Source organism: Gastrolobium bilobum, unplaced genomic scaffold, assembly GCF_033153095.1.
Source record: "Gastrolobium bilobum isolate Gb01-03AN ecotype WA unplaced genomic scaffold, APGP_CSIRO_Gbil_v1 utg10696, whole genome shotgun sequence".
Taxonomy (NCBI): Eukaryota; Viridiplantae; Streptophyta; class Magnoliopsida; order Fabales; family Fabaceae; genus Gastrolobium; species Gastrolobium bilobum.
The window spans coordinates 513,857-574,804 of NW_026899284.1; the positions used below are offsets into that span (position 1 = coordinate 513,857).

Sequence of the window (60,948 nt, forward strand, 5' to 3'; positions counted from 1 at the left end):
TCAGCTATCCATAAGCGAATCAATCTCATATGCTCAATAGCATGAAATTCGGGGAAGATGCTTAGGTACAACAAACAGGATTTAAGATAGTAAGGTAACTCATTGAAACTCAAGGAAAGAACTTTCTTCATATCCTCCAATTTGTCATTGCCTTCAATTTCAGAACCAAAACTTCTGCATACCATTTGCCACTCTTCTATGTTTGTCCTGTCTCTTGTAGCCAAAGCACCACTGATTGCCACAATTGCCAGTGGCAACCCCCCACACAGTTTCAAGATACTTCTGCATACTTCTTCCAGATGAGGAGGACATGAGTTGCCCTGAAATGTCTTCCTACAGAAAAGAGACCAAGCTTCTTGCTCAGGTAAGAATTCAAGGTTGAATTGCTTACCGAATTCAGCACATGAAGACAAGGCAACATCTTTCTTGCGTGTGGTAAGCATTACTCTGCTGCCACGGTTGTTATTAGGCAAAGCAAGTTTGACAGAATCCCAAACATTCACATGCCATACATCATCAAGCACAATGAGGTACCTGCTTTGCTGAAGCAAGTTCTTGATCACTTCTTTTAGCTTGTTACTTTTCATTTGTCCAACTGCTTCAGGAGCTGGTTTGCCAATCGCATTATGGAGCTGTTGAACAAGGTCCTTCAGGAGCTCTTCTATCTTGAAAGATTGAGAAACATTAACCCAAGCATGAATCCTGAAACGCTTCTTCACTTTTGGATCATCATAGACTTGTTTTGCCAATGTTGTTTTCCCCAACCCTCCCATTCCATAAATTGGAATTACTGCACGACCTGCTTCATCTTTGAAAAGCAAATCACTCAGCTGCTTCTTGGGTTTGTCAATACCAACTAGATCAGCTTCCTCTAGCAGAAGCGCATCTCCTTGGCTTTCAAGCCTTGGTGACAACTTTTGACTCGAACTTGAACCTCTCCCATACATGCTGGGACGTCCCTTTGAGATAATTTCCACTTTGGATTTGATACCTTGTATATCTGTAGCAATCCGGTGCCTAGCTTTCATGGTCTTTAAGGAAGAAGCAAACTTATGAAAAGAAGAATTGTTGCCTTGGCCATGTTGATCAACAAGGCAAAGGTTGAATTCATCTATAGCATCTTCCATGTCATGAGCAATATCTCTCACTCGTTTAACCCATGCTTTGAGTTCAGGGTCTTTGTCTTCCAGAGCATCAGCCATCCTTAAGATGGCCTTGTGGCGTTCAAGTTCATCTTTGATGTACTGAACATCTTCACGAACCCCCCTTAGCAGATTCACTTCTTCTTGAAGTAAGGATGTCAGCTTGTCCAATAAAAACGATACTGGACTATCTGCCATCTTCTTTTTACTTCTTTAGGGAATAGTTGCAAGAACTTGATAATGAGAGATTTCTGGTTTTTGTTTTTATTTTGATAGGAATAGTTGCAAGGTTTTGATGAATAGATTTCTGAATTACTTTCTGGTCTTATATTAGCTATGTTCATGATTACTTGTCTGAATTAATATTCCCTGGAATGTGCTCTTTGTAACTTGTAAGCGCCGCCAAGGAAATAGTCAACTGCCATTATTTTATTTTAAGTCCATTTGCTTCCAGGTCACAAACTACTATCTTAAAACCATGTCCTTTCACGATGAAAAAGATGTTAGATAGTATTTCACATAACAAAAAAAGAAAAGGTGACTAGCAAACTTTTATGAAATTAACAAGTCAAAATTTTCATAAAAAAAAATATCCATTCGTATATCCAACGCGGCTTAAGTTTATAAAAAAAAAATTGTGGTTGCAAATCACTTTCGGTGTATACTTTCTGACATCGAAATTCTTTTTTTTTTATTGCTCCACTGGTTTTCGAAGTTTCGCCCCGACTATGTCGGGTCCGACCCGGTAGGTTACCTAGCATTGGCAGGTGAGTCTCCCAGCGAAGATTTTCTACATACACAAGGTCTCGAACTCGAGTCCTTGCTTAAGCGAACCCAAGTACCTTACCACTTGAGCTAATCCCCGTTGGTCCTGACATCGAAATTCTAGAGACTAGTTCAAGTCGTGAACGTGTTGCCTCATTTGTGTTGCATCAAAATCTTGCATAGATATTATTATATTTTATTTTATTTTATAGTAGATACATAGATATTGATTCGACTCACAGACGTGTGGTGGTGTTGTGTAAGGACTAGAGCGCAAGGAATGATATAAATAAAATTGATGTATACTCAGTCAAGTCTCTTTAAAATAATAATAATGATAATAATATATCTATACCGATATTTATACATTATTATAAAGGGATTCTCCACTTTTGTGTTCCAACTTTTATGTTTTTAATTTTATCATTATTAATTACTCATTTAATGATTTATAAAAAAGATAAAAGTATAAATACGTTTGTCCTTTAAAAGACATAATTTTGTGTTATTTCAAGTGAAATAACTATGTTTTAATAATTATTTTATCTTTTATCTTTTCCACAATATTACATTTTTCTCTATCCTCCTAATTTTGTGGAGAAGAGAGAAGATAAAAAAATCATTAAATATGTCTTATTTTTACATAAATTGTATCTTTTAAAATGACAAACGTATGTCTTATTTTTTAATTATTTAAAAATTTACAAATAAACATAAAATGGATAAATATTTTTTAAATACTTTTATCTTTAAATACTTAATTCATTATACAGTAATAATTCGCTTTAATAACTCTTTAGTATTATTTCATTTATTTTTGTCTTAATAAATAAAAAATTGAAAAATGTAAATTGACTTGTCAATCTATACGCCATCAATACAAATAAATAATAATAATACTCAACCATTTCTTTTTTCATCACCTTTGACTTGATTGGAAGAGAACCGGGGATACAACCTTTGACATGGCGTAGCGAAATGCCTAACCGCCGGAAGTTGGAGTATCTTAAAGGGCATTGACCAAATAAAATTGGTTACATTCACCCAATACTGTTTTAAAATAAAATAATAATAATAATAATCCAACTACCTGGAATTTCCCTTCAGCTTCTATGTGGTTACTTCATCATTTCCTGAATACATTTTTTCGTTGAAAATGTTCATCGCCTCTTCTTTTGAATAACACATGGCTTCTAATACGTCCAAACTTCTGAATTGCCTGAGTTTGCATAGGTTACAGGCAGCGTGGTGGTTCTATTTTGGGTGTTTTCTTTATGGAATTAATGTTTATTATGTTGTAAAAAATAATTAAAAAAAGATCACCAATGCCATTGTAGTTTTTTGTTTATCACATATGCCCTTATAATTTATAAAAAGTAAAAAATCATATGGGCATACATGATAAAAAAATATACCCTTTTACAAATCACAGAGGTATATGTAATAAAAAAATCACAGAGGCATAAGTGATTATAGAATAAATCACAGGGGCATCGATGAACTTTTCCCAAAATAATTTTATCTCTTATACATACCATGTGAGATCATATGAAGAGAAAAGAGAGCAAAAGAAAACATGGGTCCCGCACACACACACATATAGGGGATACGTTATTCTGCGTACCATTATTTTGCCTATCCCTTCTAATACTGTTCGATTACAATATAATACAACGGTCCATATTTGCAAAATAAAATAAACTCTTTTTCTCCTTTTTTTTTTTTTTCCTCACCTCCTTCCACACTCTTTCTCTCTCCTCCCCTTTCTCTCTTCCTTTGCGACCAATATCTATATCTATTTTTTTTCCTTTCTCGCTGATGTCTTCCCAAGTGAACGCGCAAGTGGCGGAAGCATTTGAAATCAATCACCAGAGCAAATGATGTTTACCAACATAATTTTGGTCATCACCCGAGAGATCAATGTGTGGAATGTGAAAAAATGTTTTTATTGGTGTACTATCTAACAGGGCAACTCATATGTTTTATTATGTTTCATGAGGATCAGATTTTAAAATATTAAGAAAGAAACGAGATTGTACTAAACAACAGGGGGCAGTAAAATTCAATCCCAATAGTAGTAAAATTACCAAACCAAACCAGTGACTACACCCCAATTTTTGAAGCTAATGTTACAAGAAGAAAGAAATTTTCAAACGGCTGGAGAATTTGGGTTTGCGCAAGGGTTGTAAAGGCGACATCTTCTTCATCGCAGGGGAGGAGAGAGAAAGGGTTGCAGTCACTGAGATTGAGGAAAAGAGTAAAAGGGTTTTTATTTATCTTTTGAATCTAAACCGTTGGATGAGATTATAATCCAATGGTGTTGAGAGAGGTAGGTAAAGGTAGACAAAACGAGAGTAGGTAGAATATATATATATATAGGGGAGATGTTATAGTTACTACCTCTTTTTTTTACTACCAAATCTTAACAGTTGATTTCCGTTAATCTAACAGTTATAATTTATTGAAAATTAATAATTAATTAATAAGTATGACCCAATAAATTACAACCGTTAGATTGTCGAAAATTAACGGTTAAAATTTAGTAGTAAGAAAAATAGGTATATATAGAAGATAAAATTATTTTTTATAACATAAAAAACATTAATCATTTTTATATATATAATTAGGGTTATATTTATTCCATTCAATATGAGATAAACCAAATTCTTACACACACATAACAAAGGTGAGTCCTACCTTTATTTTTTTTTTCCAATTATTTGTGAGTCTTTCTTATAATTTTGTTTCAGTAACGTAAAATAACTCATATCCAATAACATAAGAAAAACATTTCGAGTACCCAAAGCGATTTATATTTTCTTACCAATCAAATTAGCTTCTTTAGCATCCGGTTCAGCAGCGACATTCTCGTGGCATCAAATGTGTAGCCTAACTACTAGCTTTTAAGTACTCAATGTTTTCAGACATTTTAACATCCCAATTTTTGTTGCTAAAAAGACATAACTTCATCCTTTAAAACCATTTTCCCTTATAACTAAACTCCTCATTACTTATTATTATTTTATACTTAAAACTTTTAAAGCATTGTCAAAATATTTTATCTATATTGTTGGGTTTTTCTTTTTGTTCACCTCTTTCTTGCTATGGAATGACCACAGTAAAAGAACAATGAAGTTTTGAAAGGGATGCTATGAATCGAAAAAAGAGTTTGATGAATGGAGTACTTTTGCCTTATATTTGTTCAAAGCAATAGTGGAAATTGAAAATATTAATTTTTCTTGTGCTACAATTCTCATATCTCTAATGATTACTAACTTTCTACAGAATGATGGTATGGGGGATAAATAGGCAAGAGACAATTATTGAATAATAATGTAATAGGCCACGCACATTTGTATTCATATGGGAAAACTATCTCTAGGATGTGAGACACCAAAGAAAATATGAAAATGTTGATCTTAGTAAAATAATAAGGAAAAACTTTCCATTATTTGTCCTGTGATAATTATATTAAACACCGGGATCATTCTCTTGATTATTTCAATTTCAGTCAAGTCTATTAAGATAAATGTTTCTAAAAACTTAAAGCATTTTAATTAGCAAAATAAAATATCAGTTATTATTGATTTAATGGAATGCATTTTGTTTTCACTTTTTAATAAGATGATGCAATAGTTGCAACTAGTAGAAAATTCCGTTAGTAAGCAGAATCATCAGGGACAGCAGCTATAAGCAAATTAGTAATGTTGTATTCAACTTAATTAAGACCAACATGCGTTCTTAAGGAGAACTTGAGCATCCTAATACCCGCTGACCGCTGTACCCACAAAAAATAATAAATAAAAATAAAGAGACAAACCAGAGATAGTCTTTAGGCTTATTGCAGCAAGCTATGGTTATTGGTTAGTGCATCTTTCTATACGTTTTCATTATGAAAACGAGGTAATCCACAAATTGCAATATGGCCACCGTCTGGTTCATATAATGATCCTATCTAATAAATCTTAATTTAAAATTTAAATGTCATAATTAGATTCGGATCGTGATTTTGAGTGTTTTGACTGTGATCATGACTAGGTCATGAACAGTGCATTCTGTCGAATGTTCTACATTGTTGTGAATCAACCGGTAGAGCTCAGAATGAGCAAAATGAGTTTAGAGATCTAATTTGGCAATTCTAATGCCAAATATGAATTCAGAATGAAAAATTATATAGTCTGACACTTTCTGTGAAAATCTCGTGAATAGTGTTTTCTGCCGAGTATTTTGTATTGCTGTTTAAGCAACTAGTAAAATCCAAAACTAAATAATTGATGAAATAAGAGTAAGAAAGTTCAATATATGCCAAACAAGTCATAATAGAACAAAAGTATTAAGTTTATAAGTTTTACAGTTTCGTGTGCAAACAGTGTACAGTTAGTGATTCACATTGCATTTCGTCAAAAACGGTGCAGAAACCTTACTATGACTTGTTAATATTGTTCCTGTGGGAATAAAAATTGATGCAAATGAGTTCAGAAAAATAAAAATACGTCTGTAGCTTTAAGTTAGCACCAGGTCAATTTAAGTGAAACTAAGTGAGAGAAAAACAACCGTTAAAAGACCACATGTCATTATAAACTTAAGTTCCTTACACATGTCACTATTCTCATCAGTTTCTTCTTCTTCTTTCTTCTTTAACTTAGAATGCAGCTGCAATGGGAAAGAGGGTTAGGGTTATTTTGGTTTTCTTCTCTTTCTCACTCATTTAGCCACCAAAACTCAAGGTGCCAAACATGAAAATTTAAGTAGGAAGGCTAGTGAATCTATTCCACCACTTAGATTGGGCTGAAAGTGCTTGTGTGAAGAGTTCTTCCTCCTCTAAAATTTGTGGCACTATTCACAAAGGAGGAAAATTGTGAATTTTGTTGAAGCCAAGCTTGAGTTTTGCTCCTTGGACCTTGTGGAAGTGATTGGAGGTAAGAAACCTCTATTTTCATGATTTAATTTTCATGATTCAAGTTTTGTAATTAAGAACATGTGCTGGAGGGAAAGTTTTGAGTTTGAAATTGAAATTTGTTGATGGATTAGTGTGGTATATGAAAATGGCATTGTTGATGTTTGTTATTGTGTTGATGATGTGGTTGGAAAAACCTAAAATGGATGGAGTTGTAAATGCAAAATGCACATGTAAACCCTAGGCAAAATGGTGTAGGTAAGGTGTTTGAGAAAATGTTTGAGAGAAAAATCATGTATATCATTCGAATTTTGATGGGTGTAGCTGTAAAATGTATGTTGGTTTAAATGAAAAAAAAAATGAGTTGCCAAATTCTGAAAATTGTGGATATGTACCTTTGATTTTAGAGGGTGATATCTCCCTCATCGCTTGGTCAAATGAGGCTCACGATACCTCATTTTAAAGCTTGAGATGGCATCTATATTGCCCTAAAATTTGAGATGATTATGTGTTGTGGTTTGTCCCCAAAGTCAAATTGAGTACTGGCTGCCCAAAAATCACGAAGTGCAAGGGCGATTCCAAAGGTCCAACTTCAAAAATTCATATCTCTCCCATTACTTACCCAAATTAAGCTTATGATACCTCAAATTAAATTCCTAGGTGTATAATACAATATATTAAAATTTGATAGAAATCCAACTTGTGGAACTATCATAGGGACGAAAATCGTGAGGGAGGTTGGGATCCCCACTGCCTAAAAACAGCTTTGTGAGTTGAACTTTCAAAAATCATAACTTGAGCTGTATAGATCTGATTAAGGTGTATGATACCTTTTTGGAAAACTTAGGAAGTCTAGAATAACATACTAAAAGATTGAAATTTATAGATATATATTTCATTCCCAGCTTCAGTTTGAATGAAGGTAACTTAAGTTGAAAAAATATGAAAACACTAAATTAGGCCTTATGGGTGATGGGAACCACTTGGGTATATTAGTTAAGAGTTGTAAAACCTTTGGTTGGGAGAGTTACTGTTTTGCAAAGGAGGTATGTGCTGAGAGTTACTGTTTTGTAAAGCGAGCACACTTTGATGCGTGGAATAATAGTCTAATGTGTGGGGACATTCGCTTTTATGAAATAACAAAAGAAAATTAGTTATGACTTGTGTGTATGGCATATAATTGGCATAAGCTTTGTATGTAGATATGGAAGCAATCAAGTGTATGTCTTGTATAATTATTTGTGGTTTTAGCTTCAAAATGCTAATAACATCAAAACGTTAGCTCAATTTCCTATCTTATGACTTATATGTTGTAAAATCTTGAATTTCATGTAATCTAATACATAATTCTTGCATAATTTAGCCTCAAAACATGGTAAACCAAAGGTTTATCAGCTATCTATCTCTAAAGCTTTGCCCAACACTAGGAATACATTTTTCCTGTGATAAATTATATCTAAGGGCCTATTTGGTGTGATGTATAAGGCCTGCTAGTATAAGCTTATATTATACGTTATGATATTTTTAGTTGTTTGGTGTGACCATCGTATAGTATAAGCTTTTATACAGTAGAATCCCTTAATACATCAAAATGATATATAAATTAATCCGGCCTAAGGGGGAGGGATTAGGCGGCTCTTTGACCAGTTTTTGACTTTTTTCGTCTAAATGACGCCCCTGGATCCCCGCAGCACTCATGTGAACTTTATTTTTTTTTTCTCTCCTAACCCAGTGCTGCCCCCTATCCCCCACCACACTCAATTTTTTTTTGTTTTTATTTAAATAAGTGTCGCCCTTCCCCCCCATGACACTAATTAAATAATTTTTTTTTATTTAGTTAAGTCCCACCTAGCCCCTCATACGACACTAATATAATTTTTTTTAAAACCCCTAATTTGTATCTCAGTTTTGAACTTCTGCAAATAATAAAACAAAGTTTTTTATAAATGATCCTATGTCGTCGAGCTGGAGACCGAGAAAGGTTCAGAGGCACGACCAAATCGGAGGACAAGAACCTTGTCAATGGTGTCTCTGATGATGGAATCAACCTGTAATTTGTCTAGACAACGTTGTTAACAGGTAACTCATTCATTCCGCCATCGTTCATCAGAGCCATTGTTCATCGAAGCCACCTTCGACGTCAACCACCAGACCCTCTATCACCTCGAATTTGGGTTTAGAGGAAACACGTTTTTGAGTTCAAAAGCAGAGTAGCGAGTCTCTGTCACAGAAGCACAGGTACTGCGGGTTTGAGATTGTCCTTTGATGTTTCTCACTTTGAGATGTTACTCTTGATTTTCAAGCTGAAAACTAATTGCTTTATCTATTTTTCTTCTTAAGTAGGTGATAACGTTGAGTGGCTATGATCAGAACCACATATCCCAATAAGTGCCTACTAGAATTCTGCAATTTTTCTTCAATTTAGAGTTTTGATATTGCCTAATAGTTCAATTGCGCTGGAAACTTGGTCCATAATTGTAATGTGTTGCTAATTGATGCATGTGGCATCTGGGATTTCAATATGATAAAAAAATTTGGCTTTGTTATTGCTTTATTCCTATTTTCTTGCTACTCTTATGCGTTTTAAATCCTTCTTGTTTTGCCTACGCAGCTCTATACATTTTTGCATCACTTATTTCAAAGAGTGTACAGTTTAGGTTCTGTGATGCTGTATTTTATTTTCTTGTCCATAGGCACTTAAGAATGAAATTAAACAGCGAAAAACTGCATCTAGCAAGGTTTATTGGGAACTGGTTGAGCCTATTGATAAAATACGAACTTTATATGCTCGTCTGGTTAGTATTATTTTTTACTAGGTTTATATTAAATTTTGGTCAACATGATGTGGCAACTCAAAATGTAACATGAATCCTTATACGTGTTGATCTTGGTCTACCTTTCGGACGCACTGATGCAGAGTTAGGACATAAAATACGACCTTCAGACAGTGGTACAAAATCTTCATCCCCAATCGGGTACCATTCAGCAGAATATGCATTGACAATGTTCTGAAGTGAGTACACCGGGTCCACATATTTATAAAAATTGATCTTTCGAAACCTGCACGCTGCAATAACATGAGAGCATGGATAGTGGAACACAGTAAACCTTCCACATTGACAATCAGGTGTGGTCAAATCAACTGAAACAACTCGATCACATGTCTGTGTAAAATAATTAAAAGCCTCTTCAACCTCAAACATGTGTCCATTAGGGTCATAATTGCGCACAATGTGTGTAGATTCAGTCTCTTGGTTATTTTGCATCTCCTAAAAAGAACCTTACAATATCGATTGTCAGCAGCAATTTCCTGACGAGCATGACTTGCTCTTGTAACAAAGTATTCAACACACCTGTTGTAGGTGAATTTCACAATAGTAGGAATCGACATACTTCGGATACCTTTTAGCACTTTGTTCACAGCCTCTGACAAATTAGTACTCATATGCCCATATCGTTTACCCCCTTCGTCATATGGAAGAGCCCATTTCTCCTTTGAGATACCATCAATCCAAGCAGCAATCTCTGGTTTTCGATCCCGAAATTTCGTCAATAATCGATCAAAATATTTCCTGGAAGCAATGCACCCTACACAAAAATAAAAACGTTAAGTTCTACCACGACATACATTATGTAATAAGTCCTGTAATCATACCTAAATTCAATAAGTCCTTCTTCAATTGAACATTATGGAATTTATGGTTGAAATTGCTAGCAATGTGTCTGATATAGTACACGTGATAGGCATATGGAGGCCCCCAAAGATCAGGATTATTTGCTTTTGCTTGTTTTATGCTTATGTGACGGTTTGATATAAGACATATACCTTGCATATCAGTCACATGGCGACGTAACATTCGTAGAAATCACGACCAATCACTAAGTGTCTCAGATTCTACAATAGGAAAAGCAAGCAGAAGCACTTGACTATTACCATCTTGTGTGGTTGTAATCAACATCGTCCCCTTATATTTCCATAGAGATGAGTGCCATCAATTTGTATCACAGGTTTACAAGATTTGAAGGCATCATTGCATTGTTTGAATGTCCAAAAAACATGATGAAACATATCACGAGAGTCGTCTAGCTCAACGTTCACAATGTACGGAAGTCGACCAATCCTGTAAAATGAACCTTGAGCAAACGAGAACATGTACTTTAACCACCTTTCCATATAAGCATATGAATCTTCCCTATCACCAAACAACTTAACTATGGCTTTTTGTTTGGTCGTCCAGGCTTTTCGATAGGACACTTTGTAACCATTAAGTCAAGAAATTCTCTCCTGAATAAGTGCAATGCTAATTGACAGATCCACATGAATAATGCTTGATAAAAAAAATGGTGCAATACAACCGTTAAGCAAAAGTATATTACAACATCGTCATTTTTATTAGATAAACACATATTTTTCGTAGTCATACCCAGAATACATGAACAAATGAAGTCAGAATCAAGTTATTTGTGATCCTGCGAAAGATAAGGGTTCACACAAGTGTATTTGCCTCCCCACCTAATAACAATCCACCGATCTCGCCATCTCGGTAACATTACTCGCACCCTTCAAGGACATCCTTCAGCATGATTAACACATTTCATGAGAAACTTATTTTTTTTGCTTTCCTCCACTGTAGCAGTGTGATAATTCTTCATACAATATACATTTGATTGCCTTCTGTATCCATTCCTTACTTTCAAATTCTTGATTAACATATAATACATCCCTCATTTCCAAGAACCATCATTTCCCCCATCAACAATCAGTTCTTGATCTGGGTGTTCCCAATAAATATAAGTATAGTGCGAACTCGCATTCTAGAATGGAGTATTAGTTTGACCTACACATAGTAGCACTCTGTCACATTGAAGTAACACATGAATATAACATGTAAAATACATTAATCAGAAGTTTAATTAACTAACCAGCCGGGATGACATTTTCGACATTATTGGTGTCCACATCGCAATCAGAGTCACTACCCTCAAGAGGAACTTCTTCATTTACATCTTCATCAGAGTTACTACCCTCAGGAGGAACTTCTTCATATACATCTTTATCAGACGCACCCAAATTAACGTCCACGTAAGCTGCATCGTCTTCCTCTTCTACAATTGTATTCTTCCAGTGATGAGATGGAACATCAGAACGTGGCAAATTTAGATCCAATGACTCAACTAGCAACGAAGAACTTCCTGCACAAGCAATGTTGGCATACAACTCAAGCATCGTCATTGCAGACTGTTGTTGAAGCGACTGTTGTAGAAACAGATTGAACATCATATCAACATCATCATCGTCAGCAATTTCTAGCACAATAAATTTTTCTATTGTACGATATCGGCCAGTTATTCGAGACACCGATTGATTGGGACCTAGCTTCAATTTCTCTGCAATCTTTGTTTTTAAATTATGCAGTCTCAAACCGCATTGTATTTGTATTCCTTTGGTTTGCCCCTCAAATGTCCATCCTGTAGCACCTTCATGTATTCTACCATTGTAATATATGATTGCATAAATTGACCTCATATCTAGAAAGAAAACAGTAAAATATTAGGCAATAAGATGTTTTACGAAAATTAGAAATGCCCTAAACCAAATAATTTTTTCATGATAACATTATTAAAATACCGAACATTATACATGCCTATGTTAGGATATCACAATATATTTTATTGTGTCAAATATGTAAATGTAGTTAATTATACAAGAACATAAAAATCTATTTTATTATGTAAAATCTAACTAGAGTATTCTAAATTTATGCTTATGCCAAATATCTAAAATAATTAAAAAAATTAAATGATTTTAATTGATTAACAAAATGAAATTGATGTTAACTTACTTGCCTTAGAGTTTTTTGCTTTGGAAGAGCTTGTGCTTCGCTTTGCTGCAACCAATAAATAGTATGTTTCTGTAAATGAAAAAAAAACAAAGGAGAAGACAATGCTATAAAGGGAAAAAGAGAGAGATAGAAGAATGTTTACAGATATGAAATTTTGAAAGTGAGAACACGAAGGAAGGTAAAAAATAAGATAATGTGGAGCTCGAACGGCTGGGGTTGTGCCACTTGGCATGCCGTCCGAGTTCCCCAGGGGGGCGATACTCAAAAAACTAAAAGATGGTTAATTTTAAATGAGTGTCGTTGGGGGGATGGAAGGCACTTAAGTAATAAAAAAGAAAAAAAGAATTAGTGCCGATAGGGGATGGGGGCGGCATTGTGTCCCGAAAAAAAAAATTAACGTCACATAAGTGCCGCAGGGGACTGTGGGCGTCATTTAGAGTCGTTGCCCCGCGCGGCACTTAAAGACCCCAACCGGTAATTTCTCCCATCCAGATACCAAATTCGTATATTTAAACAGGAAAAATCCCAAACTGGTCAAAGAGCCGGGATTAGGCTTGATAAAGGGTAAATGTATTAACATTATTAACCAGTGCAATTCTCAAGAATTAATATATTATTTTAATAATAATATATTAAAATAAAAATTAATTTTTCAATATTTTAATTTTTAAAATATGAGATATTTTTATTTTTATAAAAATTAATTTATTTTTTGGACACAATAATCAATAGATTTTTATAAAAATTAATATTATATGATATTTTGGGAAGAATTATATAAATTCTTTATTAAAGAATATTTTTATTAAAATATTATATGATATACAGTGCATTACTAAATACTAGATAATATTATCTTATACAATATATTATTTTATACAATACCTTGTCAAATGCTGGATAGTATTAAAATTCAATTAGGCCTTATACTATTAAGGCCTGTTTGGTTTGATGTATAAGGCCTAATAGTATAAGCTTATACTATACGTTACAACATTTTTAGTTGTTTGGTGTGACCACCGTATAGTATAAGCTTATACAGCAAGATCCCTTTATACATCAAAATGATGTATAACTTAATCAGGCCTAGGAGGGTAGGATTAGACCTGATAAGAGGTTGATATATTAACCAATGCAATTCTCAAGAATTAATATATTATTTTAATATTAGTATATTAAAATAAAAAATAATTTTTCAATATATATTTTTTTAAATATTGGAGATTTTTATTTTTATAAAAATTAATATATTTTTTGGACACACTGATCAACATATTTCTATAAAAAATAATATCATCTGATATATTTGGAAGAATTATGTAAATTCATTATTAAAAGGTATTTGTGATAAAAATATTTATTTTTAACCTATCTAGTATTATATAGTGTATTATCAAACATTTATCTTATACAATATATTATCTTATACAATATCATACCAAACGCTGGATAGTATTAAAATTTAATCAGGTCTTATACAATCATGCCTTATACTATCAGGTTTTATACTATCAGACCTTATCCTATACTGCATACCAAACATGCCCTTAGATCTTATATTATCAAGCCTTATCCTATGCTATGCGTGAAACATGCCCTAAGACTTAAAAGCATTTTAGTTAGCAAAATAAAATCAGTTTATATTGATATGATTGAATGCATTTTCGTTTTATTATTTTAATAAGATGCTGCAAAAACTGCAACTAGTAGAAAATTTCGTTAGTAAGCAAAAGCTAGATGTAGCAGCTATATAAGCAAATTGTTGTGAGTAATGTTGTCTCCAACTTGTTAGAACCAATATCCGTTCTCAAGGGGACAACCTGTGCATCCAATGATGCTAATATTCCGCTGTACCCCACAAAAAATAATGAATAAAAATAAAATGATGAGCAAACCAGATACAGTCCTTAAGCATATTGCAAAAGGCTTTGGTTACTGTATATTTCTATACGTTTTCTTAATGAAAAGTGGTATTCCACAAATTGCAAAATGGCCAGCGCCTGGTTCACTCTCTAGTTGCACAAAACTTTTACAGCACTAAAATTAAATTGGAAGGGAAATAAAGCTAATCCATATTAACTAAGTATAAATAAAACATATGTAAACACACATTGACTTGTTACACTTCTTGGAATTGTTTAAACCCCAAAGGCTTCTCACATGCTCTTCACGTTCAGACATTTGTTCACAGTTTCATCTGCAAGATGTAGCACAGGAATAGACTCAGACAAGCTAGAAATTTTTTTACAAAGGCAAATGGAACTCACATAAATCATAAAGGATCAGGATTTATACATTCATTGTCTTACGTTATATTCTGAATTGAAAGGAAAGGGATATGCTACACAGGTCTCACCATTGTTTGGCATATATGATAGGATGGAATTCTTGAAACACATGTTGATGACGTTCCTGACCCAGAACACCTATAAAGTGAAGTCAATCATCTATCGGAGGGGTGCTTAAATCAATAGTTGTGCATCAATTGGTTTATAAATGGCATCGGCATCTTGGATACTAGTCCGATAATATCTGCAGGAATTGGTCAAATAATTCAAATATCATCACACACGCAATGCAATAAACGTATTGATAGAGTTTTACATTGACAGTTGATACACATTAACGGTAAAACAAGAAGTAAAACAAAAATGAAGTTACCACAACATGAGCTATCTTCTTGTTGAGATATATAGTCCCACATTGGTTGTATGAGAAACTAATGTGACCTTTATAAGGTCTTGGACACTCTCACCCTTTGAGCTAGCTTTTGGGGTGGTGTATCCTAAGGTTCTTTATATTTCCGATGGGCAACTTATGAATTTCAATTTGTGGAACGTGAGCTATGTTTTGCCAATCTTCCCATGTTCCCCTCTCGCACCGCTTCTCCAGGTTAGGGCAATAGTAAATACGTAATGTATGCAAGTTGGTGAGGTGCTGAAAGCTACTTGGTAGTGACCTCAACTCCATACATCCTTTGATTTCTAGTTGTTGAAGAGAAGTAATGTCTTGCAACCAGTCAGGCAACGAAGTTGGCCCAGGATATCCGTATATATACAAACTTTGTAGGGAGGGGATACGTTCTAAGCCTTCTGGTAATATATTGCCTTGGATTGTCACGTGACGAAGAGCAATTAGCTGGTTCATATTACTGGGTAGACTCACCAGCTCTGGACATTCCCTGATTTCAAGGACCTCAAGACAAGTTAGGTGTCCCACTCCTTTAGACAAAGATTTAAATTTTTCACAACACCAAATCTGCAGAGATCGAAGAGAAGTCAGACCTTGCAACACATGCTCTGGAAAACACTCAAGTTCACGACCGGAATAAATGTGTAGTTGTTGTAATGCACTGAGGCTGCCGAGTTCGTCGGGTAATGCCTTGAGTTTGTATAAACCCTTAATACTCAGTGTATTAAGACTATGCATATTCCTCAAAATCCCTTCTGGGAAGGAGGTCGCGTCTTCAAGGTAACCATAGTCAAGGTGCTCAACAGAAGGAATGCATGGCAATTTAAGGTTGGGGACGTTCGAAATGGTCAATTTGGAAAGACGTGGGAACATCTCTACTCCTTCATCTCTCATCATCCTCTCCACATTTGGTAAATTCGATAAAGTCAGTTCCTTTAAGGATGGAAAAGCCTTCTCCTCCACAACATTGTACGAGTCATCATCTATGTATTTCAAATTTTTCATTTCATATAGGTAAAGAGATTTTAAATGCGGGAATTTACCAAATGGAGGAAGCCGCTGACAGTTGTTGCAGTCGAAGAGTTGAACATCAACCAAGCCTTCGAGAAATGAGGTATTTCTCATCCAACTGGGCAGTTGTGTCCCCATGTATCCCCTCATCTCAAAACCCTTGAGATTTATGGGAGGCTGAAGGGCTTCAAGTACTCTCTCGGACTCAGCATTAATGGTACCCTCTGAATTAGCATTATTGCTACCCCATGTCAAAGATAAGTGATTTAGGTCATTTTTATCAATCAAAATGGCTTCTTTAGCATCCCATTCATTGGAGACATTCTCAAGACCTCTGATATGTAGCTCGCCTCCCAGTTGTAAGCCATGTAACTCATCTAAGCCAAACCCTACCTTCGAACCCACAATGAAAGTGCTCAATGTTCTCAGACAGCTTAACTTCCCCATATTGGGAGTCATCGCTACTAATGAATGACAGCCTTCAATCACAAGATGTCTGAGTTCCTGTAATCGTGTCAAGTCTTTGGGCAAACAATAAAGGTGAAAGCAATTTTTCAGTTTCAATATTTGCAATTTCTGTAATTCGCAAATAGAATTAGGCAACGTTGAGATGGCACTTTCATGAATGTTCAAATACCTTAAATGTATTAAATTCTTGAGTGCCGAGAGCTGAGAAGAGCTTGTAGATAATGCTCGGAGATAATGGACTGATGGCAACACCCAGGCATTTGGCCATGACGGATATTCAGGCTGAAGAAAAGTCCGCAATGATTCAAATTTCTTGAAGACACCCATGTTCAACTTGAATTGTGGATGCTTATCATCATTAGATTTTAAGCAACTTATATGGTGGACTCTACTTGACAACTTAGTCAACATTGCAGGCTTACAAGCCACACATTCCTCACCCATAATAGACTGGGCAAGATCATGAACGAGATCATTCATCTTGAAACTTGTAATTTGACCGAATTCATCAATCTGGACATCTTGGAAAAATGATCTCTGGTACAATTCATTCCACCCCTCATTACCAACATCCTCCACCTCCAAACTTCCTCTGGATGAAATAAATCCATGTGCCATCCATAGATGAATTAGATCTTCCTTCGAGATTACTTTATCTTTGGGGAAGATGGCACAAAAAGAAAAGCATCTCCTCAATGATATCTTCAAATTAAAGTAGCTCAGTTGCAAAACAGCCATGATGATATTATCATGGGGTATTTTCTCCTTTACACTAAGCCATTGACTTTTCTTACTTTTAAAGCGCAAAAGGCCTCCCAGTGCTTTGGCAGCAAGAGGCAAACCGTTACATTTTTTTGCAATCTCCTTGCCTATTGGTACAAGCTCTGCAGGCCCTTCCTTATCTGGTCCAAATGCATGATGTTGGAACAATGACCAATTGTCATCCTCTGATAAAGATGACAAGTAATGAACAGAGACTGTTCTCACGATGTTGGCAACATTCTCAAGTCGAGTAGTGACCAAAATTGAAGCGCCTTTTGTTCCCCTTGCACACTGCAACATATACTCCTTGAACTTGTTCCATTTGTCATGGTCTTCATTCCACACGTCGTCAAGAACAAGTAAATATCTTTTGCTTTGCAACACTTTTTGAACTTTTTTCTGTATTGCTTCTAAAGTACCAAGGTTGGGGTTTTGTCCTGTGGTAGATTCTGTGATGGATTCTAGTATTCTCTTAATACTGAAATCATCAGAAACACAAACCCAAATTCTCAAGTCAAAATGTGTGGTGACCCTTTCATCATTGAAAACCTGTTGAACAAGAGTTGTTTTTCCAAGACCACCCATACCAACAATGGGATAGACTGAGAGGTCTTCGGTGTTAGTGGCATGACTGAGAAGAAACTCCATAATCTGTTCTGTGTCTTTGTCTCTTCCATATAATTTGGGTTCAGTGAAGCGGAGCTAGTTTGACGCCATTCTTCAACTTGAGGTTGGCTTTGGGTCCCCACAACTCTCCCTGCACGAAATTCAAACAAGCGCCTTTCTTCATCAATAGCATGAAATCTTTTGGTGATCTCTTCCATCCTCTTACCAACATCTATACGGAACAGAATGTTGATAGGATGGAAACGAGATATTAGTCCTTCAAATTGCATTCGGTTGGACTGTATAGAACAATGGTCTAATATGTCGTCGAGAACATGAGCAGCATCAGTGAGCTTTTGCAGCCAAACCTTAACGGCATGGCCATGGCTTGTCATTCCCATTTCCTCAGCATCTTGGAGGTTGGCGTTGATTACAGTCAGATATTCAGTTAGCTTATGGATCTGTCCATCAACACCCATGAAGGTTGAAAACTGATCCTGGCCAAAAGATTTTAAGTTAACAATCACAAATCCAAGCAAAGAATCAGCCATTTTCAGATCTGAGAAATAGCACAAATGAAAGAGTGGAGATGGTTTTGAACTGGGAATAGGAGGATGATTGATTGATGCCTCTACCAAATCAAGTACTCATAGCAGGAACATGGGCGCAAGTCTATGAGTCAACGATGAACCCAACCCAACCAACCATAATTTTATAATTATATAAATTACTACATTAAAATTAAAAAAATTAGAATCGCGCCTGATGTTTTGTTATTTTGTGCTTTTTTTTTTAATATTTCATCGGTTCATCACTTCGCGATTAGTCCGATTCAAGACGGGTCCAGAATTAAGACTTTAATTTGTGCTTTTAGGGTGTACAGGCAAAAATTTTAGGGTGTACAGGCAAAATGATTTATGCTTAGGATGAACCCCTCGAAACAAATGCTAAATAAACGATTTAATGCAGAAACAAATCCCACTAAACAGTGTAAATGAAAGCAACATGGCTCGAATGGTCACACAATTAACCCTGCGAATCAGATGTGACCGATGATGTTGGTTCTTATATCCTGAGATGGTGTAGAAATCAATTTATAAGAATATGTTTGTTCTAGCCCACTTCTTTTAAAAGGTCTTGCTTATATTTGCTAGCAAATTAGTTTGTAGTGACCAAAATCATATGGCTAGATGGTTCAAATGGCATATTATGTATGTTTAAACCGGACCAATCCACTATTACCCTCCAAAAAATAAAGGAAATTTCTTTCAGAATGATCGTGAGTGTGAACATTTATCTTCTTCTTCTTTTTTTGGATTTATGAATATTCTTTGATGCGTATGTATTGCCTGTGCAGAGTTATGTCGTCGATGCTATTGCTGCCGCCATCAACGTTGCACGGCCAGCATCATAAGGTTTTGCTCTCTTTTTTATTAAAAATTTTGTTAGTGTTGTTAAAATACATTTAGGTTTTGAAACTTAATTTGAAGTAGGTTGTTGTAAAGTCTTGTTATAATGTCCAAGGGTCCTTAAAAGCCATTTTGGTATTTCAAGATGTTTTTCCTTCGACTTTTCTATAGTTTCAATTAAATTTAAAACTATAGTTTGATTTTTTTTCTATAGTCTATAGTTTCAGGTCCTTAAAAACCTTATTTGATTTTTTTTTCTGTCTTATCATTTTTTAAAAATATTTCATAAAATTAATTCTCAAAACTATTTTACAGGAAAAAATATTCTAATATATTTTAACTAAAAAAATTTAAATCTTAATAATACTCCGGTGATGTTATCTGTGTGGCTGTAATTGCAATGGAATTATTTGAGATTATTGATTTGTATTTAGATGATTGAAATTTTCTCGCGTGAGTTCGTGTTACGTTACGAATATGATTTATTTCTCGAACTCTGAAAACCTCACGAAAGCTTTCAGAAGAATTTTATAAAGTGATACGGGATCATGTTTATTAGGTGATCCCTTTTTTTAATTTTGAAAAATTGTGTTTCCTCTCACTTCCTCATTTTTCTAAAAATTTCCTCCACTTTCTTATTTTTTACTATTTCTGAAATGGGACCATGTAGCACCGAAGGTAGGTAGTACTTGATGATGGTGGCGCGGGTGTTATTATTATTATGTGAGAGTGCATAAAAATACAGAAGTACGTCCACAAATTCATTTGGCATCTAGGATTCTAGGGAAGGTAGTACTTGATGGTGTTGGCATTGTTATTATTATTGTACAAGTGGACATAAAAAGACGAAATGGCCTCAAAATATTCTTTGCCAACTGTGAGCATCTAGGGAAGGTACTATACTAGGTTTATTATTACTATTTGAGCAAGTGTGAAGGCTGGAAAGAGTCAATAAATTCAAAACAAGTGTGGGCATCTAGGGAAGATAGTTCTTGATGCGTAAAATGCACGTGAAGAACACGAGCATGGTGGATTTTTTTGATATACTTGATTAACGAGAGTTTGAATTTTCAATTTTTTCATTTAAAAAAGTACTAGTGTTTGGTTGACATGTACTTTTATTGTAAGCAATTGGTAATGTATTATTTTTGCTATTATATGCCTGAGTATATGTGTTTCTACATATCAATTGCAAGATTTTAAAATTTGGTGTCGTCGGGATCATCATGCCTGTAGTTGACATTATATTGAAGTTTGAGGTATAATAATAAGATTTTGAAATTCGTGTCATTGAATCCATCGTGTCTGTGGTTGACACTATATGAGAGTTTAAAACATAATGGTGTTTTAGGACTACAAAGCCCGTAGTCGACACCATATTTAAATATCAACAATCATGCAATTATCTTTTATAGAAAAATAAATAGTATAATTGTAATGCTACACTACTGAAGATATTGTTCGTAAATCGCATAACGCTATGTCTTATACAGACTAAGAGAATTAAAGCAGTTCATAGTATTCTAGGGATCGTAAAAGCTGTTTGCAAGAACCAAGAATCCCTTTTGACAAAGTGGGAAGCTTAATTAGTATTGAAAAAGAAATGAATAATCGTTAATAAGGTCAAAACTTCAGCTAGAAACACAAACTTTATTGAAATAAAATGCCAAGAAGGAGTATTTTACTTAGTGATGAAATTTATTTTAATTACTTTGTGATGAACAAATGGATTGCACTCCTGTTTCTGATGTAATGCACTTCTGTTTTGCAAAATTGGACTGCATAGAAAAGCAATGAAGTCATGTGCCTATTTTTCTCCGGTTAGGGACCAATAAGGGCCCCGTGCTTTTTGTCAGGGACTAAAAACGTCCTCGTGCATTTTGACAGGGACCAAAATGGCCCTCGTGGTTTTGACAGGGACCAAAACATCGTCGTCTCGTCTTCCACGGTGTCCCACATCCAAGTCGCGTCAGCAAACTAACATGCCAACTGTGCACCGTTAGTTGGGCCGTTAGGTGGGAGTTAACGGAAGGATGACCGTGGCCTCTTTTTTGTTATTTCAGGGACCAATTTGTCCATTTTTTATTGTTAGGGACTGAAAAAGGCTTCGTGGATATTGACAGAGACTAAAAAGGTATTTACTTTAAAAAAACAAACAGCTAAGGGAAGGGGAAAAAGATCTCCCACTCTTCCATCCTGAACAATCCAACCACCATCACTCCAAAAATAAAAAATAGCTGGAGGCTCTTGGGTCTTTATCCACTAATTCCTATTTGCTCGACGAATCAAGTGCTAGGGACGCAAAGAAGAATGTGGAGACGCCGAGAAAGAAGAAACATGAGAGAAGCAGAGGAAAAAAATATACGAGGAAGAGGATAAAGACTAAACACAAAGATAAACAGTCCAGAAAGAGACAATCTTGGTATAGAAGGGAAGCTTGAAATATTAGTAAACAGGTAGGTTGTTCTGTCTTTGTTCCATTATTTCTCCTACGTGACGAATATTCTACGAATATACTTGATATTATGTAGCTTCTATTATTATGTGGTTTCAGTATGTTCCTCTTAACGGAAATATTTAATATGCTCCAGGACTACTCAATGATTTGGTGCTCTCTCTCACAACTCTAATTTTTCTTTTCCTTTTTACCCCTGTTAATTTTTTTCTTTTCTAAATTTACCCTTCAATTTACACTAAGAGACCACCTAAAAAATGGTGATCCCGGACCACAATAAATTCTCTCCCTCTTAACATCATCAGAAGGTCTATGAATCACACACAAATCTTTTGTTCCGCCTCTGACTCCTAGTTATTTTGAATCCAAGTTTGAAACTTTATCATGTGTATGCTCTAAAAGATTAATATTGTTGCTTACACAATTCTTACTCACATTTTTTTATAATTCAGGTGAAGGCTTTAGACTGCTACTCAGGTGAAGGCTTGGAAATCAATTGTCTTGAAAAAGAATGGTCCCCCTCTAACTCACTTGCTGTTTGCGGATGATATAATTCTTCTAGCTGAAGCTTCTGTTGACCAAGTCCATATCATTAACCAGGTGCTGAGGGTGTTCTGCAATGCTTCTGGCCAGAGCATCAGTAGAAGCAAATCAAGGGTCTTCTTCTCCAAGAACACGTGTTTTGCCAAAGCCAGAGAGATTAGTGAATGTTTGGATATCAATCTCACGAATGATCTTGGGAAATATCTAGGCATGGTGAATAATAGGCTGAATTCTTGAAGCCAACGAACACTGTCCCTAACTGGTCGAATCACGCTAGCTAAAGCAGTGGTCTCGGCCCTTCCCATATATACTATGCAATCCGTAGCGCTCCCTATGGAGTTGTGTGATGACCTTGACAAGAAAACGAGAAGCTTTGTATGAGGTTCTACGGATGAGCTGAGGAGACCTCATCTAGTGAAATGGGATACCCTATGCACGCACAAAGAGTATGGTGGTTTGAGGCAGTCTAGACTTCGGGCATGTTTGGTGTATAGTATAGGATAAGGCCTGATAGTATAAGACCTGATAGTATAAGGCCTGATAGTATAAGGTCTGATTGAATTTTAATACTATCCAGTGTTTGGCATGGTATTGTATAAAACAATAAATTGTATAAGATAATATCATCCAGTATTTGGTAATGTACTGTATAATACTATATATGATAAAAATAAATATTTTTAATAAAAATATCTTTTAATAAAGAATGTATATAATTCTTCAAAAAATGTCATATGATATTACTTTTTATAAAAATTTATTGATTAGTGTGTCCAAAATATAAATTAATTTTTATAAAAATAAAAATATTCAATATTTTAAAATTAATATATTGAAAAATTAATTTTTATTTTAATAGATTAATATTAAAATAATATATTAATTTTTGAGAATTACATTGGTCAACGATGTTAATATGCGGGATGATCTAGTTCCCAGCCTTAAAAGAAATACTGTGAAATCTAACCCGTGGAAAGGTGTCTCGAGATACTGGACTGAAGTCTTGGAGGGGTCCAGAATTCTCTTAGGCAATGGAAGAACAACTAGGTTCTGGATGGATCGTTGGGTTCCTAGCCTGAGACCATTGAGGGATATTACGAGTCCCATACCAGTGGATTGTTTAAACTGGACTGTGGATAAATATGTGGACCAGCATGGCTGCTGGAACTGGGACCTGTTTAAGGATCTGCTTCCAGAAGAGATGATTAACCTAGTTGCAGGTGCAACCCCCCTCTACCAGACGAAGGTGAGGATAGGTTTGTTTGGAGTAACTCTCACGACAGATCATTCTCGGTTAAAGGAGCTTATCACGGCTTAACTTCTCACATCCATCCTAACAAGGATCGCTGGAACCTTGCTTGGGATTGGAATGGACCCCACAAAATCCAACTATTTATCTGGCTCCTTCTCCACAATAAACTTTTCACGAATGAGCAGAGAAGCAAAAGGAGAATGACAGATTCAGCTGCCTGTTCGAGGTGTAGCAACCCTCTAGAAGATAGCCTGCATGTAGTGAGGGACTGTGAGTGGGCGCATAAAGTATGGGAAAGAATAATCCCTCCGGATAATCACTCTACTTTCTTCAACCTCCCTTTAGACAGATGGCTTGAGACTTACCTCAAGAAGAAGGGAGGGCCTTCCACGTGGGGTAACAATAGAATTTGGTTTGGGGTTGCTTGTTGGAACCTCTGGCAGGACCGAAATAATTCTGTTTTCAATGGAGCAGTGCCTAATCCTTTAGGTACCTTCATCCGAATAAAAGCCCACGTGGAGAATATTAATCTAACAGACTCATTGCTAGGTGTTGCCTCCATTAATACCACTAGAAGAACATAAGCCTTTATCAACTGGAAATTCCCTCCAGAGGGCTGGATAAAAATCAACATTGATGGTTCTAGCTCCTCAATGGTTATAGATCCTCGTGTGGTGGCGTACTGCGGGATGCAGGAGATACTTGGATCGTGGGGTATAGAAAATATACAGGATATGGAAATGCCCTTCTAGCTGAGTTGAAAGGTGTGTTGATGGGCTTACAGGTAGCGTGGGATAGAGGGAACATGAGAGTTTGGCTTGAAAATGACTCCTTAGTGGCTGTTGATCTAGCTAAGAAAGGGTGCTCTAATAGCCAACCTTTCTACACTCTCGTCAAGAAAATCCAAGTGCTCATCAATAAGGAGTGAGCTGTGGAAATATCTCACACTCTAAGAGAAGGGAATGTCCTTGCGGATTGGATGGCCTCCAGTGCTAATTACCTATCTTGGGACGTGAAAATTCTAGAGGAACCTCCTCAGGAGTGTATGTTGCTCATTCTGAGAGACCAAATGGGGGTGTCCATCCCCAGGCTGGTCTGTTACTAGTGCTGTTTGTGTTTTGTTTTTTACGTTTCCTTTGTATCCAAAAAAAGTTTAAGTTGGTAACCTTCGAAGATAATACTGCAGCTATCTGTCTCTAAAGCTTTGCCCAACATTAGGAATACATTTTGCCTGTGATAAATTATATTAAACATTGGACTCATTCTCTTAATCATTTCAATTTCAGTCAAATCTATTAAGATGTATGCACGTTATTGTAAATTTTTCTAACAACTTAAAACATTTTAATTAGCAAAATAAAATATCAATTTATATTGATATGATGGATTGCAACTAGTAGAAAATTTCGTTAGTAAGCAAAAGCTGCAGAGACAACAGCTTTAAGCAAATTGCTGAGTAACAGTGTCTTCAACTTATAACCCATATGCGTTCTTAAGCACAACTTGCTCAAAGAATAATGCTAACACCCGTTGTAACGCACAAAAAATAAAAAAATAAAAAAAGATGAGTCAACCCAGAGATAGTCCTTAAGCATATTGTAGCAGGCTATAGTTACTGTATCTTTCCATACGTTTTCTCAATGAGAAGTGGTCATCCACAAATTGCAATTTGACGAGCGTCTGGTTCGCTCTCTGGTTCACAATACTTTGACAGCACTAAAAATAAATTGGTAGGGACTTTAGACATCAAACTAAACAAGGATAAAGTTCGTTGTGGGCATCAAAGTTATTTTGGTAGGGAAATAAAGCTAATCAATATTAACTAAAGTATAAAACATATGCAAACACACATTGAATTGCTATTCTTCTTGGAATTGTTTTAAGCACGAAAGGCTTCTCGCGTGCTCTTCATATCAGACAGACACTATAACTATTTGATCAGTATTGTAAGATGTAGCACAGAAATAGACTCAGAAGCTATAACGCTTTTCATAAAGGCAAAAGGAATTCTCATAAATCATCCACAAATTGCAATATGGCCAGCGTCTGGTTCACTCTCTAGTTGCACAAAACTTTTACAGCACTAAAATTAAATTGGAAGGGAAATAAAGCTAATCCATATTAACTAAGTATAAATAAAACATATTTAAACACACATTGACTTGTTACACTTCTCGGAATTGTTTAAACTCCAAAGGCTTCTCACATGCTCTTCACGTTGAGACATTTGTTCACCGTTTCATCAGCACTGCAAGATGTAGCACAGGAATAGACTCAGACAAGCTAGAAAAAATTTCACAAAGGCAAATGGAACTCTCGTAAATCATAAAGGATCAGGATTTATACATTCATTGTCTTACGTTCCTGCCACTTTACTTAAATTAATACTTATATAAAGAATTAGAATCCATAGTTGAAGCACAAAGGTGAAAATGTTTGTTATGGAAGTGGATGGGGTGCTCATGATGCATATAACCACGAATCATAGATTAATATCTAAAGTGCCATATTACCTGAGTTAATTTTTTGTTTAGCAATTTACTGGAAATGACAAATATTCTGAATTGAAAGGAAAGGGATATGCTACACAGGTCTCACCATTGTTTGGCACATATGATAGGATGGAATTCTTGAAACACATGTTGATGACGTTCCTGACCCAGAACACCTATAAAGTGAAGTCAATCATCTATCGGAGGGGTGCTTAAATCAATAGTTGTGCATCAATTGGTTTATAAATGGCATCGGCATCTTGGATACTAGTCCGATAATATCTGCAGGAAACGTATTGATAGAGTTTTACATAGACAGTTGATACACATTAACGGTAAAACAAGAAGACAAAAATGAATTTACCACAACATGAGCTATCTTCTGAAGATGGATCTCCTTGGAATTTGATTTGTGGAACGTGAGCTATGTTTTGCCAATCTTCCCTTGTTCCCCTCTCGCACCGCTTCTCCAGGTTAGGGCAATCGTGAATACGTAATGCATTCAAGTTTGTGAGGTGTTGAAAGCTACTTGGTAGTGACCTCAACAATTTACATCCAATGATTTCTAGTTTTTGAAGAGAAGTAATGTCTCCCAACCAGTCAGGCAACGAAGCTGGGCCAGGATATCCCCTTATATACAAACTTTGTAGGGAGGGGATACGTTATAAGCCTTCTGGTAATATGTTGCCGTCGATTCTCACATGACGAAGGGAAATTAGCTGGTTCATATTACTGGGTAGACTCACCACCTCTGGACAGTCATTGATGTAAAGGTTCTCAAGACAAGTTAGGTTCCCCACACCTTCAGACAATGATTTTAATTTCTTACATTCCTTAATCCACAAACTTCGAAGAGAAGTCAGACCTTGCAACCCACGCTCTGGAAAACACTCAAGTTCATCACAACAAAAAATCTCTAATTCTTGCAGTGCATTGAGGCTGCCGAGTTCGTCGGGTAATGCCTTGAGTTTGTTGAAACCACAAATACGCAGTCTCTTAAGACTATGCTTATTCCCCAAAGTCCCTTCAGTGAAGGAAGTCGCGTTACCATCACAGACAAAGTGCTCAACAGAAGAAACGCATAGCAATTTAAGGTTGGGGACGTCGAAAATGCTCAAAGAGGAAAGACGTAAGAGCATCTCTACTCCTTCATCTTTCATCATCCTCTCCATATTTGGTAAATCCCACAAAGACAGATCCTTTAAGGATGGAAAAGCCTTCTCCTCCACAACATTGTATGAGTCATCATCTATGTATTTCAAATCTTTCATTCCAGATAGGCGAAGAGATTTTAAATGCGGAAATTTACCAAATGGAGGAAGCCGCTGACAGTTTTTGCATTCATAGAGCCTAACATCAACTAAGTCTTCGAGAAATGAGGTATTTCTCATCCAACCGGGCAGTCGTATCCCCATGTATCCCCTCATCACAAAAACTTTGAGATTTGGGGGAGGTTGAAGGGCTTCAAGTACTCTCTCGGCAGAGGCTGATCCACGTACAAGAGAAGGGGGGCAAGTGCCCACTCTTAACTATGATGTAAAAATATAAAAATATTCTTATCTTAAAATTCAAATTTTTTCAATTTAATTTCGGGGCAGGATATTATAACAACTCATTAAGGTTACTACCAATATTATAAAGGTTACTACCAATATTATTATTAATCAATTTCACCGTTAGATCAATTATGTTGATCCAACAGTTATATTTATTTCTATTTTTGTATGGTTATGATTTCCCATATTTAATATTTTATATTTATTTTCAACTTTGTCTGGTTATGATTTTTCATATTTAATATTTTTACATTAAATATGAGGATCATAATCATACAAAGATGGAAATAAATATAACCGTTAGATCAACATAATTGATCTAATGGTGAAATTGATTGGTCGTAACCCTAGTTGGTTGTTACGATATCCTACCCATTTAATTTTCCTCCTTCTATTTTATTTTCTCGTGAGTTTTTTTTCTCCTCCACCTTCATTATTCAAACCTAACAGCAGAGAGCTCTATTCCAGACCCATCATTTGCATCTACATATTGATTCATTCCTCTCAAACCTCAATCTCCATTATTGGAAGATGAAACATTTGCTTCTTCCTCACTACAAGAAAATTCATTTATTGTGATGACATAAATTGTCATTAAAACATATAAAAATCGTCACTAAGATATTTTTGTGACGATAATTCAATTTGTCAACATTCGTCACTATTAATCAAGTCACTATTAAATTAGTGATGTTATTTTTAAATGTCACTGAATAATATATTTATTGTGACCATAATAATGTCACTGAAATTTATAAATAATAATGACAAAAATAATCGTCACAATAAATACAATAACAGGGATGATTTAATCTCACATTATAGATTTTGTAGTGACAAATTAATTGTCACTATTTTAAAAATATCAATTATTTAATTTTTTATAATGGTTAATAATTTTTATCACTAAAATCTATTTGAAATGGTGATAATTGATTTAGTTGTAGATCACCCTTATATTGTTACACGAATGTAATAATATTATTTTTCTATTTAAATAAATTATAATTAATGCCAATAAAAAAGTAATAGACTTTTAATAATAATTCAACTATAACAAACTTATAAATTAAAAAACACTATAAACCTGTTAATTACAAGATTAAAAATTCCAGAATTCCTAGATTATAAAAAAAAAAAAAAAAAAAAAAAAAAACGTAAATAAATGTTACATTAAAAATCTTTGAAAGGATGGTGAAAAAAAAAAAACTCCCAAATGTTTCTCCCGTTTTACAAGCCTCTTGTCGAGAACATTGGAATCCAGTTCCTTGAAAACCATCACCTTCACTTGTTCAACATATATCTCAATGGTAAAAATCTCTGCAAAATTACCTGTTAAATAAGCAAACAAATTATTACACTACAAAAAAATCGGTGTTTAGCAACGTTTAAAAACGTGGCTAATTGGAACAAACAATGTGGCTAAATAAAGCTACCACACTTTTAATGAATGTGGCTAATCATGGCATTGCAAAGTTTTAGCTTCGATTTTTGTTTTATATAGCCACACTCTCTATGAATGTGGTAGCATTTATTTTGCCACGTTTATAATTATTTAGCCACTTTAAGACCGTAGCTAATTACTATAAAAAAATTCATATCCTTATTTAGGCACATCTTAACCGTGGCTAATATACTGTTATTTTTTAAAAAAAACAATAGCCAAACGTGGCTATTTTTTAAATTTGCTCACATTGTTCAATTGTGAAACCAATAAAACCAAATCTCAAATTGAATTTTCTTAAAAATATGAATATGACCTTAAATTTAATTTTCTTAAAAATTAAATTTAAAAATATGAACATATTCAACAAGAAATGATTCAGAATTTCTTAAAGCACCTCTGTTTCTCTCCAGTCATATGGATTTTTCAGTCTAAATCAATAAATTAGACCTTAAATTTTCAAGCTTGACTACCTTATAAGAGAACTATCTTCCGACCATTAATTGCTTACAAAGTTGGGAACAGCCGCCATCCACACAATTCATAAGGAAAAAAAGATATCACATTCCTGCATCATAAATGCAACTACTAGCACAGTGATAAAAAGTGCGGCAGTCTCAGAGTTGAAAATTCAAGTCCATTTCTTTTCCCACGCACCAACCAACAACCACACACAGAAGGGATCTACAATATTAAGAGAATAAGAATCATCAACTTTTTCTTTTGACCAATATTCTGTTTTAAGAAGTTAATAAACTCATGAAACGTCTTCCTATGACATGGAGAAATCCAGGTTCGTTTATTCACATAAAGATTTAGTAAAATGTGTACACTAAATCTATTTTAACAGTACAAGCATACCACAAACATAAATATTTGTGTAGATGATCCAATAGTGATATCCTGTGGAGAGATTGAGTCCAATAACAGATTAAACAGTATCCATAAAATAAAGAATAGGCTTTGAAAGTCACTTACATGCTCTGCAGCATTATTTACAATTGGAAGCAAGATGACACAAATAAAAGACATTGACATATTCACTGACTCGGATGCTCCCTTGAAGAGATGAGAAACCCAATACGTTTATAAATTAACTTATGATGCAATGTTTGTGGACAGGAATAGGGAGAGATTTTAGAGTTTTTCATTGTCAACATGGACAGCAACGACATAGATAGTATAATTGTATATTGTATTAAAATGTTGGTGAGTTGGACTGGTATGGCTCTCTAGGGCAATACAAGAACGTGACTATGTTCTATGAACAAAGTTTCCTCAAAAATAAATTACAATGAAACAAAAATTAAGAAGAAATATAAACACCCACAAGGTATCCAGACAACACAGATACCCGTGCTGTCAAAATAGCAAGCCAGACTATTACTTCCCATTGAGTTAATTCAAGTTATTCTTCCTCCTTGTCGGTATTTTCACTATTATCTCCTTCCTACATTAGTACAGAGATTTAGTGTAAAGGACCATTGAATAGGCACAAATTCACTCACATAAAGTCTTTTATATTTCCGAATATATAAAATATGTTTAATACCCCACCCAAAAAGGAAAAAAAAAAAAAATAGAAATAAGAAGAATGTGTTTTCCTTTTCAAATAAATACAGCAAAAAAGAAAAGTAAATAAATTAGAGAGGGACGATGTGGTTACTGTAAGAGGCATACGCCTCTAGGTGCTACTCATTCTCAAAAGTACTTTTGATTTATGTTATTATAAATCACGTTGTGCTAACCAATAAAATGTGCCCAGGTTTACTTTTATTTAACATATCTGAAAAATATTTTTAGATAAATTATATGCATTCACTCCAATGACGACATTTTGGAGTTAAAAAATTATAAAATTATAATGATAAAAATTATTATAACTCTGAAATAAATTAAAATTACTAAAACACTTTAATTTTCATCTCAAAACGATGTTATTTCAGACTTAATATCTACACTGCAGAAAAACAAATCCTTAATATATAAACAACAATAAAGGTATTACTATTTACACCCTTCCAGTTCCAATATTTGCAATTTTTACTAACCACAAATTGAATAAGGCAAACTTGTAATCCAACTCCCATGCAGAGGTTTGAAAAGAGCTCGTACTTAATGCTCGAAGAATACTGTTTTATTCAACTTTTAAAATTTAGAATTGGCTTATCAAAATGAAGAAAAATCCGAAAGAATTCAACTTTCTTGAAGGCAGCCTGGTTGTTGTTGTTGTAGTTTTTTTTTTGGTCTTTCATATTTATTTCATAAGATTATTCTTAAAACAAAAATATCTAAAAAATCATTTTAAAAATAAATTTGACGAGCTTAAGAATCTAAGATGCCAGCGTTAATAGTAACGGAGCTCTAGAAACAATTCCATCGATGACAATGCTGACCATAGCGAGCAGTGACTCTCACGTAGTGGTTTTCGCGGTCAGGGAATGAATCGATTTTGGAAACAAAAATTATCAATCGGTTTTGGAAACAAAAATTATCTGATTCAATTCCTTCGGTTTAATCATCTAATCATCCATTCGGTTTAGATTTTTTTTAAAATCCAATCCGATCTAATCCAATTTTTATCGGTTTGGATGGAATCGATTTTCGATTTTTTAAAAATCCTAAAATTTATTTCAGGATTATTGTACAAATAACATTTTTTATATATATTGGCTTTGTAAATTTTATTTTTTTGAAATGTAAAAGCATTAGTAAACTATAATATAATTTTTTTTTCAAGCATTAAGATATGAAGCTCTACAAAAATAAAATTTTGTTAATGAGATGTGACCAGATTTTTTCTTGGGTTTAGTTGATGGATTAATGAGTCTTGAGTTTAGAAATTTTTGGGCTATGATTGAAAAAAAAACCCAAATAGGTAGAGGAAAATTAAATATTAGATCGGTTTAAATTGGATCAGTTTTCATCAACCCATCCAAAAATCAATCCAATCCAATTAAAATTTTTGATTTTTTTTTGTTTTCGATTTTTTGATTTTCGATTTATTTGATTATCGATTTTTCGGTTCGATTGCCGCAATTTGAATCGATTTAGATCGGTTGATGAACACCGCTACTCTCACGGCGGGATAATTTGACATGAGTAAAAATTCTATAAAATAATTAATTTTTGTATTTATTTTTCTATTATAAATCACCAGTTCCAGAAACGATTAGATTAAAATTAAGTACCCCAAATGAATTCTATTTTATTCTTTAATTCTTGAAAACAAAAAACATAAATCAAACAAGCCCAAATTGTAATAAGCAACTGATGACCAATATCTAATAGACTAATAACAAAGAATGTTCTCGTAATAATGCACATGAATTGGTATAACATGCATATTTGCGTTTACAGAAAGATATGTACAAGAAGTCAGATAAAATAAAAAAATATATAATAAAGTGTGAGATAAAATCGACGTAAATAAATCAATCAAAACTGTAAAATCTAAAATTTTAAACGTTAGAAGACAATAGATGCTAAAAATATACACGTGAATTCAAAATCATCATCTCAGAAAAGTGAAGAGAACACAAGCTTCCAAGTACTGATCAGCACATGCTACAACAGGAAAAGACTCGCTAATCTATTTTTAACTCAAATTATTCTTATTTCCTTTTAAAGGAATAAATAATTAGACCAGAAAAGGGAATAATAAGTCAACAGCATTTAGTCTTCATCGTCAGAATTGTCAAATGTTATTTTTTGAGACTTCGGAGCATCAACAGGAATTTCCTTGAAGTGGGCCCCATAAAGCTTGGACTCCTATAATATGGCAGAAAATTATATTTCAATGTCTTGCACAAATCCAAAGGAAAGTCAAACAAAGAAAAAGTTTATCCTAGCTTCGTCACAAAGAAATCTGAACTGGTGCATAGACGAGTGGAGAAGAAAATTGACCTTTTTCTTGACATGTGTGCCAAATTTCAAGAGGGCATCTGGCACATTTTGCCCAGCTTCTCTTAAAACATTCACCAGCTCCCCAGCAAGTCCCTGAAATATTTTCATTCATTAGTTAATACAACGAGAAAAACCAATGATATAATAGAAACAAGGGGCGGGGGAGCGAATGAGAACCTAGAATATATCAAGAAGAGAATTAATACTACCTTATTCTGCTGTGTGAAGAATGTATGGGCAACACCTTTCTTACCAGCTCGCCCAGTCCGCCCAATTCTATGAACATAATCTTCTGTAGTTAGAGGAAAACTATAGTTGATCACCACTTCAACATCTGGAATATCCAATCCCCGAGCGGCCACATCAGTAGCAATCTGCCCATTAAATTGTGAAATCAAATAATTGACCCAATAAAGCAAAAAATAAAGTGGGGAACGTTTTAGGAACCAAGTACGGTTCAATAGACACGGAGCTAGTTCCCCTAGAAGCATACATTTCATATTTCATACTTTACCCACTACAGGCATTCAGGGCAGCCCTTAGAATGCTGTTATATTTTGGAAATAGATTGTCTTGATAATCCCTTTGCTATTCTATCCAATTTTGGTTTGAGGACCAAGGGGAATAAAAAAGTGGATTAAAGTTCATCTACAGGTTAATGCAGTAAAACTAGAACTTTGAAAGGGGGAAGGAACTAAGAACAGAAGAATCTGCATGAAAAACATTATCGAGAGATACCAAGTAGAGAAAACACATTGCAAAAATATAACGATAAAATGATGACAATTCTCGGTATAGTAGAGGAAACAATCAAAAGTTGCTGGGACTCATAAAGACCATTCTATAAGTATTTTCAAATTTTGGGGCAACAAACTCGTACAATTAACAATTATTAATCACAACATAAAACAGCTTACCATCAAAGGACAACTTCCCTTCTTGAATAATGATAGTGCCTTTGTACGATCATGTTGTGCTTTGTCCCCATGTATTGACACGACCTTCCAACCCCTGAAGATAGAATTTGACATATCATAAGTAGCTATTAACAATTATATCAGCAACAGCTTAGAGATAGCACCAGATATTTTCAACAGAAAAATTATTGGAAAATGTGTATACATAAAGCAGCAATAGTAGCAATGTACCCTTCTTGAAGCATTTTTTCAACTCGAGAGGTTTCCCATTTGTACAAGACAAAAACCAATACTCGATTCCTGGGAAAAAGGTTAAAGCTCTTAGCAACATGTGGCAGAACCAAACAGTTAAAAAGGTATCAATATATATTAAACAACCATCCGAAACTGACCATTTTTCGTCATGTTACAGAAATATAGAAAATTCAGCTTAAGTCATGGAAAACTATATGAACAATCTAGCATAAGTTTGCACATAGTTATTAATACCACGCTGCAGCAGTGGAACAATGTGCCGTGGCCTCAGGCCACTATATGAATCCTATAGCAGAGTGTTTTTCAGTCACAGCTGTTGCATCTGCATCACAGAAAAAATGTGGCTTTCGCTGCCACTGACTAGTTACAGGGGTAAAACGTAAAACCCCTTCTTTACCTCCATATTTTCTGAGTTGTCAAACTCATTGTTTTGGGTATTTTTGTGATTTTCCTGTCATTTTACATCAGAAACATACATAGTTTATTTTGTCAAAAAACACTACGTGTGACTCAGTTTCGAGGAAAGAAGACAAAGAATGATCTCTGTTTCATTTCCGGCCATTACCCACTGCTCCGGCATTGTTTCTGGCCAACCCTGATGTTCTCCAATAGATCCGCTGCTCTCTGGAAGCAGCCAGGTATCTGTTCACGCATCTTTGTTCTTCCCTTTCATCCTTCACTATCTTATCATATCAGGCATCATAGCTCATAGGTCTCTGTTCTTTTTTGCTGTGTTGTGTTCTTCCTGCACATTCTGTTTAATTCCAACTCCTCTAGATTTTATGACTTTTGATTATTATGAATATGACTTTAATTTTAGATAATTTTTCTTTTTTTTAGGATTTATATGTGTATAATACATAGTAGTTAATTGTGCCACAATAGCGTCACGAACCGCATCGTATGGCTATTGCGGTATCTCGCAGCAAGAAACCGCGTCGCGTTGCACCGGAACGCAATAGCGACCATTGCGATCGCATTTGCGGCCGAATCGCGTCCATACTGTTGTCATAAGGAAAAATGTCAATTTTGTCCTAAATTTAAATGTCTAACAGAAAAACTTTAAAGGTTTTTTAGTTTATCTGCGTCTCTCTCTGTCACTTCTGCTATCTCTACCTTTAAAAAATATTTTTTTTTGTCATTATTTCTGTTATATATCTATTCCGCTATTTCCGCAACCGCAACCCACTATAACGCTATAGCGTTTTTTCGGGGTTAGCCATGACATGCCGCAATCCGCATTTGATAACTTTGGTATAATATAAATTAATTTTCTTGCGTTGAAAATCTTGAAGATGGCAGTCATCAGCTATCCCACTACGGTGATTTTAGGGTCAACCGCTATCCAATATTCATAACTATGATTTTACACTCCTATTTCTTTTTTGATTTCCTATAGGGAAGACATAATCCACATCTCCACGTCCACCCCTGAAAAATCAGACAAACAAAGCGAATTTTGAACTATGATCTCCAACTTCATCTCTGACCATATCCTTTATTTGGAACTTGGAAGGCCAGCAAGATCTATATAAAATGTAAACAGCCAATATATTGCAGTTGGCACTTCATAATTACAACCCCACCCCCAACCAAAAAAAAAAAAAAAAGAGAAAAGGAGAAAAGAAAATGTTGGGAAGATATATCTAGTTTTAAGAGGTAATGGATCGCCGAGAAAAAAGAGACAATTAAATAAAAAACAGAAAATTACAGGAAGTAGTACCTCTGAGATTGGTGGTACTTTTCCAGTAACGCAACCAGACGCTTATCCCGTGATCGGTCATCCAAGACCTATGAATGTAAAAAAAATTATTAATATTCATGAAAAACATAAATACAATACATATGAAATATCCATGTGATAAATCACACCTCAACTATCTGCATGACATCGTGATTGGCAGCTAAATCCTCTGAACCTACAACAACCTGTCACAAATTTAAATATTTCTTCCTTCAACAACTTATATAAAAACAACAGTTCAAAGCGTTTTAGGAAATGAAGATACAAACTTTTATAGGATTAGGATCCATAAACTCCTGTGCTAAGTGATGAACTGGTAAAGGCCATGTAGCACTGAACATAACCATTTGACGAACTGCACAAGATTACACTCTCTAGTGAGATAAAAATAAGCTGGGAGAAAATTGTGGAAACAAAATACATCTATGCAAGCTCATTGGAGAATCAGAATTGAAGGTTAAGAGCATTTCAACTACAACAAATCTAAGGCAAACATCATAAAATAGAAGAAATTAAAGGAAGAAGTTAATGGCCAGAAAACAGGCAACAGTTGATAAATATGTCTCATACCAGAACATGTCTGACCCAGTATAGAGCGAACTATTTGTTCAAAACCCATGTCAAGCATCCGATCTGCTTCATCAAGGACCTAGAATAATAAATGATAATATTTGCAAACGGCTCAGTCTATGTTACTTATAAACAAGCATGTACATCATATAAAATTATCATAGGAATGGAATAAACAATTATAAAAGAAGTGAGCAACTAAGTTTATCTAAAGCAAAAGAAAATTCAGCTGAGATGCAAATGCAGCAAATCCTATGTAAATCCAAAATTGAGCATATTCCAACACTAGTATTTTGGCAAATGTAGAACACTCAAATCGAGTTGCCCACCAGTGAGTCCAGTAAACAAAAGATACGATTGAATATCAACTTTTTTTCAATTTACAATACTGTATTAAAAAATAAGAGAGAACTGAACAACAGAATTCTCCCAGACAATCTACTGCTTACCACAAAAGATACTTCTTTTAGGCGACAGACACCCATCTCAATCAGATCCTGTATACGACCAGGGGTTCCAATGACAATGTCCTGGATGAAAAAAGCATTACTAAAATATTAATTCGATGTTTATAAAAAATGAAGAAAAAGCTCCCAAAAATAAGGAAGTAAACAAGCACGTAACTGCAAGTGGCATCTGAATACAGATACAAACTATCCAAAGGAAAGGAAGAACTTGATAACTTACAATGCCAGATTTTAGGGAAGATATTTGTGGTCCTTTGGAGGTTCCACCATACAAACAAATTGATTCCACGCCACAAGACCTACCAGCATCACACATGACATCTGATATCTATAACACAATAAAAGAAAACAATTAGCTACAATTTTATCATTTAGTGAATCAGCAATACCATCCAATGCCCATGGAAGTTGGAAATGTAAGATTAATTCACATGAAATTATCATCTTAGAAAAAAGCTCATGAATGATGGTACCTTGTGGTTTCTCATGTTCTAGTATATACATTCTTACATAATAAGTTTAAATCCAATCCAACAACACCCAGTTCATTAACAGAATACATACTTGTTGAGCTAACTCCCTAGTGGGAGAGAGCATGAGGCAAAGAGGATTCCGACCCTTGGGCGCTTTACTCTTCCGATTCCTCAAAACATGCATAACAGCCGGTATTCCAAAAGCCAACGTCTTCCCTAATACCAAAAACCACCAAAAATCAGAACCAAATTCGAGTCATGCTACGTTCAACACATACCACTGCAACAAACCTGAGCCAGTGGCCGCAATTCCAATCAGATCACGACCGTCCAATAAGAAAGGCCACGCTCGGGACTGAATCGGAGAAGGCCTCTCGAAACCCTTGCAGCACTCCAACACGTTCTCCGGTAGCTCAGAATCCCCAAATGTTTTCACCGCCGCATATTTGGCGTCTCCGGCGTTCTTCCCGGTAACCACCACGAGCCCGCCCGTCGCCGTTTCATCACGATTACCGTCTGCGTCGGTTTCCTCCACGTTCTCATTCGACTTGTGGTGCTTCTTCTTCTTCTTGTTTGATTCGGTGCCGTTTTCAAGGTCGAGTTCGTTGAGCTTTCTTTTGGGGCTGGTTTCGTTTTGATGCTTGTCTTTGTTCTTCTTCTTTTTCTTCTTCTTCTTCTCGGATTCGAGTTCGGGGCTGTTGTGGACCTCTTCGGCGACTGGTTCGCTGACTAAAACGGCGCCGTTTTTCCGACCCATGTTTGGAGACGAAGTGTGTTAGGATGCAAGTAAGTGTTAAAACAACAGCGCGAACCAGTGCCAAAAACTCCAATAGATGCAAACAGAGGTATTTGTAATTCCTAGGGTTTTGGCTTTCCACTCTCTTTTTAATTAAGACCAGGAAGTGGGGACAGGAGATATTGTTCGTTAATTTATATTAATCCACTGTTTTTTTTTAGCTGTTTCGCATTTTTTTATTATCAATAAAAAATACATTAGTAAAAGAGTAAGCTTCCTATCTGGGATTAATTTTTTATGTATAATTTAGTTGATTAATTTAATTATGTATATGAGTTGTCTTTGAATTTATAAAACCTATATGGCTATATCAATTTCGTTTTTTTCCAATCCTTAAAAAACTAAGTTAACGTAAGTTTTTTATATTTAATGACTTGCTCGAATATATATTTAAATTTATGAACTAAATTGTATGTAATATAATAAATAACTTTAGATATCAAAGTTATCAATTTCATGTAACTTGAAGTTATCAACATTATGTACAAAAAAAAGAAGAAGTTATCAACATTTGTTAATAAAATATATGAACTTTCAAGAGACTTGACGTAATGTTAAATGAACTATCTTATATCTCACGCGACATAATAAAGGTTTAAATTCTTAGAACGTTACTTATGATCAGAGCTTAATATCGTGCACATTCAAATACATAAAACTTAAAAAGAAAAAAACACTTAAACCACAAGTATCCCAATTGCGTAACACCAGCTCAATTAAGGGCTGAACCTAAATAAATACATTTTGCTTAATTTAATGGAAAAAATATTTCTGCAGTTACCGCAAATAAGTTGTCTGCATTTATTCTTAAAACGACGTCGTTTTGGTATTGAAATCTTAAAAAATTATAAATATAAAGATTATTATAACCCTAAAATAAATTAAAATTACAAAAATACTATGATTTCTGTCCCAAAACGACGTCGTATTGGGCTTACTGCAAATAACTTATCTGCAGTAATTGCACAAAAAGCGAACCCTAATTTAATTGTAGGGAACAATTTTTTGTAAAAACAATAATGGAGAATTACCGGATCAATTACGTACACTTATTTGGAATTTTATTTTTATTTTTTACCATACTTGCTAGAGTTTGAGGAAAATGCTATTTCCAAAACAAAAATAGTGTTTACGGATGACTATTGAGAGGTAATAACAACAAATGGCGAAAAAAAAATGAATCTTTTATAACAATAATATTAGGGTTTCAATTTTTTCTAGGAGATATTTTTCTCATGTTGTAAACACATCTTATGTAGGTCCACATTTATTAAAAAAATAAAAAAGCAAAAGAAAATATTGCACGAAAATCGAATGGTCACTAGTAGAAGAAAACAACTCTCCTACGACATGAGAAAATGTTTTCCCATAAAATTATATCTCAAAAAATTGTTAAAATTAACATAAAAAATTTACAAATAAATAATAGCTCGCCAAACTTCCATGAAAAGAGCCGAGATCATCTTATATTAATATTAATATTAGTTGTATATTGTATTTGATGCATTTACTCTTGTTCCATTGGACATGATTCAATCATTGATTGAAGAAGTTATGAGTCAATCAGAATTGTGCCTAACTAAGTATAGAACAATTGTTAAGAAAATGAGTAATTTGAAATATAACAAATTACGATTAAATTCAAACTCCAATGAAGCAACAAATACGATTATGATTTATTTGGCAAAGAAAAGAAAAAGAACACATTTGGCATTATTTGAGATATAAAATTTTGGACATGTTTTGAATGATTCAGTTCTAATTGTTTTTTATAAGGTAACCTCACTTAATAGCTTAAGTTTTTGGGTTGAATTGGTTCTTTACATGATATTAGGGCATCGGTGTCCTAGGCTCGATCCTTGCCAATCTCACTTTTTATTATGAAATTTATTAGCACAAATAGGTTGAGCCTGATGCATCATCTACCTTTTAAGCTCAATGGACTCTTGTGTAATGACACATGCTAGAGTGAAATATAAAACATTAAAGAGGCCCTCACCTAATAACATAAGTTTTTGGGTTGAATTGGTTCTTTACAAATTATTTTCAGAAGTTAATTATCGTTGTATTTATTTAAAGAATTTTCCTTATTTTTAATATTTTAGATTTTGAATTTTGGACCAATTTGTAATTAGTCTATAAACAGGTGCTTACGACCCTTATTGTATGAGTTGAATTTTGTTAATAGAAACGATAACCAGTGAGTTTCTCTTTAATCAATCATAACTTTCTGTTTAGCCATATTTTCTATACGCTTTCGGCATCATTTGGTATCAGAGTACTAGGTTTCCTTCAACCAATAGCTGAACAAGAATCGTTAAGGTCGTCAATAGTGGAGTCACGAAGACAGGGGACGTGGATTTGTTCCTAAAGAAGACACACAATCGCATCATATATACTCCCGTGACATAAAAAATAAAGAGCTCGGAAGATGGATCTAGGATTTGAAGCAATAACTTGAGCAGACATTAGACAAGAAAATCCAAGTTTTTGAGTGACTACTTGTGAGACAAAGAGTAAGAAAAATCAAGATTTGGAGTGATAACTCATATGGGCGTCTGAATGCTCAAGGAAATTCTAAGATAAATGTGCGTGAATCCCTCAAGATATACAAGAAGAATATCACAATATAAGAGTAATGCTTCCATGAAAATGTTATGCAAGTGAGACAAGATCATACTGAGTGAATATAGATAATGGGAGAGAGAAAATGCTGGAGGATGAAAACAGGGTCGATGCCCACATTAGCAGATTGGAAGCGAGTCCATGTCGAAGCTCGTTAAGTTAGTCCTCGGCTTGATTAGAGCTCAAGTCATGAATAATGTCTGCGGAAAAATTGTGCTTAGGTAAAAATTAGATTAAATTATCTAATTTAACCGGTTAAAATGGAAACTTGATCACTAAGTTGTCTGATCAAGTTTATATAATCGCGAAATCATATTTTTCGCATTCGATCAAATTTCCAAGGCCATCACTGATTTTGGGAGGGAGTAAGGTTGGCAAAACGGGCAACCCGGCTCGGCGCAACCCGCATTCAACCTGAAAAAAACAAGTCGGATTAGGGTTGTCTCGAGAAAAAAATAAGCCAAAAAATTCAACCCGACCCGAGTCGTGTTAGCGTATGCTCGAAAATTGCTCGCAGGTTGACTCGTTTTCAGCCTATTTAAATGACCATGTAATGTTAATGCACCAGTTATGTGACTTCTATCAGCTTAAACAAAGGGTCACAAAATGAGAAATGAAAGCAAAATTATTTTTTTGGATATTAGGAAAATAAAAAACAACCAAACAGGTTACCTAAGGATCGTTGTGGATTTTAACACAACCCAACAGATCCTTATCTAAAAATCTACTACAGCTCAAAGGAGCATTAGGCAACACAACTAAATCCCAAGACCTATGATCTACCTTAGTAGCCAAACAATTTGCTACTTCGTTCCCCTTCCTGTTTATATAATTAAACACCACCTTCCACTGTCTGGCTTTCATCTCTTGGATTCTCTTAACCACCTGGAAAAGAGGATGGTCAGTAGAACAACCATCTTGGATTAGATGCAAAGCTTCAGTTGAGTCACCTTCCCATTGGACTTGCCTAAAGCCATGATCCCAGGCAACTTGAAGACCCATAAGAGCACCCCATAACTCAGCCTTTAGAGCATTTTCTTGACCAACTTTCTTCATAAACCCAACTACCCATCTTCCATCACTATTTCTCAGAACTCCCCCACAACCACTCTTAGTTCCATCAAGGGAGCAAGCACCATCAGAATTGATTTTAATCTATCTCTCCAAGGGAGGCCTCTACTGCACTACAATATCCTCCATCTTCCTCAAGCTATCAGCAATCACATCTAAGGTTGATTCAGCATGTACCACATTATTAACATATATCCTCACCTTGTGGCAAAAACTTTCAGGGGAACACACTTCTTTCCTGAAAACAAAGTTATTTCTGGCTTGCCACAACACCCAACATGTGACTCCAAAAGTGAGTCTCCATATCTGATCTTGCTTCTTATCCTTCCCTTTCCACAAATTACTTTGTAACCACTCAAGAAAATTGCCATCAAAAAACGAATTGCAAATGGAATTAGAGGTTAGAACAAGCCAGACCTGCTTAGCCCAAGAACAGTCCTTCATCACATGGTTACAATCTTCAGAGAGGAATAAACATCTGGGGCAGTGAGCCTTTCCTCCCATGTGTCTAGGCTTCTTTGATCATTTGTTAAAAGATTATTCCCTAGAAGGAGCCATAAAAAATGTTCTATCCTTTTAGGACCCTTCCACCTCCAGGCAAGATCCCGATGATTATTCTGGTTTAGCATACTAGGATAATCATTTTTAATAAAATGATGGGCATATCTAACAGAAAACATACCATTACTAGAAGGTTTCCAAATGATTCTATGTTCCCCATCCTCATCCTTAGGCGCTTCAACTCCAGCTATAGCTTCACAATCCTCTTCAGTAAAATATCTACTAAATTTAGCCCAGTCCCAACCACCATTCTGAGCCACACAGTAGGAAACTTTCCAACTATGAGCATCTTCAGGTACAGTGATAATAGCTTTATCCATAAGTCTCCCCATTCCAGGAACCCAACATTTTAACCAGAATTTAGTTTGTCTACCATTTCCCATAAATATTCTAAATCTTGCCAATATGTGATTCCATGAAGAGCATATACCTCTCAAATGTTGCTATCACCCACAGATCTCGAGATTCTAGGCAGTAAACCCTCTTCCATTTTGTATTTATTTCTCAGAACTCTGGCCCATAAAGTGTCCTTCTTAGTCAAAATACCAAATCCCACCTTCATAACAAAAGCTTGGTTAAAAGTCTTTAGATCCCTCAACCCAACACCTCCACACTGTTTACTACAACACATTTTTTCCCATTTCACCAGATGGGTACCTCTTTTTTCCTTAGAAGACCCTCATATAAAGCCACGAGTATGCTTCTCAATATCTTCACACACAGCTTTAAGAATCCAAGCTGTTTGCATAGCATATGTAGGCATGACAAATATCACTGATTTAGCCAAAGTTAATCTTCCAGCTAGAGACAATGATTTGACATTCCAAGCATTCAACCTGCTCTTAACCTGATCCAAAACATGGCCGTTAACTCTTGAGTGATTCAAACAAACTCCCAAGTACTTCCCCAGATTAGGAGTGATGCTGATACCTAAACAATCACTTATCTCCTTAGATCTTTTGAAATTAACATTCATTGAGAAAAAACACGAGTTTTATCCAGACTAATATTCTGACCAGAACTCACAGCAAACATCCTGAGAATTTGATTGATAACATGGGCCTGATCCAGATAAGCTTCTATATACAGTAGGATATCATCAGCAAAGAAAAGGTGAGATATTGGTGGACCATTTTTCCTAAGAATAATAGGTTTTTCCAGGCCTTCACCTTATTAGCAGCTTGAATAAGATGAGCAAGTCTTTCAAGACATAGGACAAATAGGTAAGGGGGAAGTGGATCCCCTTGCCTTATTCCTCGGGAAGGCTTAAAAAATATAGTAGGTTGACCATTTCAAAGCATATTCAACTCACTGGTACCAACACATTTGTCAACAAGAGAAACCAGATTTCTAGGAAGATTCAAATCTATGAGTGTATCATGAATAAACTCTCAACTAAGTCTATCATAAGCTTTTTCAAGATCCACTTTAATCAACAACCACCCCTGCTTACCTTTTTTCCTTTTCATCGAATGGATAATCTCTTAAGCCACCAGAATGTTATCAACACTATGTCTTCCTTTAACAAAAGAACACTGATTTGGAGCAACCAATCTAGGCATCAAGTCCTTTAATCTGTCAGCAATCACCTTAGTTACAATCTTGAAAGATACATTACATAAGCTTATAGGCCTAAAATCTTTCATACACTCAGGATTATCATTTTTTGGAATCAAACAAAGATGAGTTTGATTGACCATCTGCACCTTCAAAGGATCATCAAAGATATTTCTGATTAAGTCACACACAGACCTACCAACAAGATGCCATTGAGTCTGATAGAAAGCATCATTTAACCCATCCGGACCTGGGGCTTTAAATCTACCCATTTTAAACACAATTCTTTTAATCTCCACCTCATCAGGGATTCTGGCTAACTTGCTCATCTCATGAGGCTCCAACTTAGGAAAAGCTCCCCTTATAGGAAATTCATCATTGATACCATCCTCTTCCAGAGATAGCTTCTCAAAATATCTCACTGTTGTTTCCACCAACTCCTTAGAATCAACTGTCCACTCTCCAAGCTCATTCTTAATAGTAAGAACTTTATTATTCCTTCTTCTAGCAATAGTAGTCGAGTGAAAAAGTTTAGAGTTTCTATCACCAAACTTCAGTCAGTTTACTCTAAATTTATGGAACCAAGTTAGTTCCTCTCTAAGCAAAATATTCTCCAACTCTTTCCAAAGATCTCCTTGCAACCTCTCAAGCTCCCTGTCATATCTAGTTTACAACTCCATATCAATGCCTTGGACTCTAGCAAATATACGGTGCTTCTGTCTCATCTCCTCTCTAAAAACCTTATGGTGCCAATTAGAAGCTTCCACCTCAAACTCTTTCCTAGCTTCTATCCAGTCTACATTCTTCTCCCAACACTTCTTGACAATACTACCAAACTCAAAATTAGTGAGCCAGGCAGCTAAAAACTTGAATTGCTTCACACCTTTCAGATCCTGAGCAGATTGGCAATTACTGACCAAGATTGGTCTATGGTCAGAGTTAAAATAAGGCAAATGACCTAGAACTCTATTAGGCCAAGCCACATTCCACTCCTCATTAGCACAGGCTCTATCAATCCTTTCTTGTAATCTTCCCCTCTTCAAAGTGAAGCTAGGGCCCTTAAACCCAATACCAGAGACACCACACAACTCAAGACAATCCTGCATCTCTTGAGTACTTATCCAACAAACATCCATGCCTCAAATCTTCTCAGGCTGTCTTAAAATAGAATTGAAATCCCCAAGAATAATCCAGGGAGGATTCACAGACTCAAAAAGATTATCCAATTCCTCCCAAAGGTTTATTCTCTCAGACCTCCTCGGGCTCCCATACACAAAAGAGACTAACTCCACTCTTCTATCTTCTAAATAATGGGCTCTAGTATGGACATATTGATGATGAGATTGAATAACCTCCACCTCAACATCTTTATCATCCCACAGCACCCAAATACCTCCAGAGAAGCCAACAGCCTCTTGCTTGAAAAACTTAGAAAACCCAAGCTTTTTGATAATAACTTCTCCCATATCACCTTGAACTCTGGTTTCCAACAAAGCCGTAACTTTTATTTTAAACCTATATTTGATATCTCTAATTAGAGCAGAGAATTCTTTTTTCCCCACCCCTCTATAATTCCATGAACAAATATTCATAAACATAACAAATAAAAGCATAGAACCTCAACCACAAAGGATTGAATCATCAAGAATTATTATGAATTCTAGTACCTCCCAGGCCTGGACTGACCTGATCAAGTTCCATTCCATACTGAATATGAGTCCCGATCTTCAGAGTATTCAGTATTTCCTCCCCTTTAGATTTCCCGTTGGCCAGGATATTAGGATCCTGTGAAGGTTGAAGAACTCCTCCTTCTGATGCTTTGCTTCTATTATTCAACTTTTGTGATCCCATATTCAAGGATTTGGGGTATTGATTCTCTGATGATTGAACTCTACTCATAAACCCTTTCGTATTAGACTTGCCTTTCTGCAACCCACTAGAACTCATGGCTGCTCCTTTAGTTGAACCAGACTTCATTCCACATTTTTTTGTTTCTCAGGCCCTGAGTTTTGATTACTAGGGATAGAACCCCTAGCTTTCCTCTCATTAACCATCCTCCATCCTTCTTACTCAACATCCCTTCCTCCTTATCATTAGACTTAGTAGCTTCCTCAGGAGCTACTTCCTCTATAGGACTATCAGTATTCATCATCTCTCATGCAATAACATTATCAATAACATTGATCTGCTATTCTTCATGTTTCAGAGGAGTTTCATTGCTAGAGACTTGCTTAACTGGGGAAGCTCTCAATTTACGCCCTCTTCCTGTTTTCTGAACTACCATCCAGGTGCCAAAAAACATCTTCTTTCTTCTGCTGTTCTTCACCTTTCTATTTTTCCTTGACATCCTAAGCCCCTTTGCTAAGAACTCCATCATCAGAGCACTATTTATGAACTTCAAAACTAGGACATGAGTCCTTTCTATGGCCATACAACCCATAATCAAAGCAAATCATATGCAATCCCTCGTAACCCACATGCAAGACTCTCCCCCCAATTTTGAATTTCGACAGGACGTTCTTCCTGAGATCCACTTCAACACAGATGCGAGCAAATCTGGCTCTCTCTGTAATGTCCCCATCACCAACTTCATTCATTCTCAGAGAATTCTTGTCAATCTTAAGAGTTCTTCCAAAAATACTACCAATTTTCCAAAGATTATGGGTAGTGTAAAACTCCAGTGGCAATCCATGAATTCTGATCCAGACAGCCAACCTCTTCACTTTCTCATCATACGTGTCAAAAAAAGGCCTCCACCTCTGCACTGTCAAGTAATGATCTGCAACTATCCAGGGTCCTTCATGGAACACATGATTATAGTCACTGTCCTCTTGAAACCTGATAACGAGATAGCCATTATCCATGTCGATAACCTCATAGATACCCACTAGATTCCACATTTTCACCAATCTAGTCATTAAAAACCTAGCACCCAAACTCTTCCCCAGAAGTTTAATAATAAGTGCTTTCCTCTATTGCTTACAGTCCTCCTTATGCTGGCTTTTCGAGAACTTGTAGGTAGGACACAAAGGATCATCCATCACCTCTTCGGATCCCTCCTCCAGCATATCCTCTTCTTCTTCTTCCCTTCTTTGCTTAGCCATCCAGTCCTCATCTTCACTATCAGACATTTCTTCAGCTCCATTAAGTCGCAACAATTTATCCTTGTATGAAACAACCCTTTGACCCTGACCGCTGCTTTTCCCTGAGGATCCACCAGACAGATGATCAGAGCCACCATTAGTTACCTTCCCATGGTTATGCAATTCGCAAGCCAAAGCTTCTCCCCCCTACATTTAATACCGGAGTGCTTGGATCTTCTCCCTGCATGTGCTCGTCCATTAGCACATCATGAACTTCCAGTCCTTTAGGCTTCTTGATGCTCCGATTCAGGTTATCCTCTTATTTAGTCGACGCTGATCTTGTTTCTCCCATAGCCAACGGAAAATTTTCTCAGAGAAAAAACTTGAGCGCGTGAGATTCACTCGTCTCTATTATGTGAATCAAGTTAATTATTGCTTTAAAAGCAAAATATTTTTTTCTTACAAATTTGCATCAACATCAAGAAACAATCAGAACCACTCGCTACCAAGTGGGTAAGATATTTGAACCAAATAGAGCCAGCACAACCTAACAATATAAAAATGGCATAGGATGTGAGAAGATTTGAGACTTAGGTTTAGAGAAGGAAGAAAAATGATGACAGCATGTGTGAGTTTTGTCCATTTTTGTATATTATATTTTGTATATAAAAAAAAACTCAACACGCGAGCTGCCTCGTTTGACCCGCGGGTTGGCTCATTTTTTCACGAGCTGACTCGGGTCGGGTTGGCAGCTTATTTTCGCCAACCCAACCTGACTCATTTTTTACGGGTTACGAGCTAACTCGACAGATTGACTTGTTTTCGCCGACAATTAACCTGACAAATTGGCTCGTTTTTGCCGACCCTAGGAAGAAGGTTTTCATTTTGAAAACCCAAGGGCAGAAATGTCGGGCTGAGTCCTAGTCGTGGAGTATATTGGCACGTCATCTGTTAATATGAGATATAAGCGAGCCGTTTGAGACACATGAATCGATTGTTAAATGCCAACTACTATAATAAATTGTTTGAGAAATGAAAAGAGCCAAAACTTCTTAGAGCAAAGAACAAATCAGTCATGGAAAAAAAAAGTATTTGGTGTAAAGCCTACAAAGATTGAAGGAAGGTAGTTTTACTAGTCAAATGCATACTCGATAAAAAGAAATAAAGTAGGGAAGAAAAAAAGTGCTCTTTAATTTGTATTATATTTGTATAAGATTAATATTTATCATAGTATAAGAAATAGTTTTATCATATATATATATATATATATAAAATTGTGTGAGACCCATCTGAAAAGAAAAAAAAAAAATATGAGCCTGACGTATTTTTATGTGTTTAGCCGATAAAATTTCTAATTTGTAACATAAAATTGTTTTTATTTTTTATAAAAGTAAAAAAGAAACAAAATAGTAATAAGATGACATTTTTGTAGTTATTAATGAAATGAAAACAAATTAAACACTGTCAACTTTTTAAAATTTGAAAACTTCAAATGAAAGAAGCCAATGGGTGCAGCTCAGTTGGTAACTTGGCGCTGAGTTAGTGAGATTGGATATGTGTTCGATTCCCGCTGAATGCATTCTTGGGGAGGGGGCTGAACCTTTAGCCATCACTGTTCCCCGCACTTCGGATTAGTCCCATAGCCGGCTCAAAGAGTCGAAGCTCGTTGGGATACCGGAGGGAGCCAACTCGTCTCAAAGAGATAATTAGGGTTGGGTAACTCCAAAAAAAACTTCAAATGAAAGAATTTGAAATAAATAATGGAATAGAATATTATATCCATATTTTTTATAATTATCATACCTATTTTTTTATTATATCATAATCTTAAGTGAAGAGAGAAAAAGTAAGATTAATTAGAAAAGAAATAAAGGATAATTAAAATTATGACCAAATGATATTAGAGTGAAATAGGTAAAATAATTAAAGAAAAAAAAATCATAAAAGTTTCCATGATTTCAAATTTCAAAACTTCCCCTCATATTTTGTCCTCTTTCCGATCATTCAGACAAAGAAAGAGGTAGAAAAACGCTACTACTACAGTGCTACTCAACCGGTCCCTTCCGAGGTCGGTTGTGCCTAATTTTTAAAATAATAATAAAATAAAGTGTTAACGTTGTTGCGATGTTACCGTTTTTTTGAACTTTAATCCAACGGTCTAGCCTCCACCAATTCTAATACCAAAAAAGCTCAATCGCCCAACAAACATTTGCCACATCACACAAAGGCATGCTCACGTGAATTACGATAACGTTTCCACTTTCTACACCACACTGAAAGCAGCGCCACACCGACCCAGGGGCACACACCGTAAATTCCAACCAAATGGAAGGGCAACGAGTACGAAATTACGAATTCAAGTTTGGTTACTTTTTCTCTCTATTCTAAAACCATATCCCGCGTTGCCAACAAGCGAAGCCAGGTAGTAAAAAAGCGAGAAGAGTGCGGTCACTCACCGCACGCACTAGCACAGTCTCGCTCTCCCACGCACCCGCATCTTAAGGTTCGGCATTTTTGGCACTCTCCTCGCACATTTTCTCGGGATCTAAGTTTTCATCATGAATCGCCACCACGATCCCAATCCATTTGAAGAAGAAGAAGTCAATCCCTTCTCGGTAATCTAATTTTCTTCTCTCTTTCCATTTCTATCTATATTTAGTAGTTTTTCACTCAGATCCAACCTTGCTTTCACTCGAAACTAACTAAATTTTGGGCTGGACCTTGTAACCGATAAAAATGGAACTGCTAAGGTGGATCTGTGGTTAAATTGCGTGGTTATGCTATCATTTTCTTTTTTGGCTGCGGAGATACTATTAATTGAGAAAGAGTGAGTGCTGAATCGGGGCTGAGATGACAAATCTGTGCGGAACTTAGTGTGGATGTTTGTGGAGTATTTGGATCTGGAAATATATAGTTTTGCGATTTCGGTTATGGTGTTTACTGAGCTACTTAATTGAGTGAATCCACGTACTGGAAATGTGCGATGCGTGAACTGGTTATTGAATGCTTGGCTGCATTACGGCTTTTTGTTATCATTGTTATGGCTCAAGATTTTGTTCTTTTGATGGTTGGGGAATTTGGTAGACAAGGAGTAACAAAACATTTGGGGCCTCGATAATTGGAAAGGGCAGGTTAAGTGGAATGATCCAAGAAGTTTGGTTTCTTTGTTTTGATTTATTCCTTGGGGTGGTTTTTGTTTGTAATGATTGATGCAGTATCGTTCTCGTTTGTTCGTTCAATTGTATATGCCGCTTAGCATCTTAAATTTACGTGGTGTGTTTGTCTGTAATTATCTATAGGACAAGCACAGTCTAGAAGAAGTGTTTGGCATGCTGAATGCAAATGTTGAATTGTAGTTAAGTAGAACTTGTCTTTACTTCTGCGGCTATGTTAAACATAACTTCTATGAAATCCCTCCGACGACCAATGTATTATCTAAGCTAAGCATGCTGTGGGGTTGTAGACGTAGTGACGTACCATTCAAATTCCAATTAAGTGAACTGCCCAAAAGTTTAATATCATCTTCACTGTATATTTATTAAAAAAAGAAAAAATTATTGCACATAAGTTCGATTGTTTAACAGGTTTAGTAGTCCTGTCTTTCATTGAGTTTGCAGAGTGCCCTTCATGTGAGTTTTCCTTCAATTGTAACAATGCTAAATGTAATTTTTTCATTTCTGACACAATATAATATTTGATTTGAGCTTGAGTTTAGAATTAATTTAGCTGCATGTATGTGTATGTAAGATATTTAACTAATTGAAACCTTGTAAATTTTTATGAATTAAGCACAGCGTGTAATTATAAAACCTACCTAGTAAAACAATGTTGCCGTTGTAGTTTTCATCTGAAGTGCAAATTGCTAGTTTTGGAAGCCTTGACATTTGATGCTTTATTGTTTCATTTAAGTCATGACATGTGATTCTTTGTTCTATTTATTTTGGAAATCTTACAGAATGGTGCTGCTGCTCCTGGATCAAAATCACGTATTCCTCCATTGGCATCTGAACCATTGGGCTTTGGTCAAAGACATGATGCTACAGTTGATATTCCTTTAGATACTATAACTAAAAATGTAATGTCATTGCTTATTCAGAGATTTTCTTACAATTTTAGGATTCTTTTTCGGGGCCTGAGTTTATTCCTCATGATGTTTATATAGGACTCTAAGAAAAAAGGTCAAGAGCTGGCAGTTTGGGAAGCAGATTTAAAAAGGAGAGAGAAGGTTGGTTTTACAAATTCCCCCTCAGATTTTGGTTTTTACATTCTTATTGTTACTTTTATTGCAATCATCAACAGTGATATACTTATATTCTCTTAACTTCATGTATTTTTTAGCTCTTGCTTCTGCCACTAGTAATCAACTGGTATCCTTTGCTTTTGAGGATTTTTTGACTCTTTCAAAATGCATCTGTAGGAAATAAAAAGAAGAGAAGATGCTGTTTCGAAAGGTGAATGATGAGACCCCCACCATACAGGCTTTTCAATTAAGTGTCTTTTTGCTCCCTCTCTAACTTTATGGCAAGTCGATAACATTTTTTCTTGCTTCTAAAATATGCTTAGCAGCTGGTGTGCCTGTTGATGATAAGAACTGGCCTCCATTTTTCCCAATCATTCACCATGATATTGCCAATGAAATACCAGTTCATGCTCAGAGGCTGCAATATTTGGCTTTTGCAAGTTGGTTAGGTATTGTTGCTTAATTATGTTATCTATTTATTAATTATTTGGTTGGTTTGGTTGTTGTTGAGAAATATAATTTATTATTATGTGTCTTCTTGGTCAAGTTAGTAACTGCTTGTAGTCCAACCAAACTAAAGGGTATGAGTATTTTTTCATAGTCACAGTTCTTGTATAAATAGAGGTTCTAGGTTAGTGTTTTCTATCACAATAATTCAAAATCTCATCAGTAAAACATTTTTTGATATATTCCTCTTTTAGATATTTTCTATCTAATCCTTAAAATTTCAATTCATGTTCGAGTTTTTTATCCATGAACTTTTTCAGTATGGTCTAGAGAAGCTTTTCCTGACGTAGTCCATAATTTACAGTTGGTTATTTTGTTCTGTTAAATGAGCCATTTTGGTTACCAGTAAATCTGGATGAGGTGCTGTACACTATTATAGCAAATGGGTTCTTGTTCCATTTTACTAATGCAGTTTCTAACTAGGTGCTCTCTATAGCTTTTGTAATATTGATCATGTGTCATGTGCCTTTTCTGTATCCTGATAATTCTTTCAAGATCTTCTTTCTGTCTTTTCCTTTAGACATATTTATCATACTGTTTTAACGTGAAGTGATAATACACTTCTCTCAAATTTGAAAACTTTCCATTTTTCCTTTTTCAGTGATTGGAATATGTATATTAATATACCACAATCATAGAAGCGTTAAAGTTCTGAACAATTTTGGCTAGGTCATAGCAGTTTTATACTATTTCCTGCTGTATATTTGACTAGTGTTTCTACCATGAAATGAATATAGAAAATATTTGCAAAATTGCATCCAAATAAAAAATATTAATATCTTTTGAGTTTTAGCTCTCTTTTAGCATTCAATAATTTCTTCGAACTTTGGGCATTTCTATTACAGTCTTCTTCATTGTTCTTCACCATTTTCTGTGTGGAATTATGAATCTACAGAATTATTATTAATATCAAATTATTTCTGGTTTTTATTGCCCCCTCTACACAAACAATCCACAATTTCACTTCTCACGCAGAGTTGCTGTGTAAATTCTTGAGAAACAATGACCAGTCTCAACACAAACAATCCTCTGACTTTTTTTTAGAACTATACGAATGACTATTGGGGCTTGCAATTGCAATTATATGTTTGTTTGTGTTGATCTTGTTTTGGGATATTTCATTAAAAACTTTTTAGCATCTTGATAGGACCATAGGACCCAGACAGAAGAATAAAAGTAGTTACAGAATTAGTTAGGTGGCTTAAAGAGTAGTTACAGAATTGGCTGAGTGATTAGAGTTGTAACAGCAGCGGCTTAGCTTAAATAGTAGGAGCAGGGTAGATGAGGATTCCTTCTGAATATTGTTAGTATTGGAGAACCGAGCAATAACTTGGTTGGAAAAGGGGAAATCCTTTGTTGAAGGGAAAACCCAAGGAAGGAGACTAATTCTCTCCTTTTCTGTTGAGATTCATTCATCAATAATAGATTAGCTCTCTCTCTCTCTCTCTCTCGCTCTTTCTCTCTTTCATTGTATTTCCAACTCCCTCTTTTTTGTGGGTTTCTTTACACATCTTGTAGTATGCTTGGTTTTGGATATTGTGAATTGCTGGAATGGAGATATGGCCATATTGCGGTTACGGGTTAGGATGGTCCTAAATAGAAGATTTTGTGATGTTGTTTCTATCTATGTTCTCTATTAAATATATTGAAAGATGTTTTCTGGTGCAGATTTGTTCCATGGGGCATGTACATCATATCCCTCTTTAACTTAATATACATATATGTAGACACACGAACACCCTCTTTTAGAACTCATTTTACTTCTTTTTTTTCACGTCTTCATTTCTAGTATACATTTCTATATTTAATATTTTTATTGCATTTATTTTTTGATGTCTTTGCAGGTATCGTTCTCTGCCTAGTTTTTAATGTAGTTGCTGTGACTGTCTGTTGGATCAGAGGCGGCGGTGAGCTAATTCTGTTTCTCTGTACTGCCAACTCTAGTCAAATGATGTAATTTGGACCTTAGTGTGAAGTTTACAATGTGCAGGTGTTAAAATTTTTTTCCTAGCGGTGATTTATGCTCTACTTGGTGTCCCCCTTTCATATGTGCTTTGGTACAGGCCCCTCTATCGTGCTATGAGGTAAACTACATTGTTTCCTCCTTATCTTTACAAGCATTTCAACACAGCCTAATTACAAGGGCTTAGGTCTAGTATGGGTCCCTTTTAGTTACAGGCAGGGGAGAAATTATGGATTTATGCCCTACTAACCCAATTGTGTATGATGATGGTTGTTTCTGATATGCAGGACAGATAGCGCCCTGAAGTTTGGTTGGTTTTTCATGTTCTACATGGTATATTAATCTATTACATAATACTGACATACTACTGAGCAATTGATTTATTAATTCTTCTATTAATTGCTTTGACTTGATGCAGCTTCATATTGCATTTTGCATCTTTGCTGCAATTGCGCCACCAGTTGTTTTTCATGGAAAATCGTTAGCGTAAGTTCTGCAAATCATATTAGAGTTTACTAAACTGAAGTTCCATTATATTTTTTTATCTCTTTATCTGGTTGATATTGAGTGTTATTTTTTAATGAAGTATAGTCCAAAAGGTGAATGCCCCCGGGGGAGAAATTTTAAAAACTTGCGCTCCTATAGCATGTTTTTTGTGCATTTCCTCTGATAGGCTTTTTATTGCAAGTTTGGGTGGGGGGGGGGGGGGGGGGGGGGGTTACTATAATTAGATGTTTCAAAATCAGAAGGTATCATTTAGCAGCTTGCTTGGACACTGTCATTTATAATAAGCATAAGAACTTAACAAAATGATAGGATCCTGGTAAGTTTTTCGAGGTTCAGATGAACACCTACTCATTGTGCAGGCATATATAAGCAACAAAACATGGGGTTTAATGATAAAGTGAGGTTAGAAGGAACTGCTTTGGCTCTAAAATTTGTTAAATTCACTTAAAATGATTCTCAATCTCAAGTACTTTGCTTTCTGCTAAAAAGTAGTTGGATGCCATGTTGTGCTGTTATCTTGTGGTCACCCTTTTACTTCTTCGCATGTATTGGTAAATGTATTAAATAAGTATATATTTATTTTATGTTACATTTGAATTAATTCATTTAAAATTGCAGGGGCATCCTTGCAGCAATTGATGGCTTCTCAGGCCATGTATTGGTTGGGGTAAGTAGTATTCTATTTGTGCATATTAGCATTTATTCTTGGCGGGTGAAATTATCTTCTATGCTTTTTTAGAATATCACCATTTAATATTAATGAGCCGTGAACATTTTATTTTGTAGGGTTGTAACTAATATAGTAATCTTGTTTTTTGTTTGTCAAAGATATTGCACAGGAAATTTAGAAGCATTTCTATTCATGCATTGCTCTTGGATATTGTAATTTGACAAATTAGGTTCATTTACTGATGGAATATCTGCGACTGCATACCAAGTTCTGATATTATATGTTTATATATTTATAGTAATTTAAAAGTAAATATACATGAAGGCTATTATCTTTACAAGTTGATTGGACCTTATGATCTTGTGTATGAATGGAGACAAGTTGAAGTTAATACTGATGTCCAGTTAATTAGCACTTGACTTTGTCTGAGAAACCAAACAAAATGATAACAAGGAACTAATTGTATGGACCTTTAATTTAGATGAAGGGATGTAAACTATGTGGGAATTGGACATTTACGGAACTAGATTGAGTGGTGACCAGCTTGGGTAAGGCATGGGTGCAATGAGCTTGCTGTTGTATTAAGTTTTTATTAGATCAAAATGCCCTTGAACAATCAGAGAGAGGATACTGGAATTTTTTTTATCAGTTTGGTAACTTGTTGAGGTTGCTGGAAATATGAAATTTTCTCCACCTTTGTTATTTTGAATTTAAATTATGGGAAAAATCTAGTTCCATAACATTTTGCCTGTGCTTACATGTTTGGTATTCTTGCAGATATTTTATTTGGTCGGATTTGGTCTGTTTTGCTTGGAGGCTCTTCTAAGTTTATGGGTGCTTCAGGTGAGGGACATCTGCATTGATTTGCATTCTCCATTTTTATATTGTTTCTCAGCAATGGGATGAATAATAGAAGTTAAAATAATATGAACATAGACTATTTTCTGCATCTTTATTGTTGCATGTGATGTGATTTATAGTATGCTCCTATATAACAACACGAGATGCCTTATATGATCACTGAACTAGAGAGGCCCATTTCAGTTTGATTCAATTGGTTCTTTAGTCTTCAAATTTTCAATTCTGTATGTAGCCATGAAGAAAGGAGAAAGGGGGGCAAACTAAAAACTCAAAAGCGTCACCTTTATTTGTGAACCATGTCAAAACTCAGGAATCAGGACTGAACTAAGAATTTCAACACTTACTCAACTGTGATTGTGTTTTGCAAAATCGACATGAAAAGGGGCCGAGGGAGTATAATTTGATTATAATGGTATGATAGTAAGAATTTAGGTACTCCTTTTGGGGACCCATGGAGAAGGAAGAAAGAAGGGGGGAAATAATGTTTTAAAACCAAACTGGAAAATAAAGTGGCACAACCTGCGGTTTACGGTTTTGATTAGTTCAACGGGATAAATTTGTGATAAAAATGACCGGGCTATGGTCTTCAACAGGCCGTTCAGGCCGGTTTTTGAAACATATTTGGGGGGTGGGGATTTAAAGATACAAAAGCTTTTTCTTTATTTTAATCTCTGTCAAAAACTAAGACTGCTAAGAATTAAAAATTAGGATTGCTATAATTGTAGCAGATGTTTAGCTATTATCGGAAGGATAAAGTAAACAGGGAATTTTTTGTGCATGTTTTTATTTCAAGAGCTAGACTTGCTCATAAATTTTTTAGAATACGTGTTTCATATTATATTGCTTGATGATTGTTTCCTTTTCTGTGCGTCTGCAGAAAATATACATGTATTTCCGGGGGAATAAGTGAGACTGTTCTCAGGTTTTGATCCATCGGCTTTTATACTGTCAGTCACTTCCCAGTGTGGCTTAGTATATTCTTTCTCTTTTTCTTTTCTCTTCTTTTTTTCCATTACAATATCTTCATCTGGTATTGTTCGTTGTTTCTCTGTAATGATTGTACCAGGGTTAGTCTGTACTGTACCGTGTAATGAATTCTGTGAAGTTTGGTATGTCTTCTAGTGTATTTCTCTCCAGTGAAAAGAAAATTTGATTTTGATAAGCATTTATGTAGTGAATTTCCAGTGAAGGATTAGTGTAGCGGTATTGTAGTTGTGATGCCCTCAAAAAGCTAAATGCCCCCGAAATTTTATTGATAATCATTCAATAAAATGGCTTTATTATCGGAACTGTATTACATGATATTATCCACATCTTTCGATTGAGTTACCATTTCTGAAGTGAAGCTACGGATAACGGAGGAAATGGGAGAAATTGTGATTTTTGTTGGGCCGTGCATGGGGAGCTCATGGCGGGGAGAGAATCATGGGCTAAGTGAGCAGCAACATTAAGTGGACTTGGAACACCACAATCAAACCCAAAATCTGAAGGCATTAGGTGTATGGGTCCTTCCACTTATATGGTGCTCACTTAGTTCATTTTTAACCAACGTGGATTTTTTTTCACTCAATCATTCACACTTGGATTCCTCAATATCTCCCCCTCAAGTGTGAATCCAAGGCCCACATTCTTTCTTCGAGTATTCATGGGGCTTCTCACCAAGGCTTGGTTATATCCATCAAGACCTTGGCTTCTCACGTCAAGACATACTCGGATCACCACAGGCCAAGTCACCATTAGCTTTGATACCAATGTTGGGCCGTGCACGGGGAGCTCATGGCCGAGAGAGACCGCCAACCATGGGCCAAGTGAGCAGTAACATTAAGTGGATTCGGAACACCACAATCAAACCCAAAACCTTAAAGGCATTAGGTGCATGAGTCCTTCCACTTATATGGTGCTCACTTAGTCCATTTTTAATCAATGCGGGTTTTTTTTTCACTCAATCATTAACACTTGAATTCCTCAACAATTTTTTTGTTTTTGATACAAATGAAAATTAAACACATTCTAATACAAACCTATCCACTGCCAGACCAAACTAGTGTGGCTTAGATATTGTGATTTCTGATAATCTGTTGTATCGAATTTGTACATAATTAATTCAATCTAAAAATTTAAGTCGTTGGGTGAGATTGCATTAGTGATTTTATATATTTTTAACATGCTCCTTCACAAGAAAATTTTTTGGACATGAAAGGTGGATAATGCATTAAGCCTAGTCTATTTGTGCTAAGAATTTTCACATAGAAAATGGGGGGCAACAAGGATGGAACTCAAGATATCGAGGTTATGATACGATGTAAATAATCAATTTAATCCAAAAACTTAAGCTGGTGATAGAGGTTATATTAATGATTTTATGTTTCTCTAACAGAATTAACCAAAGATAAAGATTTTTCTGCATGTAATTGAATACATGGGATTTAAATTGTAAAAGTAATTTTTTATAACGTTGAATATATTAAAAACAATTTTATTTTCGAAAAACGTATCATCGAGCTTCTAAACTTAGGCAGAATTCAATAATTTCATTAATTTCTTTCAAAGTTACTTGTCCACGGTTTCAACTGCAAAAATAGTTTTATCAAATAAAATTTTCTTACATATCAACTAAATCCATACTTTTCACGTAAAACTACTATCTTTTGTTTTTGGTAGATAAAAACAACTATCTTTATTAGCAAGAGACGTCTGTTTTCATAGACCCGATAAAAAGCAACTAAATTTAAAATATTGCAGCATAAGCCACAATAATTTATTTAGTAGTGAGAAATTTAAGTAACTTATATGAGGTTATAGGTTGAAATCTCAATATCATCATTGATTAAAAAATATTGCAGCGTGCAACTAGGAGCCAAGCTATGCTATAAACTATCGCTACATTAACATGAATTAAATAATGGGAACTTTAACTTATATAAAATGTAAAAACTAGTGAATTAACTAAGGGTTCGCTTTTTCTGCAGTTACTGCAGATAAGTTATCTGCAGTAAGCCCAATACGACGTCGTTTTGGGGCGAAAATCATGGTGTTTTTGTAATTTGAATTTATTTTAGGGTTATAATAGTCTTTATATTTATAATTTTTTAAGATTTCAATACCAAAACGACGTCGTTTTAGAAATAAATGCAGATAACGTATCTGCATTAACTGCAGAAACATTTTTCCCATTAACTAATTGAGTATAGTTCATTATTAATGAAAAGAAAAGAAAAATTATTATCTTTGTAGCATCAAAATCTTAAAAAATGATCTAATTAGTAATACTTCTATTTATTTGGTTATAATAAGGTAATGAATTAAGTTATTAGGCTTAAAATATCTTTGGTAAAAATGACCTAATTCATAAAGATCATTGTGAGGGGTAAATTCATTCATATAATCTTGCATATGTGGAGACAGTTAACTGCAACCAGAATTTTTTTTTTATGTCCGCACATATATTGATCGGGTTCAGGGGCAGCGCTCCCGAATTTTTTTTGTAAAGAAAGTTTAATTTAACGCTTGAACCCGCTTATAATCTAGTTGCTTCCATAACAAAGGATGAAGAAATCATGGGAATGGGTACGTGACAGTGGAGAAAAAATAAGTTTTCTCTCTAATCAATTTGTGTTGCTATGTTGTTTTAATCATCTCCGTAAGTTGCTACGTTGCTAACTAATATAAGAATAAATATCATTTTTGATCCCTAACAAAAAATTCGATCATCACTTTAGTCTATTATAAAAAAAATAGTCACTTGGTTCCTATGAAATTTAAAGTGGACCCATTTTAGTCTTTTTGAGGGACTAATGTAGGTCTTTTTTGAATTTGTGAGGGATAATTTTAACTAAATTGATCCACTTTGAATTTTTTAGGGACCTCCTCGAGACTAATTTTTGGTAAGGAACTAAAGTGGAGACCATGTTTTTTAGGGACATAAAATGATATTTACTCATAATATAAATATTGAATCAATAGACAAATAAAGACCTACATGAATACAACAACAACAACAAAAAACTAAAATCTGAAATTTTATGTCCGCACTTGCGGACATATGCGCTCACCTCGGTCCGACAGTGCACCCACTCATACTAAGAGCCTGTTTGGATGAGATTTCCCCTTTTAAAAACTGCTTTTTTTTAGAAAAAAAAGAGAGCACTTATAAAAAAAAAAAGTATGTTTAAATGCCTACATTCTAGACTTCGAGCACATCCGCCGAAGGTGTTGGAGCATCAAATTCTTGGTGATGTTTTTGCAGATGCCTTGTGCTACTGCTGTTTGACATTGAATCATTTAATTACTTTTCTTTTTTGAAGGGTTTGGGTTCAAGAGCTTCCACTTGTCCCACTTTATATTTGTCGGTGTTTAGAAATATTTCGGATCACTTAAAAAGATGTTATTTAAAATTTTCACATTATATGAAGGATAAATATTCATGTGATTAATGGTACTTCAGTTGTTTTTCTTTCTTTTTCTTCTCAATTTTCTAATCCTCGAACCCATATTATGTTAACATTTTGTTACGAGAAGGGTATCCACAAGAGAAATACAAAGCAGCATTAGTTGTAGCTTAGGTCACATGCTAGAGGAAATACAGTTAGAGCTGTGCCGTGAAACAAGGAGAGTTGTTAGGGTAGTTACGTAGCTGTTCAATTGTAAAAGAGTAATATAAAAGGAGACTGATGTAAACAGTAGTGTTATCTGAATAATGAAGTTCTTGTGTTAGTTTCTTTTAGTTTTTCTCTGTTTTAGTTCTCTCTGTTAAGTTGAAACCTGACACATTTCCTTTGTTACAAATGATTCTTCAAGTGTAACAAACCGTGAGGGTAAAATAAAAATAAATGTTGAACT

General features: G+C 35.1%; 3 protein-coding genes and 1 pseudogene across 4 annotated transcripts in view; 1 reads left to right on the plus strand and 3 right to left on the minus strand.

Moving 5' to 3' along the window:
* LOC133289210 (disease resistance protein RPM1-like) overlaps positions 1 to 1,340 on the minus strand; it is a 2,982-nt gene extending 1,642 nt beyond the window's left edge. The window contains exon 1 of the mRNA XM_061487101.1: positions 1 to 1,340. This exon is cut by the window's left edge and continues 1,642 nt beyond it. Within this exon, the coding sequence (XP_061343085.1) occupies positions 1 to 1,340 (1,340 nt within the window).
* An 8,316-nt stretch (positions 1,341 to 9,656) lies between these two features.
* LOC133289171 (putative disease resistance protein RGA3) lies at positions 9,657 to 18,736 on the minus strand (annotated as a pseudogene).
* A 14,020-nt stretch (positions 18,737 to 32,756) lies between these two features.
* Positions 32,757 to 38,508, minus strand: LOC133289181 (DEAD-box ATP-dependent RNA helicase 5). Its single transcript, XM_061487056.1, has 13 exons — positions 37,960 to 38,508; positions 37,760 to 37,884; positions 37,416 to 37,523; positions 37,178 to 37,258; positions 36,729 to 36,807; positions 36,428 to 36,513; positions 36,287 to 36,343; positions 36,138 to 36,205; positions 34,391 to 34,459; positions 34,160 to 34,253; positions 33,452 to 33,616; positions 33,243 to 33,335; positions 32,757 to 33,107 (listed from the first exon to the last, which is right to left on the minus strand). Exons 1-13 carry the CDS (start codon positions 38,423 to 38,425, stop codon positions 33,012 to 33,014), a joined length of 1,587 nt encoding a protein of 528 aa, XP_061343040.1. The 5' UTR covers positions 38,426 to 38,508; the 3' UTR covers positions 32,757 to 33,011.
* An 11,262-nt stretch (positions 38,509 to 49,770) lies between these two features.
* Positions 49,771 to 57,326, plus strand: LOC133289159 (secretory carrier-associated membrane protein 4). 2 transcript variants are annotated; one of them, XM_061487028.1, is made up of 12 exons: positions 49,771 to 49,976; positions 51,317 to 51,436; positions 51,524 to 51,586; positions 51,779 to 51,812; positions 51,925 to 52,050; positions 53,953 to 54,015; positions 54,099 to 54,192; positions 54,359 to 54,404; positions 54,490 to 54,557; positions 55,197 to 55,245; positions 56,026 to 56,091; positions 56,987 to 57,326. In XM_061487028.1, the coding sequence occupies exons 1-12, from the start codon at positions 49,920 to 49,922 to the stop codon at positions 57,017 to 57,019; spliced, it is 819 nt and encodes a 272-aa protein (XP_061343012.1). In that variant the 5' UTR covers positions 49,771 to 49,919; the 3' UTR covers positions 57,020 to 57,326. The 2 variants fall into 2 exon arrangements, with proteins under 2 accessions (XP_061343012.1, XP_061343013.1); XM_061487029.1 differs by having other exon boundaries at positions 51,928 to 52,050.
* Positions 57,327 to 60,948: the final 3,622 nt, after the last annotated feature.

What these genes read in the sequence shown, in the direction of transcription:
- LOC133289159 (XM_061487028.1), top strand. Translation starts at nt 49,920, where the DNA reads ATGAATCGCCACCACGATCCCAATCCATTTGAAGAAGAAGAAGTCAAT. An exon ending in AAGAAGTCAATCCCTTCTCG is followed by an intron (nt 49,977 to 51,316) that starts GTAATCTAATTT and finishes GAAATCTTACAG; the next exon opens with AATGGTGCTGCTGCTCCTGG. An exon ending in CTGTTGGATCAGAGGCGGCG is followed by an intron (nt 54,016 to 54,098) that starts GTGAGCTAATTC and finishes TACAATGTGCAG; the next exon opens with GTGTTAAAATTTTTTTCCTA.
- LOC133289181 (XM_061487056.1), bottom strand. Translation starts at nt 38,425, where the DNA reads ATGGGTCGGAAAAACGGCGCCGTTTTAGTCAGCGAACCAGTCGCCGAA. An exon ending in AAGTACCACCAATCTCAGAG is followed by an intron (nt 34,460 to 36,137) that starts GTACTACTTCCT and finishes CCTTTTTCCCAG; the next exon opens with GAATCGAGTATTGGTTTTTG. An exon ending in GAAAAAATGCTTCAAGAAGG is followed by an intron (nt 34,254 to 34,390) that starts GTACATTGCTAC and finishes TTCTATCTTCAG; the next exon opens with GGGTTGGAAGGTCGTGTCAA.